The sequence below is a fragment of the Pteronotus mesoamericanus genome, unplaced genomic scaffold (assembly GCF_021234165.1).
Source record: "Pteronotus mesoamericanus isolate MK-2021 breed Mesoamerican mustached bat unplaced genomic scaffold, CSHL_Meso_final contig_78, whole genome shotgun sequence".
Lineage (NCBI taxonomy): Eukaryota > Metazoa > Chordata > Mammalia > Chiroptera > Mormoopidae > Pteronotus > Pteronotus mesoamericanus.
Genome location: NW_026555258.1, coordinates 2,115,131 through 2,177,442, shown reverse-complemented (window position 1 = coordinate 2,177,442; position 62,312 = coordinate 2,115,131). Strand labels below are relative to the sequence as shown.

The window sequence follows — 62,312 nt, the reverse complement described above, 5'->3', positions numbered from 1 at the left end:
CCAGAGCGCGGGTCTGGTAGTCTAGAAGGGGGCGGAGGCTGGGCAGAGGAGCAGGAGAATAAGGCAGGGGCCGGGAAACCGCCAGAGGAGCCCAGCCCGGACCCCGGGGCCGAAAACAGGCGAGAGAAAGAGAGTCCTCGCCCTCGGCATGGCCTCTCCCGCTGGAGACCGACGGGGACGTAGCGGCCAGGCTCGCGGCAGCCCCAGTCCCCGCACACAGCGACGGGTTACACCTGAAATGCTTAAAATGCTTACGGACGGAATTCAGCTGAGAGCCAGACAGGGCCGCGGGCCGGCAGCACGCACGCTCGCCCGCCTCCCTCTTTTTCCTCTCTCCCCGCCCCGGGCCCGGGGAGCCAAGCCCTCACCGCGCCCTCTCCGCTGGCAGTACTACCGCCTCTCCGCGCTTCCGGCAGCTGAACGACTGGGTCGCCATGGGCCGGAAGTCCCGCCTCCGCAGGCGCGGGGCACGCCGGGGACGGGCCCTGGGCGGGCGGGCCGATGCTGACCCCGCGCGGCCGTCTCCGGCACTGCCCGTGTGCGCACCCCTGGCTGGGCCGCTGGGCCGCCGAGCCGCGCCGCCGGGGACCCCAGCGGGTACCTCCTGCCGTTCCTCTCCGTAATTTGGAAACCTGCCAGGTGCTCGGGGCGGTTCTGGCAGGCCGGATCTCTGCCCACCTGCACGGCCCGCGGGGTTGCCGCCCCGGGGCGGGACTGTGTGTGCAGGGCGTCTTTTTCTTCTTTAAGATGGAACGCTTCATGAATGTGCGTGTCTTGTTAGCTTACGGACCATGCTGATCTCTGTGGCGTTCCAGTTTTAGTATCAGTGCTAGTGAAGCGAGCGCGGGTGGGAGGGGGAGTGGCAAGTCTTGGGAGATGAGCGGGACTACTGTCCCCGAAAGCAGTGGGCCTCCCGTGGGGCAGCGGAGCTCGGGCAGCGCGGAAAGCGAGCGCCGGCAGGCAGAGCCGGGAAACGGGTCGTGCAGCAGCGGACCTGGGGCCCGGGCAGCGATCTAGGGGCAGAGATGGGAGTTCAGCAACTTGTTCGCATGACTCGTACGTTCAAGGCTTTTACTGGGGAACCCTTCAAACGACCCGCAAAGAGAACCGGGTAGTAAAACCTGTGTCCATCCCGCCCTCTGCTGCACCGAGCATTCGGTAGGGCGTGAAGGGCAGGGGTGTTCTGGGTCGCCACCCCGTTTTGGCCCTGCCTGGCCTGTGGGCAGGGAGCACCAGGCTGGTGACCCGCTGCTTATTCCCCAGCCCAGCACAGTGCTGTGCCCCACATGCAGGCCCTTTGGGAGGCACCTTCCCCCCTGGGCAGTCCAGCCCCGCCCCGCCCTGCCTTCCAGATTTCCCAGAGAGAGCTCTTGTGCACCCAGAAGGGAACCTCATCACAACACTCCCTGCTGCACTGCCCTGCTCAAAGTCGGCAGAACCCGGGCAGAACCCGCTTTTTGCCAACAGGCTGGAGCATGAGGTGGGCTGGGGGCGGGGGCGGGGCTCAGAGGCTGATTTGTGAAAGGCTCTTCCCTGTGGTTGAGGTCAGAGCGTCCAGCAGTTTAATCATCTTTTGAAAATGCAACAACACGACCTCCAAGAACGCTCTAATTCTGAAATCCAGTCTGTCCAAGTCCACCCAAGCAGCTGCGCTCAGCCCCGGCAGCAGAGTGTGAGCTCCCCGGACCCCACAGGCGGGGCCCAACACTTGCGCACCCATGCACAACCCCCGCGCATGCCCTGGTGTTCGAGGATGGTCGCCTGATGCTCAAGCCTAACAACTGACCAAGTCGGGGAAAAAGGGACACAGTATGCGAGTTTCAGAGTTTATTAAGAAAGCTGTCCATGTGAACAGGAGGGCATGTTTATTTTAAAAAATAACATCTACAGGAAGACGGCCAGAAAGGCACAGAGTGCACGTCCGAAAGCAGCTGGCAAGGCAGCCCGGCGACCTCGAGCTAACCCCCCAGGGAGGCTCCGCACACTGTCTGGATTCCTGAGCTCTGAACTTCACTGTACAAAAGGCCACGTGGAATGTGCATCCAAACCCTCCAGCCAAAACTGTTCTTTCAAACCTGAAGGCCCCAAAAGAGGTGCATTTTGACAGTTTCACAGTGCGGGGTCTGTGCCGAGCGTGGTCCCTGAGGGAGAGCAGCAGCGCCCGCCCCGTGGGCGCCCCGACTCCGGCCGCCACCGCAGGGGCCCCCCTGAGGGCTGCGGGAGTGGCCGCAGCCGGCGGTGCGCTGAGGGTGGGGGCAAGGCACGCGTCCCTGCCCAGACAGTCGTTTCGATTTTGGCCCGTTTAGTGTCTGTCTTTACTTGTGAAATTGAGGATCAACTGAACTTAGTTTAGAATGAACATTCTGGAATAAGAAGGGAAGATCCACGTCACAGAACTGCTGTTTCCGTATTCAGTGACTTTAAAGAAATCGGCTTTTATAAAAACACCTTCCCGTGGATCACAGCCTGGCAAACAGGGAGCTCCCCCCGGGCAGGCTGCGCGGCAGCCGCGGGGCGACTCCTGGGGCCGCTGGCTAATAACACTGCTCTGGGTCACGGAACCAGCGTCTCGTGATAGATGCTTTTACTGTGAAGAGTGCAAATTTAAAGATACAATAGCATTTTAAAATCCAGTTAGTGATTTGAGAATGTAAACAGAGCTGCGAGCTAGAAGCTTCTCAGGACTCCTCCTCCTCTTTAATTTCAGAAATTCTGTCTATAGATTTAAGGATTTCAGCAACAAGGTTCAGTGTTTCAGCTCCAGACACCAGCTGCCTAGAAGGAAAACGGGCATCACAGACCGCCGCTGCGCCCTCCGCCAGAACGGGGCGGGGGCAGGGGCTGAGCGGGACAGCCCGGGCACCGGAGGTCTCGGCTGCACCCTGACGCGGCCCTCGCCCTGCCGCCGGCAGGACGGGCGCCTCAGCCCCACGCAGCCCGTGCTGTGGCCAAGGCTGCCCCACAGCACCCAGCCGGGGGCGGGGGCAGATGTGGGGACTGTCTGAGACCCCACTGCCTCCCAGGAGCTGTCCCCGCTCAGGCACCATGCCGGGGTCTCTGAGGAGCCAATTCATGGCGGGGTGGGGGGTGGGCAGTGGCCACATGGAAGTGTAGAGCCTGCTGCTGCAGAGCGCCCCGACCCCAGGGGTCACAGCACCCCCGCGCACCCCCGCCCTGAGCCTGCCACCGTGGGCGGTGGGCAGCATGCGCACGGCCTGGACACCGCGTTCCGAGAGCCCCGCCGGCTGCGGCAGCTGACTCACTTTATGGAGGCGTGGGCGCTGTTCATGACCATGCGGAGGTTCTGCAAGGCCACGTCCGTGTTCTGCTTCACCACCGTCAGGCCGGCGCCCTGGCCCGCACGCAGGGCCTCGTTCTCGCGCCGGACGCTGGACAGCTGCGCCTGGGGCAGGTGGGTGGCTGTCAGGGCTTCGGCGGTGACAGGGCGCGTCCCCTAAAGCCCACATGCACCGCAGGAGGGGATGGGCCCAGCCCCCAACAGCAGGGCTGCTTCCGAACGCCCTCACGGGGGCTCCCGATGCTGCCCCTTTACTTCAGCCCGTTCTTGGCACGGGAACGAGACTTGGGCACGAATGCACACCGCCCAGGTGGCCAGGACCCGAGCTGTCACCTTCCTCCAAACACGTGACACTTGAGACCTTCTAATTACCTGGAGCAAGCTTATTTCTTGTTTCAGCTTCATGACGTGATTTTCTGCCTTTACTGCACGTTTCTGTCACAAAACACAGTAACAACACACGTGAACCACCGACATGGTCCTATGGACCCCTGTGCCCTCGCCCCATGGTCCCCTAGTGGGTGCCGCCAGCCGGCAGGCCCACCGCAGTCACATGGCCACTGTGAGGGACCCCTGCTCACCGGGGGCTTCTGGGTCATCCAGGAGCAGAGCCCAGGTCCGCCTCAGAGCGACACACCCAGCGCTTCACAATGCCCCCCGGCCCCCCGCCCCCCTCAGCCGGGCGCCGCCCCAAGCTCACAGTCATCAGCTCCAGGTTCTGCTCCACCTGCTGAACCACAGATTCCAGGTCGTGGTAGTCACTCTCCTCCTTGATCATTTTTGCTTCTAACTTCCGCTCAAGCGTCCTCACCCTTGTCGAAGAACACACCCGTGTCACTATAAACTCACGTGCTTCATCCTGGGCGCACTTCTAGCGGCTACTCTGATCGGCTCAATCCCACGAAGACCCCAAGTGCCCGCTGTTTCGGAGCGAGCTGCGTCGATGAGGCGTGGTCACGGGGAAAGAGCCTCAGCAGGTCTGGGCTGGCGCCATCCACAGGCCCTGCGGGCGTCTGATGGTCCACTGTGCTCTCCTCAGTGTGGTGGACTCGGGGCAGTTTAAAATACACTAAGCCCTGGCCAGGGAGCTCAGTCGGTTAGAGCGTTGTCCCAATACACCAAGGTTATGAGTTCGATCCCAGGTGAGGGCACATGCAAGATTCAACCAATGAATGTGTAAATAAATGGAACAGCAAATAACATTTCTCTCCCTTCTTCCTTCTCTAAAAATCAATAAGTAAAAGCTTTTTAAACACCAAAACCATTTTGACTCAAGAAAGGTGTCTGATGCTGAGGACTGAGGCCAGAGCCCAGGCCCGGCTCCATCTGGTCGCCGCCTTCCCCCTCCAGCACCGCCGAGGGCGCCCCGCGCTCTGACTAACGGCTTACATTTCTGTTTGCGTCTCGGAGAAGCTCTGCACTTCGGTCAGCTTTCTTCTTAGCTTAGTGTTCTCATCTTTCAGCTGCAGAGAGAGAAAACCTTTGTTTGAAACTCAGCGTGTCTCGCGCCAGAGGTGTCTGCTCTTCTGCAACTTGACCCTGGAACTTCTTGATAAGCAGGAACATTCTAGAGTCAACCCAGAGTCCGCGTGCAGAGAAAGCACGAGTATGGCGACAACTTCAGACCTACAGTTGCAGACTCCAACTTTACTCACGTACCGCTTTTTTTAGGCCACTGTAATATTTTTAAAAATTTTCTCTACTCAAAACCCTGGCAAGATGCCAAAGCTGACAGCCGGAGCGGACCCCTCGCTGCAGGGCAGCCCCGAGGGTCTCCGTCGTGTTACGTCCATCCCTGCACAGGCCGTGCTGCACTGTGCGTTTCCGTCAGCCTGTTCACTAGCCAGCCTGGGCGAGCGCGCCACGCAGCAACGCCGCGACAAGCTGCACACCACAGCTGTCTTGTACCGGAGCCAAAACCCAGGGCCCTGAGGACACCTGGCGGCCTGGGTGCTCCCCGGGAACGCTGCCCGGACAGAGGCCATTTCCCGGGGTGCCAGTGCGCAGCCCCTCACTTACGGCTTCGTAGCTTATCTGCAGCGTCCGCAGGTGCCTGTCCCCCAGAGACTCTCCGTGGGCTGCAAAGTCAGCGCCGGGGCTCCCCGCGGAAGAGACGCGACAGTCAGAGTCACTCAGCGCCCACGGGGGCAGGGACTCAGGCCCTGCCAGCTCCGACGGGCTGAAGAAGGAGATGTACGTGCTGCAGGGGGACACGCTGGCCGCGTCCTGCGGGGAGTGGGTCTGCTCCACCGCGGATGGCAGGTAGGCCCCGGTCCACCCATCCTCATCCTCATCCTCATCCAGGAGGTCGCCAGCTCCCGTTGGGTCTTCGAAAAATGGCTGCTGGTACTCCAGGCCGAAGCCCACAGGCTGGGAGGTCGGGGAGCTGCCGCCGAGTCCCAGCGCGTGCCTCTTGGCATCCTGAAGAACATGCGAGGCTAAGGCTCAGACCCAGACGCCCCACAGGCCTCTCTGGGGGCCGGCCGGCATCGCAACAGGGGCTCCATCTGCCCTCCACAGAGGGGCGAGCGTGGGGGGACGCCCACAGCTTCCCCAGCAGCATCAGCAGCGGCCTCGCTTTCCCCACGCCCTCTGCACTGCCGCCCGTGAGGAACGCTGCCACGCCGGAGAGGCCTGCTCTGGGGGCTTGTGTGCAGCCATGGCGGCGAATCCTGAGACTTACCTTTGAGTAAAGTCTGCTGTTAGCCGTGTCCTCTTTCAAGAGGCTGAGGTTCTTGGTTTTCAGGAACTCTTTAAAGGAGAACGGATTTGCCTCTTCAAGATCTCCAAGTTTGTCATCTGAAATGATGACAATCATCACAAACGTAAAGTCTCCTGAAGGTCATCAGAAGGGGACAACCTCCTATTTGTTTCTCTTTCTAGAACACGACCCTACCTAAAACTGGGAATGCCATCCCTGTCACTGCACTGGAACTAGGTGACATCAGGAAGTGAGGAAGGAGGCCCATTGGCCTCCTAAGGTCCACTTACGCTCCCAACCGGTCCCCCACCCATCGGTTCCCACACTGCTGTGCAGAGACCACTGTGGGGGGCATGCACCCCACAGCGGAGGCCCCAGCTCCGCAGGCCCTGCCTCCGACCTTCTGGACTCACCCACCGCTGCCCTCCCTCCCTCAATTCCTTCCCGCCCTCCTACTCCCTAACCAGCCACACTGTGGCCCTTTCAATCCACCGACCATCTGAGCCCAGGTGCCAACCTTGTGTGAAGCTGGCTATGATTCCAGCCCTTACTGTCTCTCACACCCCAGGAGTGACTTCCCGCCTCCACGCTGCCATCCCTCCCGTCCCACGTTGTACCCTTCTTCCTTGCGCCCCTAGGGTCAGGACTCAGGGGGTAGATTCCATCCCACCTGCCCTGGCAGCTACAGGTGCGCTGGGTCTACGGTGCTGGGGGCAGCCCCGCCCCAGGCACGGGCCTGGCGCTGTGCGCTGGGCGGAGAGACAGAAGGCATTACTGAAATACTCGACCTCCAAAAGGTGTCTCCTGGGCTCCCACCGGGCCTGGCTTAGTGCCCTTCCCCTTTCCGTAGACAAAATCTGCAAAGAGACACCGTTGTCCCCATGGTCACGAGGAGCTTTGACGACCACCACTTTCCCCGACACGGGGTCTCTCACTGCAGCGCTTCTCACAGACCAGGGAGACCTTTCAAACTCAACCTCCTCCAAGCCCCCAGCCCTGGCTCCTGCGCTGGAGATGGTCTGCCTTCCAGGGGCCCTGGCCCCTGAGGTTCTGAAAAGCTCCTGGCAGGTTCTGAAGCTCAGTGGGGCTGTGCGTGTCCTCTGCTGGGGGCACCTCCTGAATGGCCCCCGTGGGCTGAGATCAGCCTCTTGGCCCTGAGGCGACCACCTGAACATTCCCTGCACAACCTAGCTGGTGAGTGGGGCAGCCTCTTGGGTAGAACAAGGATGAATTCACGTTGGCCGCTGCCCCGCTGCAGCCTTTCCCATCGTGCCTCCAGGTGAAGCCTCCCCTGCCCTCCCCCAGCACCCCGTACCCTTTTATTCTGGCATTGGCCATCCTATATAGGAACTGTCTGCCTTGGGGGTAAGAGTCTCCCCAAGACAAGACTGTGAGCTCCGAGTGGCAGGACGCTTTCCACTTGATATTCCCAGTACCCAGCACACAGTGGCGCTCAGTGGTCACCGCTGGGTCGAGGGGTGAGTTAACGCTACGGCAGAGCTACCTACAGGTAGTGCCGTGACCCGGGGTCCCTGAGGCTTGTCTCTCACCTGTGTCTCCCACGGAAGCTAGCACCGGACTGGGCACATAGCACATAAACGTCGGCCGAATGCCGAAGAAATGGGAGTCCGGGTCCCTGCCATGGGGGCGCTCACAGTCTAGCTGGGGGAGACAAGACCGGCGCTCATAGAACGCTGCAGCTGGAATAACAATAAGAGCGACTTCACCGCGCGCCGCGCAGCGCTCTGCGGGGCCGCCTCACCTGGACCTCGGCGCGACCGGCGGGGTCGGCGCCCAGCGCCCACCTGGGCGCGGGCCCGGAGCCCGGGGCGCCCGCCTCGGGCCGCCCTCCCCGCCCCCATCCCGGCCCGCCCTCCCGGCCGCTCACCGTCCGGAATGACGAGGCTGCGGGCCCGGGACAGCGGGGTGACGCCCGGGCGGCGCGCGTACCCCGCCATCGCCGCGGGGCCGGCCCTCCCTAGCCCGGCAGCGGCGGTTCCATGCCCCCGGCTCCGCCCGGGCCGCGGCCCGAGTCCCCCGCCCCCGTCGCCCGCCGCTCGGCCGCCGCTCCGAGCCTCTCGCCGCGGTTTCTGCTCCGAGCGCCGGAAACGAGCGCCCGAACGGCGGGGGCCGGCGCCGGGGGGGCGGGGCACAGAAGGCGGTGCCGGAAGTGACGACAGAAGCGGTGGGTGGAGACACAAGATGGCGGCGATGGTAGTAGCGGCGACGCGGCTGCTGCGAGGCTCGCGCTCCTGGCGCCGCTCGCGGCTGAGGTGAGCCGAGGGCCGGCTGGGGCTCGGCCGGGCGCCGGGGCGGCCGGCGATCCTCGGGAGGCTCGGCCTCTGGTTCCCCGACGCCGAGACGCGGCTCCGGGTGGGCAGGCTCGGACTCACCCTCGTCCCAAAGGGGCTTCCCTGCCCGGCGCCCCGGGCCCGAATCCGGGCCCGGGTCCCAACCCCGATCCCCATCCGCCGCTCCGCTCCCCGGCTGCTGAGTCCGCTCCCGCCCTCCACTCCCGGGTCGAGGGGGCTCGGCCCAGGTCACGTGCCGTCTCCGCCTGGCCCCTTCCTGCCGCGCGCGTGTTCCTACGAGGCCGAACCGGCGGGGCCTCGGCTCCTCCAACCGCGGAGCCGGAGTTCGGTCCGCTCCGCGGCCGTGCCCTGCCCCCTGCCTGTGGATGAGACGACTTTTCCCGCCCCGCCGCCCGCCCGGGGGGCCAGGCCTGCCTTTTCCCACCCTGGCGCGTTCATTCAGGCAGCAGAGCGGTGTCTCCCGTCACTATGTACTAGCGCTGCGGCGGAAGCTGCTGCTCTGCGCTGAGCACCCGCGGTCGTGCGGGTCTCCAACTTCGGGAGGAGCGACGAGGGGTAGCCACGTGCAAAGTGCAAGCGAGAGCAGGCGGCTGGGGACAGGGACAGGGGAAACTTTGGGGGGATGATGAGCCACGTGTGTTACAGGACCAGCCCGCCGGCGTTGCTGGGACCTGGTAGGGGCGGAGAGGGGGCTAGGAGACGAGTTTGCAGGCGGGCTTGGAGAACAGGCGACCTCGGCTGGCCGCGCTGGGTGCTCTGCGCACGGGGGCTGCGTTCGCCTGCATGGCCCAGCGGGGAGAGCTGCTGTTCTCACGGTGCTTTTCACAGAGGCAGACCCCCTGGACCGCACCAGGGTTGGCAGCCGGGCACGGTGCCCCTGCCCACTCCGGCTTGCAGAACAGGTCTTTTTGAAAGGGACGTGTTGATTTGCAGTGCAGACAAAACGCAGCCAACCGCACCTGCGTGGTCCCCGTGGGTCCAGGCGTGTGGCGTCAGCAGTAACTGGGCCGACTTCTCTATTTCAGGTTTGGGGCCCCGGCGTGCCGACAGTTCAGCAGTGGCGGCGCCTACCCCAGCATCCCCCTCTCTGCTCCCTTACCCGGAGTGCCCCAGCCCGTTTTTGCGACAGTCGATGGACAGGAAAAGTTTGAGACCAAAGTTACCACACTGGACAATGGGCTTCGCGTGGCATCCCAAAATAAGTTTGGACAATTTTGTACGGTGGGAAGTAAGTACAGCTGGTGGTGTCGTGGGTGCGTCATTTGGGACTTGTACCCCGAGTGACAAAGCACGGTGTGGAGTCTGAGCACTGCGTCGCCAGAGTGTGCCCAGCGGTTGTGTGGGTGGGTTTGTTCTCTTTATTTTCACGTAACTGAGAGTTTTCGGTCACAAATATAAAGTACACAGTTCCGGCAGTTCTGTAAACGGTGGCTGGCGTGTACGCCTGTGGAACTGTCATTGCCGCAAAGGTAGTGGGCACACCCCTCACCCTCGTCTGATTAAATCTGCCTATTTAGTCGGTCACAGTTTTAACTTAAAAGGTTTCTTTTGAGTAAATCTTCTCTTTTGAATGTTTATTTAATCTATCAACTTTTTTTTGTGCCAGTTCTCATTAATTCAGGATCAAGATATGAAGCAAAATACCTTGGTGGAATTGCTCATTTTTTGGAAAAGTTGGCATTTTCGGTCAGTGTCCAGCTTGTGAATTTTGGGAGTATGGTTGGGAAGAATCTCCATAGCTTTGCTTTTTTAGAATGGTTATTTTAGTAAGTGGTCATGTTCAAGTCAATGGTAATAAAAGATCATTTGATTTCATGTGTTTCAAAAGTAAACTTTCTTTCTATAAAATTGCCTTTTAGGGGTTGTTCTGGATCGCTAACACCTGAATAGGCTTTCTTACTTGTTTTTACTAGTCCACTGACCGTTTTGACAGCAAAGATGGCATCCTGCTCACCTTGGAAAAGCACGGGGGCATCTGTGACTGCCAGACGTCAAGGTACACCAGCCTCCCCCAGAAGCCTGGCTTCCACCCACGTGGGGCTGCCCTCAGCCTCGGGCCGAGTCCCACTGAGCCCTCAGCAGACAGGCTGGGGAGGCTGGCGGGGATGTGAGCCCCGGCCGGGGCAGAGCTGGGTGGGCAAGGCACACGCTTGTACCGTGGGGCACTTTTCGAGGGCCGAGCAATCCCCAGAAGGATGCTTGCCCGGGGACTGAGCCAGGCAGTGGCTGGGCACTGGGGTCGCAGAGTGGTCTCTGTCCCCACGATGCTCACGGGTCAGGCAGGAGGCCAGCCACAGGCGAAGGACACGAGCCAGGAACCAAGGGGGGTGGGAGCAGGGGGCGCAGGCCGCCGGCGCGGTCCGGACGCAGGCAGGGGCGGCAGGGACCTGACATGGGGGCGGGTTCTGGAAGGGCTTTGCCAGGCAGGATGCAGCAGGCTCAGACCCCGGGGAAGCAGGTGCAGAGGCCCAGTCTAGAAGAGCTGTGATCTGCGGGCGATGGGGCACGTCCCACAGGTGTGGCCGGAGCTCTGGTGGGCGGGTGCTGTGGGCGAGGCCGGGTGGCGGTTTTCTCCCCAGCGTGGGGCACGATTAGAAAGCTCTGCTGGGGGCAGTCTGAGGTGGGTGGACAAAGGTCGCTCCTCCTAGGTGACCGATGAGGTAAATCTGAATGTTGAAGGGTCACACATAAAAGACGGGATAAACACCCAGAATCAGAGTTTGGAGGCAGCATAGTCTCACAGTCAAACAATGTCTCTTCAGAAACTGCCAGCCCCCGCTGCCCATCTGTGAAGGTCAGACTCACGGTTCTTCTGTGTTTTGGGTCAAGCGGGCCGCTGTCCTGACCCCAACACCACCACGCACCCTCAGCGCAGGCTGCATCTTTGCGTGGCCCCACGTGGTCCTGCGGCCCCACTGAGAACGGCTCTTCCCCTGCAGACGCCGCGGTGGCCGTGTGCTGCCTCCCGGGCTCCCTCTGGGTTCTGTGGCGGGCATGCCCGTGCCTGCCTTGTTGGCTTGGTGCGTCCATCTGACCACAGTGCCTCGTGCAGTGAACTGCTACCACTGGTCTTTGTCTCCCGGCTGCCTTAAGGCCAGGCCCATTCCCACAGTGACCAGCCACTGCATGCAGGACACACACGCCACGAGACAAAGCGCTTCGCTGTGGCGGAGCCTGTGCCTGGCAGAGCCCCTCAGCTGCTGCTCGTCCACTCTGGCTGGACTTGGCACATGGCCTGTGTGCAGCCGCGGTTCCGCCGGCTAGGAGTTGACCCTAGAAGATAGGAGCAGGGAAGAGCACTGAGTGTGTGCTTATGGGTGATGCCGAGTGACAAAAAGTGTCCCTCGGCACGCACCTGTAGTGACCTCAGGGCCGGCGCTATTGGTTTTTCCAGAGACACCACCATGTATGCTGTGTCTGCCGATTCCAGAGGCCTGGACACGGTCGTTGGCCTGCTGGCTGATGTGGTCCTGCACCCAAGGCTCACAGGTATGTGTCCAGGCCGGCTGAGGGGCCGGTGGGGCTGGGACACAGGGTCGGGTACAGGAGCACCGCCGCGGGGATGCACAGCTCCGCCGAGAGCGATGACGAGGGGAGCGCCTGCATGCCTGGTGCTCTGGGACCCTCCCTGCGCCCGCGGGCGGGTTGGCAAGCCCGGCTCTTTGTCTCGGAAGGGCCTCTCAACTGTCTGAACGCCCCGCCTGGCTGCCCTCAAATGGCTGGACTCGGGGCTCCTCGCCAGGAGGGGCGGGGGCGGGCTACGCCCCGGCCACCGCCGGTCGGGCTGCCGTCCCGCGTCCAGGGCCCGCGGGCACTCGTCGCAGTGAGCTGGCACTGGTCCGCAGCTCTGCTCTCTGGGCACGTCACACCGCTTGTCACCCTCACACGACACTGGAGCAGGTCCGGGGCCCCTGCCTCCCCGGGGGGCGGGGGGGCCCAGGCTCGGAGGCGGGCCAGTGGCTGCCCTTGGGGCGTCCTCTCTGCACACGTGCCCCAGGCCTGCCCCGGACAGAGGCAGAGGAGACGGCCAACACCCACTGCCAGGGACGCGTGCGGCAGCTGCCGGCCTGTGCCGTGCGAGCCTGGTCTCTGTCCTTTGCAGAGGAAGAAATTGAGATGGCTCGCATGGCTATCCAGTTTGAGCTGGAGGACCTCAACATGCGGCCTGACCCGGAGCCGCTCCTCACCGAGATGATTCACGAGGTGAAGGGAAGCCCCCGGCCTCCGCGCCAGTGGCCCTGGGAGCCCGGCACGCGGGAGGGGCCGTCGCCTGCCTGATGTCCTCGCAGGGTGCAGGTGTTGGCGGGATGTTCTCGGGCTCTGAGTTTGCGTCTGGGGAGTTTTGAACCTTGCGGTTCTTGGACTAACTAGACCTTCCCCGCTCTATTTCTGCGTGAGCCTTCCGTGTATGGTGTGATGGCTCTGTCCCAGGGAGGTAGAGTGCCCCAGCACACAAGGCTGTGCTGCCCAACAGCCACTAACAGTGCGGCCCGTGGGCGTCCCGAGGACGGCGGGGGGTGGCGGCCTGGCTCAGGGGAGGAGAGCTGGCGTCTTCTCTGTCACCTGAGTCTCGCTTCCGCTGTCAGGCCGCTTACAGGGGGAACACCGTCGGCCTCCACCGTTTCTGTCCCACAGAAAACATAGCCAAGATCGACCGAGAGGCACTCCATTCCTACCTGAGGAACTACTACACCCCTGACCGCATGGTGCTGGCCGGGGTGGGGATGGAGCACGACCAGCTGGTGGAATGCGCCCGGAAGTACCTCCTGGGCGCCCGGCCGGCCTGGGGCACTGGGGCGGCTGTGGACGTGGACCGATCGGTCGCACAGTATACCGGGGGGATCGTCAAGGTAAAGCAGGCGGGAGATCCGCAGCCTCGGGTTATGGACACGTCATTTGATCTGTTTGGTTGGTTTTTGTAATTGTTCTGAAGGGTTAGAATGAGCTGTGCATTCGTGGCTCTGCCCTGAACACGTTCTGGCCTCAGCACGACACACGTCCTCTTGGAGCTGAGGGCTCGGCTCGCAGGACGGCGCTTAGCTTCGGGGCGAGCCGAGGGAAGGTCGGACCGGAGACGGCCCGGTCGTGCTCACTCGCGTTTCTCTGGTTACAGCTCGAAAGAGACATGTCCAACGTCAGCCTGGGCCCCACCCCGTTCCCCGAGCTCACGCACATCATGATAGGGCTGGAGAGCTGCTCCTTCCTGGTGAGTCCCTGCGGGTCGCCCCACACGCCCCATGCCCGGGCGCGTTGCCCGCTGAGCCTGTCCCCGTCCCTGCAGGAGGCGGACTTCATCCCCTTTGCCGTGCTGAACATGATGATGGGCGGCGGCGGCTCCTTCTCCGCCGGCGGGCCCGGCAAAGGCATGTTTACCAGGCTCTACCTCAACGTGCTCAACAGGTGCGGGTCACCCCCTGCCTCGCTGGCCCCAGGGCCGCAGGCCCCGCCGAGGGGCCGTCAGACCATGACACCACCTCCCGGGGGTTCCCCTCCGTGTCCCCACAGGCACCACTGGATGTACAATGCAACCTCCTACCACCACAGCTACGAGGACACGGGCCTGCTGTGCATCCACGCCAGCGCCGACCCCCGGCAGGTGAGGTTGGCGCCGCGTTTCCTGGGGAGCGGCGCTTCCACTGGGTGGCCTGAGAGGCTCACGCTGCTGCTCACGCGCCCCCCCCCTGCCCCCGCAGGTGCGAGAGATGGTGGAGATCATCACGAAGGAGTTCATCCTAATGGGGGGCACTGTGGACGCGGTGAGTGCGGCGGGGCTCCGGGCGCCGCCCCCGGCCCCCATCACGGGGTCCCGCCTGAGAAGTGCAGCCCCCGTGGGGAGCCCGCCCCGTTCCTGCGCGGCGCCTGGCCTGTGTGCCCCACTGGCCCCGCGCGCCCTCGGGGCGGGGGCCGTGAGCAGCTGCCGGGAGGCGGGCGGCGCTCAGAGTGCTTCTGCTTTTGACGTCCTCGGGTTTCGCCTTGGTTAATGAGACCTTACGTGTTCAGAGGGAGCCTCGTTACATCCCGGGCCAGAGCTGGCGCTGCTGGCAGGTTACAGATGGCACGTGTGTACCCACGCATGTGCGCACGGGCTCTTCAGACAGAACTAGAGCTCGGGAGGAAAGCGTTTTTCTTTGTTTCTAATGTGGCACAGGCCCTGAAAGCGTACTCCCAGCCTTGACCCGGAAAACGCACAGGGAAGCCAGGCACGCTGTGCTCAGGGTCAGGCCTGCCGCCCCTGGGAGCCCGTCCGCCCTCGGCCCGGCCCGGGGCGGGTGCCGACCCCTGATCAGGACGCGTTTCCGTGAGCCACTCCGCCAGCCGAGGCAGCTGTGAGCGCCTGGCAGACGGAGGGGGCTGGACCACGGGGCTGGCTTTGACCCTCAGGTGGAGCTGGAGCGCGCCAAGACGCAGCTGATGTCCATGCTCATGATGAACCTGGAGTCCAGGCCTGTGATCTTCGAGGACGTGGGGAGGCAGGTGCTGGCGACCGGGTCCCGAAAGCTGCCGCACGAGCTGTGTGCGCTCATCCGTGAGTATGCGCCCGAGGCTGCGCCGCACTTGCAGAGGCGGCAGGGGTCTGGGCCCCGTGGTTCCGTGGCGCCCTGTGAAGGGCTCGGGGGCCTTTGGGCTCCTCCGACCGTGCGCCAGCCTCTGTCTGCTCGTGGGTCTTGGGGCGACAGGTGTGTCTTAGGTTTTTCGGATTCTCAGAGGGTCTGTGACCCAGAGGGCCAGCCAGCACTGTCTCTGTCATGATATGAGACACCTCGTGAGAAGCTGGCACAGCTTTGTACTGTTACACGGGTTTGGGGCCCTATGAGGACCCCTGTCCCCCCCGTGGGGAGCCCCCCCCGACCCTCGAGCATGACAGGACCCGATCCGTGGCCTTGCCTTGCACACCGAAACCACCTCTGCCGGGCGCGTTGCCAGGGGGTGGGCTCCCGGCGTCCCTCATTCCCTCTCCCCTGTGGCCGTGCCACCCAGAGGGCAGAGTGGTGTCTCGGCGCCCGCCCACCTATTGCCCACCGTGTGGGGCTCTGGGTGGAGGAGGAGCTCTTTCTCTTCTACTCACCTCCTGTTGGTGGGGCACGTTCTCGGCCTCTGAAAGCCATTTTAGACAACAGACACGTCCCCATCCCCAAAGCAAGGCTCACTACGGTCCTTCCGTGCCGACTCACTGTGCAGCCCACATGGGGCCACACCAGGACCCTCTTCCCGAGGGGGTGGCTGGGCTCCGGGCGCCCCTCCGTCCCCTCGGCGGCCTGGAGAAGCGGGATGGTTGTGGGCGTCAGGCCTTCCATCCTCTCTTCCCTGCACCAGGCAACGTGAAGCCAGAGGACATCAAGCGAGTCGCTTCCACGATGCTGCGCAGGAAGCCGGCGGTGGCCGCGCTGGGCGACCTGAGCGACCTGCCGACCTACGAGCACATCCAGGCGGCGCTGTCCAGCAGAGACGGGCGCCTGCCCAGGGCCTTCCGGCTCTTCCGCTAGACGGCGGGGGCACGCGCACGCACGTTTCCGTGGAGGTGCGTTTAGCGCAGACCCATGAGCGGTGCAGACCTGGACGCTCCTCCTCAGTGTGAACGCACACGCCTGACGCTGCAGGGCGCAGCCCCGCCCTCCCCCAGAACAGTGCACGCCCCGTGGGCCTTCCACGCTCCAGCTCAGGCGTGCAGGCGGCGGTGCACACGGCTCCAAGCTTGTCAGCCTGCGCACCTCCCTCATGACTTTTAGCAGGTGGGGCCGCTGTAGGGTCTCAAGTCTGGCCGACAGGGTGGGCAAGCGCCTGGCTACCTCATGACCGAGGCCAGTGGGCCGTCAGCCCCGGCGGCCTCCTGAGGGGCCAGCCCCCACGCCGAGCCGCCGCTCCCAGGGTGTGGCTCCTTGAGCACCTGCCCTGTGGGAGCAGGGCACGTAGCGGTGCCACCAGGTCGTCTGCTGACGCCAGCGGTGGAGTGCGCCTGCCGTTCTCTGCTGTGACTCGGGTGGGGTGGTTAAGGGCCTGTGTTCACCGGCCCGTGCTGACCAGCAGCGCTCCCACACCAAGGCGTGGATGCGGCCGGTACCTTTCTGCCTGAGGATCCTTCCATTTGGCCCAGAGTTGCAAAGCCCCTTGCGCTGTAGCTGAAAGGTGGGTTCTGGTTTCAGAGGTGTCAGGATGTGTGGCTTGGGAGGGGGCATCAGGAGCTGTAGGTTCAGAAGTGACAGGTCACGTGACTTTGGTGACACGATACATTCGAGGTCCTCAAACCCCCATGGAAGCCCCAGGGCCCACATGAGAGGCCCTGGGAGCACCGCCCCGTGGGGCAGCTCCCAGCCGCCAGGGCTCAGGGCAGCACTCGGGCACAGGGGCCTTGGGTGCGCAGGCCACGGGAGGACCTTCGGCAGCCTGCCCCATGGGACGGGAGGGAGCGGGGTAATGGAGTCAAATAAAGCGTGCGCAACCCTTCTGCCCTGTCATATGGTGATTTTGCCAGGGCCTGTCATGCACCTGCACCGCACGCCCCCGCACAGGCGGCTACTCTGCCCTGGTGGGGATGCCAGCCCACCGCCCGTCCCCCCGGGTGGGGGGTCCTGGGAGGCCGGTGCAGAGTCTCCAGCCACAGACTGTCGCCCCTGAGCTTCCCTGCAGTGGGCGGGGCAGGAGGCGCTGCTACTAAGTGGGACAGAACCGAGCTCTGAAAGTGAGGCCGGATCAAACCGCGGGTCGCCTCCCAAGCCTCCCACAGAGCTGAAGGTGGACTTCTAACAGCCTGCAGCTTTCTGAACATTCTAGAAACTGCTGATCACCCACACAGGTGTCTGCCTGCCGGCCTCCCCTGCCCCTTTCAGGGCCCAGGGCACCTTGTTCCCCCGCGGGGACCACCTGCTCCCTGCCCTGGAAGTCACTGCGCTCACCCCGCCCCCGGCCCCCTCATAGCCACAGTGCTCGGCTGCTGCAGTGCTTCCCCGGGACACGCGGGGGTGGGGGGGGGGAGGCGTCACCCTGCGGCTGGCGGGGCTCCGCGCAGCCCCCTGCCCTCACGGCCCCGCCTCCCAGTTCCTGGTGAAGCTGCTTTTCCACAGGCTGCTGCTGGCATTTGCATGGATTTCGATTTGAACCAGCTTTCCCAGTGAAAGTCTGGCGGCTGGTGTGGAGCAAGTCATTGAAGTCCGGCCCTCGTTTTACGGCCTGACAAGGCGCATGCAGCACTTGACCCAGAATTGAAGCTCGGCTTTGGGTCAGACAGTGGCCAGAAAGAACCATAAAATCGTCTTCGTCTCAGGCTCTTGCCACAGAATAATCTTCACGAGAGACTTTCAGTGAATGGGTTAGAAACCCACCAGCACGTGCATTTCAGCAGAATTTTACACCCACAGAGCATCGCGGTCCCTCTGTCCAAGTCGGAAGGCTGGTGTGCACAGCTGGGGGCTCACCGGGCGGCTGAGGCGGGCGGGCACCGGGCGTGCTGGCTGCGGGGGCCGACTCCACAGCTCGCGCACGACCCGCTCACTTTCCAGCTAACAGCCCAGGGCAGCGGGTGGGACGCAGAGGGTTGTGGGCAGGGACAGAGACCAAACCCAGGAGCGCAGACAGGGTCCGCATACCGTGGTTTCTGCCTAGGACCCACACTTCGGCCAGAAAGAGTTAAAGATTCGATATAGGCATTTATTTAAAAATATAAATATGGAAAAATAAATAATTGAGCAGACTAGATCGAATGCCCCTGGGTTCCCCACATTCGAGGCCTATACTTTCTCCAGGAGCGGTATCAGGTGAAGGAAGGGCGGGCTCAGCGCTCAGAGAGCGCCACCAGGGGAGGCAGGGGTGCCGGCCCCCGCCACGGGCAGGTCACCCTCCACACACCCGGCAGCCGCTCCGGCCGGCAAAGGCCCTGGTCACGGTGCCGCCTCTCATGGTGCCGCTGCAGGAGCAAACAGTCTGAGACTGGTGAAGCCGGGAGGGCAGGGAGGTGGCATCACGGCTGGAGGGCCCATCCGGCCCTGAAACATCGGCCACATTCCCCCCTCCCTGCCCCAGCCCAGCAGTGGGACCCTGGTGGCTCCCTGGACAGTGTCTGGCTTTAGCCCGGTGACCAACTTAGCCTCCGCTTGGTCCTAGCGTGTGCCCCAAGTCACCCCACCGTGTCACTGAGTAGCCCCCCTGGTATCAGGCCAGCTGTGCTCAGATGAGGAAGGGCCAGAGGATGGAACCTGGTCGCTGGGGCAGCCGCGGGCGTGCAAGCGGGACGGGGAGCTGGCACAGGCTCGGGCAGCGGCTCTGCTGCCGGCTCGAGGGGCGTGAGCCCCCCAAGGGACAGGGCAGGCATGGCATGGCCAGCGTGGGGCCCCAGCTCCGCCTGCCCCAAGGGAAGCTGGGCCTCTGCAGGGACGCCTCACAAAGTCAGCAGCTGGCTCTGGCCCCTGGCGGAGGGCCCGCCCCGGCTGCAGTCCACGGGCCTGTCAGGTTCTCTCTCAGAAGGTAGGGCATCCTCCGGCCATGGGTCACCAGCATCCCCAAGGCAGGGCGGTCCCCACCGGCAGCCGCCTCCGTCCTCGGCGGGCAACAGCCCTCTTCAGAGGAGCTCCCTCAGGAAACGGTGCAGATGGCGCTGGCGTGCTGCGTCTTCAGGGCCTGCTGTCTCTGCATCTCTTTGGAAATCCGCCTTTTAATCCCAATTAAGTACAGCTCGCGGTCAAACTTGCCGGCGGCCAGCGGGATGCTATGGAGGACAGAGCCGTCGGGGAGGGTGGGGCCACCGCGGGGTGCGCGTCCTGCACGACCCCCACCCCCGGCGGCTCTCCTGGTGCGTTGGGGGCCGCCCAGCCCTGGTCCCGACCCTGTGGCCTGTCGCTCCAGGGACGGCCATGCCACGTCGACCCATGGCCGCGATCCCTGCTTGGGGCTGCTGGAACCCGCTCCTGCCTCGGGGTGTGCCAGGGCGCAGTGAGACGGTGGCCTGCACCCAGGGCCGCAGACGGCAGCCCCCGACTGGGCGAGGATCCCACCCTGTCCCCGACCCCCATGGCCGCCTGGCGCTGAGCTCGGGGGCGACGAGGCCAGGATACTGACTTGTCTCTCCCGGGCCTCACTTTCACACGGAACAGGCCGTACACGGGGCGGTGGTCCGAGGTCTTGACCCCAGGACAAGACGCGTACTTGAGCGGGCAGATGTCGTCTTTGTGGCGGCTGCGGTACATGACCCGGTCCTGCAGGGGGAGCCCCAGGCAAGGGGCAGGGACGCCCAGTTTGCCGTGGGCTCTGACCTGCCTGCCCTCCCATGAGCCGCCCGAGCAGAGTCTGTGGCAGTGCTGACTGGCAGCCCGTCCCGGAGCCCCGCACCCCAAGCCCACGTCATCGGTGGGCACCCAGGCACCGGGAGGGCCAGGAGCACCCAGGCCTCTCCCGCACGCCCTAAGGCTACACCCACTCCCCCTCGCCGGTAGGAGCCGCAGAGGCCGCCCGGGTCCAGCCCGGCCCCGCTGCCCCAGCTCCTCCAGAGCCGGCGGGGCACTGCCTGCAGCCTGGCTCAGCCGCCTCGCTCAGCACAGTGCCTCGGCAGAGCACACGGTTGGAGTGGCCGCCGCCACGGTGTGCGCTGTGAGCAGGCCTCAGAGAGGGGCGTCTGGGCAGCCAGGCCTCAGGGCGCTCAGACGGACGCGGGCACAATTGGAGCCAAGGGTGGGCGGGCCCTGGGAGCCCCCAGGCATGGGGCACGGCACTCCCTCCCAACCCAAGAGCGAACGCAGCCAACCTTGTGGGCAGCCGGCCACACTCACCGTGTAGGACGGGGTCCTCTGCTTGGATGAGGTGTCATAGGAGTCCTTCCCAATGTCGAACTTGTACGACGGCAGGAAGTGGATGTCAGGCTCCTGGAAGCCCTTGAAGATGGACCCTGGGGCGAGCGCAGGTCTCAGGCGGCCAGCGGGCAGGGCAGCGCCCCTCCCGGGGCCGCGCCCCGCCTGCTCGCCGCCCCTCCCCCGGCCTCACCTTTCTTCATCTCCCGGGTGAGCTGGTCCAGCTGCAGCAGGGCGGGCACGCTCGTCCCCGGGTCCTGCTTCAGGAGGGCCTCCACTGCCACGCGCCCGCCGCTCAGGCGGAAGTTGAAGTCTCCAAACCAGAACACCCCGTCGAAGCGGGTGGTGACGTCCGCTGGGGCACGAGCCAGAAAGCGCGTGAGCCCAGGCCTCCCGGCCTGCGGTGCCTCTGCGACAGGGATTGGCCCGCGTCCCCGGGCCTGTCTGCCTCCGCTCAGCCCCCCAGGGGTCAAGGCAGAGGCCGCTCCCTCAGGGGAAGGGGAGGCGCCCGTAAGCACCATGGGCCGCGGGCCGGCCGCTCACCCGAGTCGGAGCGGTAGGGGCAGGTGTCCGGCACGTTCCTGGGCAGGGCGAGCCCCTGGATGGTCTTGCTGTAGTCCAGCAGCCTCTCGCTGACCTTCCCGTCCCCGGCTGCCAGGACAGGGTGGTGGGGGCGCTCGAGGGGCCGGCGTCCGACGGAGGGCCAGCCACTGGGTGGCTGGTCCAGGAGGACCCCCAGCAGCAGCGGTGGGCTCCCCCGCACAGGGCCGGCAGGACACCATCCCCCCGCCACGCCTCTCTCCAGAACGGAGCCGTGGAACCAGGCCACCGTCCCGGCTGCCAGGGTCTCCAAGGGAGACCAAGCGGAGGGCCCCGCCTGCACCCTGTGCCCCCCCAGGGTAGGGGGACAGCGGCCTTACACGGGGCCAGCTCCGGCTGCGGGCGACTTACAGGTGAAGTGGGACGTGATGAAGAGGAAGGAGGTGCCGAAGAAGGTGAAGGCCACGGCCAGGGCCCCCTTGGTCTTGATCTGGGACACGATGCGCGTGGTCACTGTGCCACTCTCCACCTCTGCAGGGGTTGGGGGGCACAGCTGATGGCGCTTGTCCCGGGGCAGAGAAGGGGCGAGGCGGGGGCGGGGACAGGGGCGGGCACCGCCTACCTGAGCAGAACCAGATGAGGTCCCGGCGGATGAGCACGGACACGTGCAGCGCCCCGTGGGCCGCGGAGGACAGCATGACATAGTGCGGCCCCAGCGTCTCCTGCAGGCGCGCCTCCCACTCCCGCCTGCGGAGAAGTCGAGGTCGTCCTGGGGCGGGGACTGGGCCTCCTGGCCGCTCCCCCCCCCCCGCCCCCGACCCTCGAGGAGGCGCTGCGAGGGCCCCCCCAGTCTGGCCTGGCGTCCTCCCCTCGCAAAGGGGAGGCAGAGAGGAGTCACGCAAGGGGCCACTGTATCTGTTGGGCCAGAGGGTGGGGCCTCCCTGCCAGACAGGCTCCCTGGGGCACCTGCAGTGACATCGCAGGCCTGCAAAGGCACGGGTGACGCGGGCGGGTCCCGACCCCTGCTCCGCCTCCAGCGAGCCCCGGGCCGCAGGCCTGCTGCCCCTCGGCAAGGCCACGGGCGGGCGTGCCGCCAGAGGGAGGAGCGGGGAGCAACAGCCCCGCGGGCCCCAGGGTGGGTCTGTGATGCCCTTTAGGGTCCTGGCTGAGAGCCTGGAGGGGACCGAGTGGCCGAGCCGCAGTTCCCTGCACTTATAATCTCTTAGCTCAGCTACTATTCACCAGAAGGTAAAGCTCATTTACTTTGAATTCTCTGAGTCACCATTTTAGAAGGCACTTTGTGTGCTCGGCCCAGGCTTAGCAGCAGGGGGTCGCAGGCCACAGCGGGTCAGCCCCAGAGGCCCGCCCAGCAGAGCTGTTCACAGGGGCCGGTGGACTCGGGGAGAGGCGGGGCGCGGCGGGGGCCTACCTGTCGGAGCAGCCCTCCTGGACCCCGATGATATACAGGTCCTGGGCGAAGTCGGCCTCCGCGGGCAGCAGGAGCTCACCCAGGTCGGGAGGCAGCTCCTGCCGGGAAGCAGCGCCTGGCAGGCGGCCGGAGGGGCCCCGCAGCCACTCCCCCCAGCTTGGCATCGCCGAGGCCGAGCCTGCACCCCCTCCCTCGCCATGCCCCCCACCCCCCGCTGCTGGTCAGCCGCGTCCGGCCCCAGCCTGGCCCCGGAGCCTGACCCTCACTGTGTGCCCCCCCACCCCTCCCTGGGCCAGCGAGCAGCGTGGACGCAGTGGGCCCTGCAGGGAGGGAAACGCCCCCGCCCATCCCCGCCCCAGTCTGCGGCCGCAGTGACATCTGGCTCTGACCCCATGAACCCTGCGGGCCCGGGGACCAGAGCAGAGCCGCCTGCCGGGCACCTGCCTCCTCCTCCAGCTTAACAGAAATCACTGCCATCTCGTCCGGGGGCGGCTTCGTTGGGGTCGGCCAACCCTCGTCCGAATGTCACCCGAACGGCAGCTGGGACGCGGCCACGAGGCCACACATGTGTGACAGTCCTGTCCCTCAGGCCACGGGCGCCAGGATCCACCCGGCCCAGAACAAGGCCCCACAGGCAGGGGGACGGAGACCGCTAAGCGGAGGACAGACCTCGCGGTGTGGAGGGGCCCAGGGAAACACAGGGTTGGCTGCAGGGGAAGCTGGTGGGCCCGCGGGGAGGGGGCTTCTCCGGAAATCAGCACGAAACCAGCGTGTGAGCCCCAGCCTGCAGCGCCGGGTGGCCCAGCATGTGAGCGGTGGGGAGGCTGTGGTGGGGGAGGGGCTCAGGGCGGCGCTCTACCTTCCTCTCTAATTTGCTGCCCACCTACAACGGATCTAAACACAGTGGCTGGGAAAGAACACGCTGCTGCCTGGACACTAACGCAGTGCGTGTGGCGGGGGGGTGGGGGAGCAGGGGCGGTGCCAGCTCGGGGAGCCTGGACAGAACAGGCAACAGCCGAGGCCTCATCCCGAGAGGGGTGGGCGGCCTGCTTACCTTCTGGCCCTGCATGTTCCAGGTGGCCACGAAGAGGGCCACGCTCCGGTCCGGGAAGTACCGGGCCAGCTCGTCCGCCCCCATCAGGGCCCCGCTGGCCAGGAGGCTCCCCTCCAGATAGCTCCTGCAGAGAGGGGCCCGGCCTGAACGCGGGGTCCAAGCACAGGGACCCAGGGAGGGGCCAGCTGCCGGGACATGCTCCTCGGGCCCCCAAAGGCCCAAAGGCAGGGCCATGGCCCCACGTGGGCTTCAAACAACCCGCCTGGCTCTGGTTGGGAGTGGAGGCCTGGTGGGCGTGGCAGGAGCCAGGATGGGGAGACACGGGAGACGGGCAGGCCCAGGGGAGGGGATGGAGAGCGGAGGGTGGCGTTGCAGCTGGGCACCCAGGAGGCGCCCCAGCTCGGGAGGAGGTCAGGGGCGTGTGCGGCGCGCTCAGAAGCCTCTGCACCTGCGGCCCGGTGGATTCATGGCTCTGGCCTCGGGGAGATGAGCCAGAGCATACGTTTGGGAGTTGGGAGCAGAAGGGAAGACGCGGGCCAGCACCCAAGTTCTTTCCAAGCCATAAAAATGTCAATGTGGGTTAAATATTAAAGCCCCATGAGGCCCAGAAACCAAGCGTCTTTGGTTCTTTGGTGCTGTGACACCCCCCGCCATGAGCTTCGGTGGGCGCCCAGCAAACCGGGTCCAGGACCACCACAGAAATCAGGGCACCCTGCTGGAGGCAAAGAGCAGGCAATCAGGCTCCACCTGTGGTCCCCTCCCGGCCGAGAGTGGACCCTGGGGGCCTCCCTCCATGTGGCGGGGCCCTCGGTCCAGCAGTCACGTGTCTAGCTGTCAGTGCTGGCAAAGCGCTGCAGGCCCCGCATCCACGTGGCCAGCTTCTGGCACGAGAGTCCCCTGGGGTGAGCTGGGAGACAGGGTTACCGACAGAGACTGGGTCGTCTCCGTCTCTGTGCCCTGGCACAATTCGATGAGAACACCATCACGCGGTCCTCCTGGAGCTCGCTGCTGAACCCTAAAATCAAGGCTACAGAGGCCGCAGCCCCTCCCCGTCCTGGGGAGGCCTACCTGTCCCGGACGTCCTTGGCACGGATGGGCGCCAGGAGGCTGAAGGAGGACTTGGTGGAGCGCAGGGAGCAGTCGTCGCAGGCCAGGGGGCTGGGGGGCCGGCTGGGGCCCAGGCTGCTGTGGGCCCGGAACAGCCTGGTCTGCAGGCGGAGCTTGTAGTCCGCGTGGTCCGCATCCACCTTGTTCGCCGTCCGCAGGGAGTTGGAGGCGACGTTCCAGTCCAGCGCGGGCAGCAGGCGTGAGGGAAGCCCGCTGGCCAGCCTGGGGGTGCTCCCCGCCGGGGCCCCGTTCCGGTGCAGGGCATCCAGGGAGGTGCCGATGATTCCAGAGACACCATTACCCCATGAGGAGGGGCTCCCGCCCGCGTGGCCCAGAGCCCCGCGGGACGTGGGGATTTCCTGCAAGGAGGTGCTCAGGCAGGGTGGGGAGTGAGTGTGGGCAGAGGGCCCGGGGGCCTCGTCCCGCGAGGAGGCCCTGGAGGGGCTGGCCCCGTTCCGGGAGGCCAGGTCCTCGTGGCTGTTCCGAAAACGCCTCCTCCTCCAGCCCTTCTCATCCAGGGACAGTGCCCGCTCCAGCCTGGGCCTCGTCGGTGGCTTTGGGGTGAAGGGTTTGGCCTTAGCCTGTGGGTCTTCATTGGTGATTTCTGCTGGCATGTCCAGAGGGACCACTGGGCTCTTCTCAGGCCCGGGAGAGCTGTCGGTGGGCAGGGCCCCTGGGCAGGGGACCAGGTCTCTGTCTGTGTTCGGAAGTCTCCCCTTGAGCATTCTGGCTTCGGGCTGCTGGGGCGCCGCCTCCGAGGGCCCCAGGCAGGCTGACTTGGATGGCATAGTCCAGGGGTCCAGCGCACCCGGGGGGACAGCTCCTTGAGGGCTGCTGGCGATGCCCCGGTGTCAGGGATGTGCGGTCAGAAGTCCCCGGCAGCGGGGCGTGGAGAAGGCCCGCAGGGGCAGGGCCAGCCGCTGCATGGCTGGGGGCCCCGAAGTCCTGGAGCGCCCAAGGGGTCTAAGAGGAAACTGCTATTACTTCCACGAATTTAACGTTCTTGAAGGGCAGTGACGGCGCAGGGTGACAGTGGGCTGGCCAGCGGCCATCCAGCAGGAACAAGCACCCAGACATCCCCACCTGCTGCCACCTCCTAGGGGTGGATGAGGGCCCTGCCTGCGAAGCTGGGAAGCCTCCTTCTTGGTGGGAGCCCGCTCGCGGTAGGGGCGCTAGGGACGGGACCGAGTGAGAATTCGCGTCTCCAAGGTGAAGGCCAGCGGAGGGCAACTCACAGACGCAGCCTGGGGTGGGGGTCCCGTCGGCTCTGGCTGCACTGCACGCCACCACCACCCCTGGCCCGCAGACCCCAAGAGCCCAGCCGCGACCCTGAGCAGGTCTTCGGCGCAGCGGCCAAGGCCCCGACGCAGGGCCTGTGATCCCGCAGCAGCTCCCAGGGCAATGACCGCAGTGGAGCTGGGGGTGGGACCAGACCCGCGCCCCGGGGTCACTGCTCGTGGGTCCCACCCCCGGGTTATCTCTCGCCCAAGGGTCACCCCGCACTCAGGGACCACCGGCCACAGGCCCCGCCCGGGGTCACCCCGCGCCCCTACCTCTCGCTGCTGTCTGCTCCCCAATCTCCGCGGGCCTTGGCAGACGCCTCGGCAACCGGCGGCCTGGGCGGCGGGCTGACGCCTGCAGCGGCCTCTGGCGGCCGGAGGCCCAGCTGGCTGAGAGAGGACACGGGTGCTGGGGGCGGGGCCAGGTGCCCGGAGACCACGCCCCCTTGCGGCCTCCCTTCCCGAGCCAGAGGGGCGGGGCCAGCATCCGCCCCAACCTGCCCAGGCCCCGGGGGCCGCCCCCCCCGCCCCCCCCCCCCCCGCGCCAGGGCACCGCCCAGTCCCTGCAGATTTGACAGTCCGGCCTTCCCCTGCCACTGGAATCCTAACTCCCCTCCGACTCCCCTTCGCACGTTGCTGCTCACGCTCACGCTTATGCTCACGGGGCTTGCGGGCTTCCGAGCAAACCTACCCCCTACTCGCCACGCCCACAGAGGGGAGCCTTGGCCGCAGGCTGGTCCCTGCCACACTTGAGGTGACTCGGGCCCTGGAGGCTCCCTGGCTTCAATCAGCAAAAGCAAAGAATGAGAGTGCTCAGAGCCCAAAATATTTTATTTTATTTTATTTAACAATTTGCAGTGTAACAATCAGCATTTAGGAAAAATAATGGCTCCCACCTGGAGGAAGCGTCTTGAATCAAAAGTCACTAACAGGATAATGGGCTGGGGGAAGCCGCACGGCGCAAGGGGCCACGGCCCCAGGAATCACACCCGCTGACCTGGGGCACATGAGGCCCCCTGGGGTCGGCCTTTCCCAGCCCAGCCCGCAGTCCCTCCCAGATGAACCGGGAAGTGAACCGGGAAGGAGGGAGGGACCAGTGGCCAGTGCACACTCGCGCAGCCCTGCGTGAGATCGGAAATGCCAAGCAGAACTACGGAGATCAGTTCCTAATGATTTTTATAAATATTTAAATCTTTTCTCATCTGTTTAGATTTAACAGCGACGTGGACAGTTTTCGGAACAGTCGATGAAGCCTGAAAGCTCTGGGTCCGGTGACAGGAGGGTCTTCCCTTGCAGGTCCCTGGGGCTGAGTGCCCAAGCCCCGCAGCGGAAGGGCTCAGTGCGGGGAGACCCAGGTGCAGGGGTGTCAGCTTCTAGAGCTTCTCCAAGAAACTACTTTAAGTCACTTTCTTCAAGACGCGGCCAGCCCCTGCGGTGAAGTCGCCCAGACGGGAGGGGCGTGCCGGCTGCGGGGCCCTGCAGACCCACTGGCACTAGTGCACCGCTGGCCAGTGTGCAGTGTGGCGGCCGTACGGCTGCTCTGACCGTGAGTGCAACCGGGTCACTCCCTAAAGAGGTCCAAATTGATAAATGACGGTCACAGCTTCAGCACTGGCTGACCAGTGAGGATCAGTTACATGTAAAACGCAAGTTCTGTTAGGTGGCTCTTTCCTCCCTACGGACAGCGCCAGCCCCCTGGTCGCAGGAAGCCCCTTGTGGTGCTAACCAGCCGCAGGGAGACGTTTCTGCAGCAGGAGAGAGCTGCCCTGCAGGGCCCCGCCCTGGCTGGAGGGTGGCTGAGGTGAGGCCACTCAGCAGGTACCATCCATAAACCATGTGCCAGGCTCCCAACGTGGGCCAGGGAGCGGCCACGGCAGCGGTGCGCTTCCTTTCGGCGTCTCAGACGAATCTGGCGGCGAGTCGCATCGGGCTTCCAGAGACGCCCTCATTCCCAAAGCTCCGAGCCCCCCTCCCCGCCTGCAGCAGAGTCCAGCCGCGCTTAGTGCGCCATTGCTAAGGGACTAGAGGATCTCCCGAACTCATTCTTTAGGTGGGAGGCCCTGAGCCGAGGGTCACTTCTCTGCTTCAGGCCTCAGAGGGGCTGTGGGACTAGCTTTGGCAACGCTTCCTGCGACGGGTGCTGGGCCTCATCGCTTGGAACAGAAGGGAGGTCGCAGGCGATCGGTCTGTGCCCAAGGCTGATCCAGTACAGGGACCAGTCTACCTCAACGCTGGGTATTTCCTCTGGCCCATCCTCCCCGACCTTGAGCTTCCTGAGGTGGCAGAGGCCTGAAACGACAGAACAGCACTGACTTGCGCATGCTGGCCCCCGGGGAGGGTGGCGCTCAGGGAGGGCCCAGCAGGCTTCGACCCGGGCCTGGGGAACAAGCCAGCACACGTCCCGACGCCAGACGGGCAGGTGTGCTTTGTCCCCTTTCTACAGCCCATGACCACTGGCCAAGTCAGGGTCAGGTGCTGGCGTCCCCTTTAAAGGCGCAGTGGTTCGTTAGGGGCTCAAAAGGAGGCCAATTCCAAGAGCGGAGGATCTAAAGGCCCCAGGGAGATGCACAGGGAGGGACTGACCAAGACAGGCACAGCCCTGCTCCCTCACCAACCCTCAGAAATGAGAGCTGAGGGGTTCTTGGAGAGACGTGGAACACAAGAGGTCACAGGGGAGAAGGAAACGACGACCAATCGTGAAGCGGAAATGCAGACGGATGGCCAGGTGGTAACAGGACACCTCAGTCCTGGGAGGCAGAGGGGGAAGAGGCCAAGAAACAGCCTGTCTGCAGACACCTGCCGAAGCCGAGGGCAGCAGGGGGCGGGGGAGGTGCGGGCGGCCGGCCGGGCACCGCGGGCCGCGAGGCGGGGCCTGCAGCAGGACAGCCTGGAGTCGGGCGAGGTGTTCTGTCCCTGACGCCAAGGCCCCCTGCAGACTCCTGCCCCACTCAGCCCCTCGGCCCGCAGCCAGTCTGTGCTGTGGCGGTAAGAGCTTGGACGAAGAGACACTACAGGAGCAGACAGTCCAGAACCGCCCCGACAGCGGGGCAGGCACGGCAGCGGCAGAGCCCGGGGCTGCATCCTGGGCTGGGGGCAAGGCCTCTCCTCTGCCCGGCCCCGCCCTGCCCCGCCCTCGGAGACGGCGCGCACTTACCTGTGCGAACTGCGCAGGGTGGTAGAAGGGCACAGCTGGCCCGGGGGCACTGCCCGCGGGGGGCTGGTCACTGGGAGCCTGGAACCACAGAGAGCTCAGCTCAGCACGACCATGCCACACACTGACAAACACGTGCTACTTCTGAGGACTTGCAACACTCCTGAATGAGCCACAGAAGCACGTGGAAGGGGCCTGTTGCCACGCGGACTGAACCGCGTCGTGGCTCACAGAGAAACAGTGGGAGTCGCGCGTCATGCAGTGCGAGCGCTTCAGACCCAGGACATGCACAGCCCCAGCGCAGCCCGCCAGCGTCGGGGAAGTGGTCAGGAGGCGTGCTCGGTGACTTCGGACCTAAAGCACCCGTCCCCAGAACTCAGGGTTTGATGTGCAGAGAAACAGGTCGCATCAGGCCTTCCAGTCGAGCCCCTGGGGAAAGCTGGGCCCCAGCTGCGCATCAAAGACGAAGCGCTCCGGCATCGCCCACGCGGACCAGCCGCGGGACTGCTGTCGCTGCTCCCCGCGGCCCGGCCTACGAGAGCCCTTCCTGCGCTGGACTGGAAAAGGAACCCTGCCTGCCTCAGGCGGCCCTCCCCGCCCTGCGCTCAGTGACAGCCGCCAGCCTCGGGTACCTGGTTAAGATGCTGGCTCACTTCACGCGACAGGGAACTCATTGAGCTAGAGCGCGAAAGCTACAAGACAGCGAGAACACAACACAGGGTCAGCGCACACGCCACGCTCCAGCCACGCTCCAGCCGTCGGGGTCAGTCCAGAGCGCGTCACGGAGCCATCAGAATCCCCGCAGGGGAAAGCCAGCGTGAGCTTGACATTCCCGTTTTGAGGCAATTTTGGTTAAGAAACAACTGTGAGTGCGGGTGTGCGGCCAGGCCTTGGCCACTTGGTCGCTGGACCGCACGACCCCGAGTAACGCAGGCCCTGGGCCGGCTGGGCCAGGGCAGAGCTGGAGTGCGGGCGCAAACCCTCACTCGTTTGAGCTCCTGAACAGCTCTGCTCAGGCACGGGCGGCTGCGCTTCTCGGAGCACGGCGACACTCTCAAGTCATAGAAAGCGCTTAAACCGCCTTCCCTCCCCGGTAACCCTCATTTCTAAGGAAGAAGCCGTTGGACAGGAGGGGGAGAGCAAGCTTCTTCGGCCTGGACTTTGGGCAGAGACTGCGGTGGGTGCCCCTTACCTCTCCCCCCTGCGAGCCGTCCACTGGGCAGGGGGCTGGATCAGAAGCAGGCAGCGAGGCCGCCGCACTGACAACCTGCGGGAGAGACACAAATGTGGCGCCTGCCCAGTCCAGCAGACGTGCGCCCCCGGCCAGGCGGGCGGCACCGAGCCTCCCTCTGGGCCAGGCCCCGCACTGCTCCAGCCCATGGGACATGCACCCTCGGAGAAGCAGGACAAGAGCCCACGGCACGTGCACCTGACGTCACCGTCCCACACCCCACGGCACGCCTCCCGATGACCCATGACCTGGAGTTATTTTTATCCCATTTCTCAGAGCAGGAAACGGAGGCCTGGAGAAGCGACTTCCCCAAAGTTCACACAGCTCGTTGACGGGGACCGGGGATGAACCCGTGTCAATCCGGCTTTGGAGCCCGTACCCTGAACCCTCCTATTCCACGCAAGCTTTGGACACCGACACCCCTCCCCTTACCGCCCTGACTTCAGTCAGACCGTCAGGACGCGCCACGCACGTGGCTGGACTGCGAGCCCCCGGGAGGTCACAGACACAGACGCGCAAGGACGGGCCCGTGGTCTTGGCCTGGGAGGAGGGTGTCCCACCCTGTCCCGTGCACCCGCTCACCTTGGGTTCCGAAGAAGCTTCTGGAACGGCTGGACCCCCTGCTGGGGCGTGTCCTTCTCTGCTGGGCCCCTCGGAGAACGGGGCTCCCTCCGCCTCTGTGAGGGAGACAGTGGCGGGGGAGGTCACATCCTAGAGGTCATTCCCGTGCGTGATGGTAGAAGAAAGGGGGCGAGGCCCCCTGCGCCCCTGGCCGCCACTCCCCTCAATGGGGATTAAGGCCCTGCCTCTCGGGGAGGGCCGAAGGTTGGAGGCGGGCTCACACAGAGGTGCCACCGCCCCGTACTGCCTACCTGGGTTTGGTCCAAACAAGGGCGCCGGGAACGGGAGTGGGGCAAGTGGGGCAAAGAGGTCCGCGGGGGCAAGAGCTGGGTCAGCGCGCTGGGGCCCGCCTGGGTTCAGGACGTCCACATAGCGCGCGCGCGTGCCGCCTGCCGCAGGAGAGGAGGCAAGTCAGGTGGGCGCGCTGACCGGCCTGCTTTCACGTGGCCCAGCCCCTCCGCACCACGGGAGGAGGCCAGCAGGGACCCTCTCCAGGCCCACCGGGCAGCTGGCCGGGAGGGCGCCCCTCCACAGAGCACCCGTGCTGGGCATCTGCCCTGGGCGAGGGCCGACCCTCAACAGCCTGCTCCGCCCTTTGCTGAGAGCGGCTGGTCCGGCACCTCCCTTAAGCCCTCCTCACAAACCAGCCCCCTCTTGGCTTCAGCCCCACCACCCACTGCTCAGGCGGCCCTCACGGACTCGGGTGCCCTGGGGGGCCAACAGGTTATGCAATCCAGCTCTCGTTTCTGGTTTGTTACCTGCTTTCCGAGAAAACATGTTCACAGAGGCTCCGGGGGGACCTCCAGGCCCAGGGGCGGCAGCCTGCGGAGCCTTGGGAAGCGACATCGGAGGCGGGGGCGGAGCCTTCTTCTGCAGTGGGACAGCGGGCTTCAGAAGGCGGCTGAGGAGCCCCGACGCCCAGGACGCGCCACAGACGGAAGCCTCGGAGGACGGGGCCCCCCAGGCACAGCACAGCCCCCAGCCACCGAACCTCCTCCTCTGGCTCGCTCGTGTCCACCCATCGGTTCTTCTTTGCATCCCAGACAATCTGCCATGTTGGTGAAGAGCAAAGAACGACATCAGCAAAAAGAACGGGACAGCATTTGAGCCTATTTGTGACACTTGAATACCCAAAAAGACACGTACTGGGGTCTGTTCTAAGGCTGAAACGCACTGTGCCAACGAGCACTGGTGGGCGTGCCCAGGCCACCCACCAAGCCCCTATGCGCCGCCCTCTGATGCTCACCGATTTTTTCGTGTCGTCTGGCAAATGCGCTTCCGTCCTCTTTTTCCTAGCGGTCAGCCAGGAGAACCAGGATTCCCCTCCCTACACAAAAACCACGACAACCACCCGGGGGACACCGTGCTGAGTGACGTGGCACAGAACGCTCCTCTGTGCTCCCACTCACATGCGGTCCCTGCGGGAGGCAGACTCACAGAGACAGAAGCCCACAGGGGCCAGGCCTGCGGGGGGAGTTTCGTGGGGACAGAGTGTCTGTGGGGAGGAGGGACAGTCCTGGAGAGGGTGGCGGTGGCGGCTGCACAGCAGTGCGAACGCCCTCGATGCCGCCGAGCTGCTCCCTGGGACGCGGGGGAGACGGCCGGCGCTGCGGGGTGTGCCCGCCACAACTGGAGCAGCTCAGGACGAGGCCGCGCCGCCGCAAGCCTCTCCCGCCTGCCGACGTGGGGGCAGCCGCCGGCGCTGCTCCCCCGCGGCGGGCCAGGCAGGCCAGGCCGGGAGAGTCCGGGGTCCCCTCTGGACATGGCCCCTCTCTGGTCCCAAGCGGAAGAAAGGACCCGCTGGGCAACTTCTCGACTCGTCCAACACCACGCTTCACTCTACTGAAAACAGAGGGTGGCGGCCGCCCACATTCAAAGCCACAGCTCCAGACCTGCAGCGGGCACGACCCGCGTGCTTGCGCCGTGTCTCCCAAATCACACACACCCTGAATGAACACTGCTTGCTGCAGACACGAGCCACTGGAGAGAAGTCTGGCCAACTGGCCCCTATGGGGCTGAGGCCATGCCTGTCGCAGACAGCACGGGAGGAACGAGGCAGCCCAGGTCACGGGGAGGAGGGCGAGGTGGCGACGAGCTCTGCCCCTCCCCCGGGGATGCCAACCAAAGCAGAGGAAGCATCGCCCGCCACAGAGGCCCGAGGGAGGGGCCCCCGGCGCCCGCCTCGCACACAGGGACGAGGCCCGGACAGTCGGGGCAGCTGCAGGACAGGCTGGGGGGGTCGCCAGCACCGGTCCCAGGCCACGCCTCCCGAGGCGGGACTAGGTGCCTGGGCCCTGGGCGCACCCCCAGGAGGACCGGGCCCGACACAGGCTGACCGATGCCGCCCGCGTCGGAGGAGGGGCGCTGAGCTGCAGGCCCCCTGCAGCAGATGTCCCCGCCCAAGGATGGGGACGAGCCTCCTCTGTGTGAAGCGCAACAAAGGCCACCGCTCATCCATGGTGACGTAAGTCAGAAGGGGGGGTCACCCTCTGGGGGAGGGTGCTGACAGGTCACGGACACATGGGACCCCCCTCGGGGGCTGGAGCTGCCCTAGCTCTGAACGGGGCAGTGTAACCAAGGGACAGATGACACCATCCACCAGGCCATGCGCCCTTCACATGCTTCCCGGTGAGCTCATCTGCCCCCAAAACGTTCAGTTTCGTGAGAAAAGAAACAAAATCCTCGTCCAGGCCTCCCAGGCGCGAGGGCCCAAGGCCCCCCCAGGCCCCAGCCGGCCCCTAGCCCAGCTGGAGGCGGGCTGTGCGTTACCTTCTTGGGTTCCTTGGCCTCCTTTTTGGCTGTCTGTACAGGACTCTTAGCTTCAGGAGCGGACGTCAGAGATGGAGGCTGCAGGGCGCCGGGGCCAGCAGACCCCCACCCCGGGGGGGCCTCGGAGTCTAGCCGCGTCCTCGAGGGGCCCTGAGCAAGGCAGTGCAGGGGCAGGCTCAGCGGGGACCTCCCGGGCCTTCAGGACACCCCGCAGGGCCGGGCGGTGACGGCGAGGAGGGGCACACAGGCGGGACGGGCGAGGGCAGCCCTGGCTCCTGGGACCGGCTGGAGGAGAGTCGGCCCCCACCGAACCAGCGGCCTCCCTGGAGCCACCGCGGAGACCAGGATGCGGGTGCGCGGCTGAAGACGCGAACTGCGCACGCGCACAGAGCGCGAAGACTGGGCAGTGGGGCAGTGGGCTTTTTAAAAGTAAAATTACTTATCCCTGGATTAAGAGTCTGTTTTCCATACAGCCAAACTCTCATTTTTTCTTTCCCAGGGACAGGGCATCTTAGCAACAGAACAATGAAGTTTAAGCTACAGCAATCGCCTGCTGACCAGTGCCCACGCCGGGCCAGGCAGCCGTAAAAGCGGCTCCAGGAAGCGGCCGTAGGAAAGCGTGCCCCTCCCGCCTGGGGATCAGAGCTAACACATCTGGTACAGTGAACCTCAACCTCAAGGAGACAGCAGGGATCCTGGGGGCCCCAGGGCAGGGCAGGAGCGGGGGCCACGGGGCCCCCTCAGCACTGAGTTACAGCTGAGGGGCCGCCACCAGCCGCGCGTCCTCTCCCAGCAACTACGGCCACACACGGCCACATGGTCTTTTTCCCACCCCTGCTTCCCCCGGCCTTCGTGTCTTAATGACTCAAGTTTTTCAGAAATGCCTTCTCTTTAAGAGACGATTTAAAGGCAAGTTTGTGTGGTATCATCTGTCCACTTGCAACTGAAGAACAAAGAGTTTGGGTCCCTATTCACTAAAAAAAGGGTGGGCAACTACCATGTCGAATTGGCCACCAAAATCCTCTTCTCTTCGCTCTGCCAGTGAGTCTCCCCCGCGGGGGTCCTGCGGGACCGTTCCTGCTGATGCAAGAGAGGCCCCATGATCCGGTGCTGCCAGCACGTGGCCACGGAGGAGCCGCCCCGAGGGCTGAGTCGGGACCCAGCCGAAGCCCCCCTTCCACAGTCTCCGCCCGGCGCGGCCCCCACAGACCGAGGCAGGAGGTGCTGGGCGGGACGGGGGCGGCAGCCCGGGCCCATGCACAGCCAGCTTGTCGCGCCCCAGGCAGCCGCACGTCGCACCCTAACGAAAGACACTAGCACTGATGCTCAATGAACCCATTTAGCCTAAAACGCCTATGGTTTTGGTATCTGTTCAGCAATGTAGCTCGTTTCAAGTCCAAGTGCCTTCAGTCTCTCCCACCACCCACTGCATGGAGCAGGAAAGCCGGCTGAGCTCTGCCCACTGGCCGACCCTGCGGCAGACCCACCTGAGTCCTGGATCCTGGCCTCCCGCAGCGGGTGCTCACTGTCCTGGAGGGGTGGCGCGCCGGGCGGCAGGCCAGGCCCGGGGTACAAGGCTGCAGGACCAGGCCCCGAGGGCTCCACAAAGCCACGCGCAGACCCCGGGAGCCCGCAGCCAGGCTCAGCAGGGCCCGGTGGGGGCACAGGGAACAGCGGCACCCGGGTGGGGAAGGCGGGCTGGCCGGGGGGCGTCGGCAGAGCTGCACGGAGACAGTAGAGGAGAGAAAGCGCTACTGTTGCCTGAGGAGGCCCGTGGGTGGCGACCCAGCACTTACTGCGCAGCACTCCGCGTGGATGCTCCTCATCGAGGAACTGCGGGAGCGACTGCCACGGCACAAGGTGCTGAGGATGCCAGGACAGGACGCCCCGAGGCAGGCACGGGAGCCCCTGCCCGCGGGCTCACCTGAAGGCAGCAGCCACACGCCCTGGCCGGAGTACTCGGCGCTGGGCGCAGGCGGCGCCAGCAGTGGATTCTCAGTGCCCAGGTCCGAGGGCGGCGCGAGTCCTGGGCCGTCGCACCGGCCCACCTCGGAGCTCGGTGTGCTGGGGCAGGGCGGGGGGAAGGCCGTGTCCGGGCTCCACACCACCGCACCCTCCTGCGGGAGAGACACTTCAGGCCTTGCCAGCAGCCGAGGCCGCAGGAGCCGCCGGGCCCAGTCCCCAGTGACCGCTCGCTCCAGGCTTCGGAGCCTCCCCTCCCCCAGGAGTGAGGCCTCGCTGACAAAACATGCGCCCCCAAAATTGTCCTGTCTCCACCTCACACTGCGGGTGAAAACCGCCTATCTCCACCAGCCCGACCGGCAGCCCCGACGCACCTTGACCTGCTTCTCCACACGCTGCAGCTGGACCAGCCAGGCGGGCTCCGCACAAGATTCCTCCTCCGGCTTCTCCTTCAGCTGCGGGTCGAAGAGCCGTAACTGGGAGGCGACCTGCAGACGTGCGGGAAGGAAGGGCCCCGGTGCTACCAGCGTCTTCGAAACCCACCCTGGCCTGGAAGAGGCGCCCCCTCCGCGTTCGACGGGAGGCGGCGCCAGCGGCCGTGCCCCTGTCTGTGCGTGCCCCCTGGCACCCCTGACACAGGCGCACGGCACAGCGACGCAGCAGGAGCCAGGGACGAGCCTGGCGCCGCCCTCGGGAGTCGGCTGCGTAGGTCCGCGGCGCCCCGACCCCCAGCTCGCCCCGCCTGTCCCCCACCCCCAACCTGATCACGCAGACTGACCCAAGCGCCGAGCCGACCTGGACGCGCCCATGTGCTGATTGGGCGGTGCGGGGTGCAGTGGGGGCTGGAGGGCGGGTCCAAATGAAATGAGTTGGGCTTTGTGTTACTAACGAACGCAGCTGTCTAAAAATCCTCGTCATAAAAAACATTTTTTGGTTTCACACGAGCACATTTTCAAAAATGGCACTCCAGAGCGGGGAGAGGACAACGGGACCGCTTTGGCACCGCGCGGGCACTGCCCGCCGACCCACTCGCCACTCCCACAGCTCCGCGGCCAGCCACGCTGCCGGCGGTTCCCGGGCGGAGCGCGAGGGCCCGCCGCGGGGTGGCCAGGGCCTGACCCCAGGCTGCCGGACCCCGGGAGCCCACACCGCGCCCCGCTGCCCGAACCGCCTCAGGTTGGGTTCCCGGACGCGGCCCTCCTCTCCTTGCAGCTCGCTCCCCGCTGAGTCCCTGCGCTGGGGCGCATGGCGGGGGGCCCCTGCGCTGACACGCCGGGCGCCACACTGCTGCCCGGGCCCGTCTGCCAGACTCGGCGCGAGCTCGGTCCCGGCCCCGCTCCGCCCCGCGGGCCCGCCGTCCGCGGCGGGGGACAGAGGCGCAGGGCGACGGCACCTCGACCAGCTGGCGGATGAGCACGGGGGAGTGGCTCTGGGGCCGCAGCAGCACACTCCTGGCGACCGCCTCGCAGTAGTGGAAGGCCTGCGTGGCCAGCCCCATGTCCGCCAGGCGGCACGAGTAGATGAACTTGAACACCTGAAATAAACCAACAGCGCTCAGCCACCCGGGCCTCCGCCCCAACTTCCCAAGGTCGCCCCGCAGCCCCCACGAGCCGAGTCCCTCCGCACGCTTCGTGTATGGCGTGTGCCCCCACGCCCCACAGCGGCGCCGTCCCCGTTCGCTGAGACAGGCCACGCCAGGGGAGACAACGGAGCCTCTCAGGGGCTCCCTTCTGCTCCGCACCCCTCAGAGGGCCAGCAGGGCCCCAGCGGCAGAGCTGTGGCCTGGCCCCAAACTGCCCCACACCGGCCGCCGTCTGCTGGCTCTGCGCTATGTGCGTGTTCACACACACACACGCTCTCGCACGCACTCGCATGCCGATACACACTTGCGTACACACACTCGCTTACACGCACACTCTCACACACTCACTCTCAAGTCCCATTACACGCCCCATCACGCCGAAAATAGCCAGAAAAAAACCCAAGGTACTCAAGATTTTTAAAGAAAAGACCCAAGATACACACAAAATCCTCAGCTCAGCAGGGTTTAACTCTCAAACATCATAGATCAAAGGTCTCCCCAAGATACCCCAAAACACTCCGCCATTAAAACCCCAATGCAGCACGGAGGCGTGGCCTGGGTGCCCAGCTGAGGCTCACCTGGAAGTTGGGCAGGGGGTCGGACTGGGCCCCCAGCGACTGAGCGTACTCATAGGCCTCTGTCCTCTGAATGGCTTCGTTGGTCGCAAACTTTAAAAATGGTAAACTGTTGAGAAAAGGAGTTCTTTCGATCTCTGCACACGTCAGCCAGGAGCGCCGCAGGCTGCACGCCGAGGGTGCAGGGCCCCTCCGCCCGGCTCTCGGGGGCTCCAGGGGCGTCCCCTCCCACAGGAACACGGGCAGCTGTGCGACTCCTCACCTGTGGTTCGATCCAATCAAGACCAGTTTCGTGCTTTTCTTCGTATAAACCCCAAATCCAACCTGGGCCATGAGGTAGCAGAAGTGCGCAGCGTCTAAGAGACCTTTTGAAGCTAAGGAGACATAAGGCGGGCCAGGCCTCAGTCTGGGGGTCTCCAGAAACCCGAGGCTGCGCACAGAAGGCAGCAAGGGGCCAGAGGGACGGAAGGGCGCCCGCGCCCAGCCCAGCGGGCCCGGCCCCACCTAGAGTGTCGCCCATCGTGGCCATCGTCCTCGACTCCACCTCCGCGTTGTGGCTCAGGTTGGACAGGACCATAGCCAGGTGCGGCCGCCAGTCCCCCCACTTCTCGTCTCCGCAGCACTGAGGTCGCGAGAAAGGCAAGCAGAACCACCCTCACCCCGGGAAGGCGGTGCCCCTGGGGCTTCGCAGTGGCGGGCTCTGGGAGGAGGCGGGGCTCACAGGACAAGGGCTGGACCGCACGTCGGCCCCATCCCGGGAGGGGACCATTCCCAGGAGCCAGCGCCGACGGACGGCGGGGCTGCGGGGAGCTCACCGTGGATGCTGCAGGCATCCGCCCGGACATCAGCTGGTAGACGGTCTGCAAAGGGTCATTGATGGGAAGGCTGTTGGCGAACCTGGGGGACACAGGGACAGAAGCCTAGCTTGGCCCAGCTCAACAACAAGGCAGGAGATACAATCGCTCACCTCCCGGCCCCTCGTGGTCAGCCCTGAGCTGACTGGGTGGCGCCCACGGCTCGCGTCACAGATGCCTGCAGGAGAAAGCCTCCGGGCTCAATGAGGGGGCCGAGGCCCGCCTGGTGCAGCGAGCAGGCAGGGCACCCCCGTCCCATGGTGGCGCCGCAGAGCAGCAGGGCTCCCCAGCTTCCGGGGACGAGCGCCAGACACCTGCGCGCTGCAAGGAGCTGCCCAGGCACTGCCACTGGGCCCGCTGGCCGCGCCCAGGGGCAGTCAGCCCTGCAGGATTCTTCACCTGGTCATGACTCGGGCGTGGGTCCGGCTGTCCATCTTACTGGCAAGTAACAGAGCGTGACCCCACAAGCCGTTTTTCATCGCAGACTCCAAAGCATCCTGCAAAGCAGCGCAGTGGTGAGTTGGGCCGGCACAGCGCCCACAGGGCGTGAGTTGGCAGCGGCAGGGCGCGTGCCATCCGCATCCCCGGGGACAGGAGGAAAGGCTTGTGTGCGGTGACTCATAGGCCTTGATGGCCCCTCCCAACCCCGCGCACACCTCAGAAAGCAAAGACAAGCACCCCGCCCGTCCCAGTCCCCGGGGACCAGGTCTGGCTCCACGCCCCCTGCTTTTACCGGCTCCCTGGGGCCTAACAACAAGCAGGCCAGTGAGAAATGGGACCGCGGGGAGGCAGTGCCGCCGCCCCCGACGACCCTTCCTGCTGGCGCCCACTGGGGCACGGGGCGCCCACGCCCGCCCCCAGCTCCAGACTGCTCTCTCCTCCGCCTGCGGAGGGCCTCCCCTTAGCCAGACGACCTGGGGCACAGCTCGGGCAATGTCTGATGAGGACCTGAGCTACCACAATGCAGAAGTACCAAGGACTTGCGGCCGTCACACCCCTGCGGTGGGAGCCGTGCACGCGCTGTGCGGGCGCCCAAGGCGCGCGGGTGCCCCTCCGCCCCGGGCCCGCCCCTCGGCTCCACACAACCTGCTCGAGCTTCCACGACGCCCGCCCCACTTGCAGGCCTCCGCCTGTGCCGTGCCTGCCCCGTTCCTGCTGGGCACCGGCACCCCCGGGACCCGCTGCACCGCAGAGACCCAGACCTGCCGCGGACTGGGACGGCAAGGTTCGCTTCCGCCTCGTGCACGCGTTCATCCCTGAGACAGCCGTACAAGGCAGGGCGTGGTCTGAGCTTCTAAGTGCATTTATTTGTTCCATGACAAGAAAACGGAGCCTACACGCCTTTGACGCTGGCCACGTTTAGAGGAAAACCACTACGACACCTTCAGATAAATGACAAAGGGGACCAGACGATTCCTCATGGACACTGCAATTCCCTGTGGACATGGGGCCTTGACCGTGACAGCTGCTTCCTGGCACTTAAGCCACATGGGGTCGGCGCTAGGACGCCCGCGTAGCGCCCACATGCCCAGGGACGCACCTTCTTACGGCCATAGAGCAGCAGCTCTCGGAACCGCTCCGTCTCCTTCTCCTGGGTGCTGGCGGCGGCGGCCTGACTGTCAGTGAGGAACGAGAGCTGGGCCTCCCCCGACTCTTCCTCCTCCTCGGCCTGCTCCAAGGCCTCATTCGTGAAGTCGATCAGGTTGGCCTCGTTGGGGGACTTCCCAGGCAGCCACACAGTTTTGTGGTCTTGTAACAACAGTTCTGCAATGTCGGTTCCCACCACGGTCTGCAGGGCGGCAGGGACAGGGAGAACGAGGGCCTTCACTACAGCCAGGACTTCCTGCAGGCCCTGCTCGGGGGAGGGCCCAGCCGGTCTCTGCAGGTGAGCATACCAGGCCGCCAGGACACGAAGGGCCGCTCCCCCACGGCTGAGAGCCAGACGGACAGACGACAGCCTACCCGACAGGCAGACACGGTGGGCTTGAACCTCCCTTTGCCTCAAATGCGCCCCCTGCTTGTCTCCTATTTCCCCAAGTCCCTGCTAAGACAGCCCCCATGCTGGCCCCACGCGGAGGGGACCTCGGATCCCAGAGACTGAAGGCTGACAAAAAGAGGCATTCTACAGGCAGAACACACGTACCCCATTCTGTCTGCACAACAGAACGATAAAGTTCCAAAGAAGATTTGCAGACTCTTTGTCAATTAAGTTCTCGTTCTGCAAACACTTTGTGGCTTTGTTCTGTGCAAAATTAATAACATCCACTTTATGGGTGTCGTCTCTGAAAAAAGAACAACGCTCAGTGAACAGCAACAAGCGCGGCGGCAAGGCCTCGCTCAGCCCCAGCCGCCACAGCCGCCACAGGCGCCCCGGTGCCCGGGCGGGACATACTTGCCGAGCGGCCCCGGGAACGCGCGCATCTCCTCCTGCTCTGGCACGTGCTGCAGCAGCGTCTGCGGGGGCAGGCGGGGGCGGGGAGACAGTCGCTCAGGCACAGGCCCTGGCACCTGCTCACCAAGGCTGCCAAGGACAGCCTGCCCCACTCGAGAGGCGAAGGCTCCATCCTGGGCACGGCCACGTCAGGTCAGCTACAGCGACTTTCAAACTTGCTTTTAAGCCATGAGATCCATTCCTGGCTCCCGAACACTGAAGCAAGGCCCCGAAACACGTGACAGAGGCCTGTGGGGCCACGAGCTGGAGCGCAGCCCCCCACTGGCTCCCGGGGCGCCCCCTCCCCCACCGGCCCCAGGATCATGAAGCTCCTCTGCATCCGTTATCAAAAATCACCAATAAACGAACCTCGACAGTGTCCTCCCCTCAAAATCAAAAACGCAAACAAAGATAAAAGACATATGACCAGATAGAACAAAAACATCTTATCCACTGAGGACTGCCAGGAATAAACGCTCTGCAAGGCTGCTTTTCAGAAACGAGAACGTGCGTGCGGGGCCCGCCGGCCTGCGGCCGCAGCCAGGCCTCACCTCCATGCTGTGCACTTCCACCAAGGCAGGCTGTCCTTCCGAAGGCAGGTTGGGGATCACTTTGATGAGCTGACCCCCGGGGCCGAACCTGGCACAGACATGAGGCACGGAGAACTTCTCAGGCGACGTGGGTCTCGATGGAGCTGCAGCGAAAGGACACACACAACCGATGCCCACCTGTCAGTTCTGGATGTTCCGAATCAGGGCAGCAGCGCAGGCGTCACGGTGCCCACGCGGCTGCCCCTAGTGCCCCGATAAACTCTCAGCTGCAAGTTAAAAATTGCTACACACCCTAAGAAAAAGTAGAACTTCAGCACGTGTTAGGAAAATGTTTAAATTATTAAAAATTAAGAAACTAGTCCTGGCTGGGGTGGCTCAGTGGACTGAGCAATGGCGTGCAAACCAAAAGGTCACCTGTTTGATTCCCAGTCAGGGCACAGGCCTGGGTGGTGGGCTGGTTCCCCAATAGGGGGTGTGCGAGGGGCAACCACACATTGACGTTTCTTTCCCTCTTTCTTTCTCCCTTTCCCTCTACAAATAAATAAATAAAACCTTGTGGGGGAGGGGGACCAAAACTATCCTCTAGGTAGGGGTGTCCAATCAGATGCGGATCAGGGTGGCTATGAATGGGGCCCAACACATCGTAAATTTACTCAAAACACTGAGATATTTTTGTGTGTGATTGTGTGTCACGATGCATTTAACGTGTGGCCCAGAGACGCCCTAGTCAGCCACCCCTGTGAGTCTAAATAAAAAAGCGCCTTTAAGAAACCACCCAAAAGCCCTCGTCCCAGGAAGCAGAGCCCCCCGGACCCTCCGTGCCTCAGCTTTCCTCCCCAGTCTCTGTGTCCCCGCACCCAGTGGGAGTGACAGAATGTGACGCCAAATGTCAAAAAGGAGAGTTTCCCATTGAAGTGCTACTTTAAGAAAGTAGTATTTATACATATTTTTGTGGCGTTCAAGATACAGCATTTCAGACGGACCGACGGACAGGCACATGTGACAAGCCGATGACCGGCTTTTCCTGGGGGAGCTGCACGTTTCCTCCGAAAGCTGCTACCTGTGTGGTCAGCATGGGGACACAGGCCCCCAACCAAGACCCTGGCGCTGAGCCGGCCCCCCGAGTCACGCGAGAGCAGGTCACAGGCCGGGCAGCCCTCAGGCCTGGCTGCCGACCCGCAGCCAGAGGGCGCCGTCAGTGCCTGCGACGAGCCATCAGGCAGAAACGAGCCATCAGGCAGAAACACGCGCACGCCGGGACACAGCTGTCCTCGCTCCGCGCGGAAGATCAGGACAGGCCGCCACGGATTCCCATCGCAGCCACACCTCACTCCACTCCGTGCGTCTTCTCCCAGGCCCGTGAAGCCACCCTGCAGGGGCACCCAGTGCCCCCAGCCCCCGTGGGCACGCAGGGCCTCAAGCACACACACCTTGCTCCACGGCGGGCCAGCCGGCGTCAGCAGGGTAGCCGTACTCTGGGAAGCCCTGGGTACTGCTGAAATTGCTAACATAGGCGTCGTAGGTGTAGTCCCCGTGGAAGGAGCCTGGTGGGGGCGGGGCCTCGTAAGGACCCACAGTCACATCGCGACTTCTGTAAACCTGACTCTTGAAAACACAAAGTGGGCAAGTGAAATCGCTGCGCCGTGAACTCTGGCAGGGCCGGGACGCGCCGGCAGAGCACGGGGCAGGGAGCCGCGCCTCGGCAGAGCTGGCAGCAGAGGAGCGCCCGCCGCTGGCGCCTACCTGCTGCGAGTGGGCGCTGAAGCTGCTGTGGCGGCTGTGCGCGCTGCGCAGGCTCTGCGCCGAGTGCTCGCTGTGCACGCTGCGCCGGTCTGTGTCGTCCCCGTAGGGGTCCCTGGGGGGCTCGGGGTCGTCGTCGAAGCTCCCCGTGAAACGTGGGTCGTACCTCCAGGGGTCGTCGTACCTCTCGGACCTAGAGGGGCCGTGGGGCAGAGGCAATAAGGGGGCGGGGGCCCCCGGACGCAGCTGCATGTGCTCACACCACACCCCAGCCCCTGCCAGATCCTCCCGCCCTCCAGAGCCCTGACTCCACGGACCCCAGTTGGAGCCACCCTCGCGTGGCACTGTCACCCAAATTCAGGCGCACACCCCGTCTGAAGACGCAGAGAAGCACGCTGCCCGGACACCGAGAAGACAGGGCCCCGCCCACCCCCAGCGCTTGCTCTGCGGCCTGAAGCGAGAGGCGCCGGGGGGTGCAGTCCATGCCCTCTTTCAGACAGGGACCGAGGTGCCAGCGGCCCCCCAGGCACCCACGCACAGCTGCGGCTCGTGGGTCATTCACGGAGCGCAGCCCTGACGCCTGCCCACCCTCCTGGCAAGGGGCACATGACCCACCTGTCAGCGTACGCGTAGTTTTCCTTCCTGTATGGGTCGTAGTCTGTGTCATACCAATACCTGCGGTCGTAAGGGCGGGGGTCCCTGAACCTCGAGCCATAGGAATACCTATCCCAGCGACCCGGCTCTGCACGCAAGGAAGAAGTGGGTCAGAACCACACTCACGAAAGGTGCCGCCCAGCGCCAACGAGTGCCTGCAGGCTCCCTGAGGCACCCAGCTTTCCTTCCGAAAGTGAGCACGGCCCGGGGGCGCTAAATGAGATGCCGGAGGTCCCGGCTAACCCCTGTCCACACGTGTGAGACTGAAGGCCACTGGCTGTGTTTCTCTCAGTGCATGTGATTAAAAAGAAAACTAAACCTGTTACGTGAGATCCTGATGTTTTTGCTCAAACACCTTTAACAGTTAATCCCATAACTACACATTTTACTCATATCTCTTCTAACGTGGTCTACAAAGACTCAAGAAATACTCTCCAAACTTAAGGACTGCTTTAAAAAAGACCAGTAACTGTGGCTCAGTGGACTGAGCGCCAGTCTGTGGATCACAGGGCCGCCAGTTCAAGTCCCAGTCGGAGCCGAGGCCTGAGGTGCAGGCCAGGCCCCCAGTGGGGGGCGCGCCAGAGGCGACCCTGTATCTCTCACACACTGATGTTCCTCTCCCTCCCTTCCTCCCTCTCTGGAAAAATAAGTAAAATTTTAAAAAAATTAAAAAGACCGGTAGCATTAAAACAAACCAGATGCACCACTTTCAGCAAGTGTGTGCAGAGCTTGTTTACAGCGATACAGACTGGGCGGGGGAAACAGGCCTGTGAGCAGAGGGCGAGCAGCCATGGGGGAGATGCGAGGGCTGCAGGCCTGAGAGCCTCTTCTGCCCCGAGCGCAGGACACTGCGCAGCAGAGGGAGCAGCAGGGCTTGGGGACATGAGGCCAGGAGGCAGGCCCCGCCCGACAGCGAGGGGACATGCCCGCGCCCCCCTGTGCCGAAGCCACAGCCACGGGCCCCCAAGCACGGCAGGTGCAGCCAGCGCTGCAAGGAGCCACTTCCTCGTCTCCCTCGGTTTATAAGACTGGGCAGCTCCAGGACCACTGGTGATGATGCTTCGCTAGAAAGTCAAAGAAGACTGGTACCATGACAAAGATGCGTTACTGCTGTCATTAAGATGTAATGAATGAAAAAGCAGCAGCGGAATTACCTCCAGGTGCATGTTACCTGGACTTTTGGAGGAAGACAGACTAACAGAAGGGACACTTCCTAAGGGTCCCACAGCGCGCCGCGGACCTGGAGGCGCCCCGTCTCCTGTGACCAGCAGCCGGGCGCCCGCAGGCTGCCCCACGTACCTCCATAGTCATACTGGCCGCAGTAGTAGTTGGAGTAATCGCTCTGGCTGCTCCATCCGCGTTTGGAGTTAGAGTGGCCTTCAGGGTGCCCTTGCCTGAAACACACGGCGGTCACCAACACATCACCTGCTTTGGAACACGGCGCCGGGATGGCAGTCCATCCGGACCATGCCCAGAGCGACAGGCATCCATCAAAGCACTGGGTTGTGGGAAACCCTACCCAGAAGCACCCACACCGCACAACGATGAGTTTATGGGATTCCCCGTCATCCAGCAAACTGACGTTTCTCCCTCACATGAGCACGTCGGCACAGGAGGACATGTGTTCGCCGTGCCGACGCCCGGAGAGGCCAGGAGACGCCAGGGCCGAGACAGCTTCTCAAGGCGTGGGCGTGAGACCCAGCCGAGGGGTGAGATTAGCTGACGGCCGACTTTCAGACCTGCTGCACAGACTGCCCCACGCGCCCTCCAAGCGGGGCAAGGCGCGCTCGGACCTGGTGGCCTCTGAGCTGACCGCCGCGGGCCTCATGGAGCAAGCCTGGCCCTGACCCACAGTACAGAAAAGGCGGAGCTCAGCAGGAAGTTCAGGTGTCCGGTCTGGGGCAGTCGGGTTCTTGGAAGGGCTTAACGACATCTTTGTTTTCTAACAGCAGGTTTTGGAAAGCATTTGGTTTTAAAACGGACTGCCCTCCCGTCTCACTCAGTTGAGCCAGGGCTTGGCCTGCGCAGCCCTGGGTGGGAGCGCCCAGCCTCAGCCCAGCACCTGCCACCACCACCCCGGGGCGGGGAGCGCCTGCACGCACATGGGGGGCTCCTGGACCCGCACCTCCTTGCCCCCACAAACCCTGCATCTGCCAGGAAAGACGATCAGGGAAACAAAAGGCCCACGCTCACCCCCAGCAGTTCCCACAGGGATGGGGTCGCAGCGGCATGAGACGCAAGAGCCCACGCTAACCACCACGTGGGGCGCAGCCACGCACAGGTACGCGCCTCCGATCACTATGAGGCAGAAGGGGGAGGATGCCCTCCAGCGCTGTCACTAAGCACTGCCACTAAGCGCTGCAAATGCAGAGGGTGAGGGGACGGGCCTCCCACAGAATCGCCTGGCCTCTGGGTGGGCACCTCCCTACTGGGCCAGCTCTCGCCTCTGAAACAAGCCGCCACGTTCCTGTGCACCTGTGCAGGTGGCTGAACAAGGCGAAATCGAACAGCCAGGTGCACCCTGGCTCCACCTGCCTCTGCACGCCCTTGCCTCCCAGGTGTTCTAGAAAACACCGCCATGGCTCTCACGGCGTCAGGACGCTTCCCCAGGTGGGGAGTGGCACCCCAGCGCCAAGACCCAGAACCTTCTCCCATGGAGCACCCGGAGCACTGGGCCACACATAGGCCAGCGAGTCCCTGGCAGCACTGGCCAGAGGCCAGCTGGCAGCCAAGGCTCTCCGGATGCCCCCAGAGCCAGCCCGAGGCGGCCCCGACTCTGGAACGCAGCGTGCGTACCAAGTCCGCATCAGCAACCAGGCCTTCTTCTCTGTCCCAAACGTGAGGGGCCACGCACCGTTCTAGCAAATCCTGCACCCATGAAGCGTCACTCTACTCTGGAAGGCGGGCAGAGCCTGCATGATGGCCGCCGCCCCTCATTCCAGCTCCCCCAGCCCTAGTGGGAGGCAGTGGTGGGGAGGAGGCGCGGGCTTCCAGGCCAGGCCTGCCAGCTGCACTCGGGTGCGTCTGCCCGGCCGGAGCACCGAGGTCTCTCTGATCGTGGTGGAACCGAGGGCAAGGTGAGGGCAGCAGCGGTCTAGGCCCCCGGGCGTTCGGTCAGCGAGCTTCCAGAGTGCACGCGTGCCCCAGCGACGGGACCGTGGCCTGGGCCGGGGCGAACCCTGCGCGAGGACAGCGGTGCCAGCTCGGGGGCCCCACGTGGGGTCTGGCTGACAGCAGGGCAATGTGCTTGCCTCGACTCAAAAACGCATCTCACAGCCTGTCCACGTGATAGAACAGCAGCACCATGGGTTTGCGTCATTCTCTATACACACAGTCTTCCCAAATCGTGACATCCCCGCCGCAGCCAGCAACACGAACGCCAATCACCTGGCAGATGGCCGGTCTGAGCAGTGGCTCGCCCGGGAGCTGGGCCGCTCGGGCTCGGGGTAGCGGTAGCTGTCCGCATAGGCGGAGGCGGCACTGTCGTAGGGCCTGTACCTGGGCTCGTAGAGACCATAGATGTCCTGTGGGAGACAGGTTTGTGCAGCGTCAGGCAGCCACCAAGACCCACCCGCCCAGCAAGGGGCACCACCCTCTGCGGAGCAGAGGCGGTGCTCCCAGGAGCAAGACCCGGGGGCTGCCCTGTGCGAAACGCAAACCGAGGGCATGGCAGCCCCAGGCACGCAGCCAGCCGTCCTGAGACCGACTGCCTGGCCCTGCTCAGGAGATGCCACATGTCAGCAGGTCCCCGGGGGCCAGGGCCGCTCTCGAGGGCCCCATCAGGCTTCTGCTTCCTGCGTCACAGACACAGAGGGACCAGCATGTGAAGCCCGGTCCTGCGCCAGCCGGAAGCCGTCCTTCCTGTCCGAGAGCCTGACGCTCTGCCGCCACCAGGCAGAGGACAAGAGACCCTGTCATATGGACTTCTTGACTGATGCTGGGGCCTACGGTGACAGCGAGAACAGGCAGAGGGGCGCGGGCTCCCACCGAAGTGAAGCTGGACTCCTGGGGTGCTGAGGTGGCACTGCACCAAGGACCTGAGGTGGGTGCAGCACGCCTGTGGCCTCCCGACAGAGCGGAGCTTCCATGTGGCTCCTTTGGGGACCTAGAGCTCGCAGATCTCAGTGGTCAGAGGTGTATCTCTCTTCTCTTTCTCTCTCTCTCTCTCACACACACACACACACACACACACACTCACTCAGGGCCCAACACAGGGCACAGGCCCCCCATCACCTGGCCTGGCCCTGCCCAGCCTCTTCTGACCACTAGGCCCCCAGCTCGACCACCTGGCCCAGCCCCTGCCCCGTGTGCTGTGAGTCGGCAGCTTCAGCCTCCCTGGTCCATAATCCCGCTGCCTCAGCTGACCTCAAATGACACCAGGCCCAGGCAGAGGGGACAAAAAGCAGGCAATAATCTCGAGGTCCACTTGAGCCTGACTTTCTCCAACACAGGATTAAACAGAACCTAACTAAAAGTTTTGCAAGCTGGCCACACTGTGAAAGGGGCAAAAACCCTTCTGGGTGGCTGCAGGGTCCCCGCTCTGTGGCTGGCACTCACTCAGCCCCGGAGGCCAGTGAAGCCTTGCCCCTCCTCACTGTTTCTCCTGGGTTATGTGCCAAGCCTACCTTTTCTCCTCTTTTTATTCTAAAGGTGGAGTTTTAAAAAGTACAGATTTCCTGCAGCGCTGCTTCTTAGGTTTCTGATGTCACAACCACACGTAAGCGTCAAGCAGCTCCCCCATTCCCCAAAGCCCGCCACTCAGCACTCGGGGTCTGCAACAGCCCACAGGGAGCAAAGGGCCATCCTGTCCCACACCTGGGGGGTGCTGGGTCACGCAGACACTAGTGTCCCTGCCACTCGGCGTGCCAGGGAGCAGTGTGGACGTCGTGGGGCAGGCGTGCCTGGCAGAGCAGCGGGGACCGGGAGCACCATTCTCACAAGCGGCACACAGAACCAGAGTGCATGACGGGCCACTCCAGCACTCTGAACCGACAACCCTGCCAAGGGGCACGTGAGGAAAAACTGCTGGGCAAAGGTGTCACCTGTCCGAGTTCGACCCTACCTGGTAGTAAAGCGGGGCTGCGCCAGGGTCCGGTGGGTACGGGGCGGGGTACTGGGCCTGGTAGCCGTCGTACGGGGATCTGTAATAGTAGTAGTCCAGGGGTGGTGGCTGCATCCACTGCTGATCCGGCGGCGCGGCTACCTGGCTGGGGCTGCTGGACACAGCCGAAGCGCTGGAGGACTGAGGCGGCCGAGCAGGCAGCTGCGGAGCTGGGTCGGCTGGAGCCGGACTGGTGCAGTTTTGGGGCTGTCCTCTTGCGGGTGGACCTTCTGGGTTTGAGGGTTCTGCAGGTGCTGCTCTGGGCCCTCGCGGGGGAGAGGGAGCGGGCTCCTGCTGGGCTCTCTCCAGGCTACGCTGCTCCTGAGCGCCTTTTGTCACCTGTGGGTAGAAATGGTCTGGGTTATGCACCCCAGGCCCAAGCCGTCCAGGATGACCGGGGGCGGTGTGCTGGTAAGAGACTGGGTCTTCGGAATGGGGTGGGCTACACGATCTTACAGGATTTTCTAAAGTCCTATTTAATGTGAAGTCTAGGGCTCCTGACGTCTCTTCCCGGTTACTGGGATGATTCGCCTTATTGCTTTGTGATACCAGGGCGGTGTTTGTGGGCGACACCAACACGAAGCCTGTGCTCCCAGCAGGGCTGTTAACTGGCTCCGGAAGAGTGTTCTCCGCATCGTGAATCTTCTGACCTTCCGGGAGCAAGTTCTTTGGAGTTGGATGAGATGGTGGTTGAACCAGCAAATTAGCAGGTTGAGTGGAAACCATTTCAGAAGTACCAGCAACTTGTGGAAAATTACTTTGGGCAAGATTGTTAGGCAGAGGTGAGCAGATGAGAGAGCTGGCTGGCACCCCAGACAGGGGCACAGTGTCTCCAGAATCACCCCCCGCGGCCCGGCTGCTCATGGCAGACCTGTCCCCAACTCGAGCCTCTCTCCAGAACTGAGTCTTCTCATTAGGATTCGACAAGGATGCAGGAAAATGAACGGGCTGAGCCAGATTAGAGCTCTGATCAGGCGGAGCGAGCAAGACGGGCTGATTCTGTAAAGATTCCGTGGGCGGGGAGGACAAGAGACCGGCATAACCAGAACTGGCCTGCGATGGAAGGGCCTCCCCCTCCCCCATCTTGGGAGGGTTCTCAAGGTTCTCAGAGGCACCGATGCCACCCCCTCTCTGCAGAGGGGGCGGGCACCCCAGCCGCCGGGGCGGCTGGCTGGGCACCCCCTCGTCCGGAGGCTGAACCACTTCCGACAGCTGAGGCTTCCCGGGCACATGAAGCGCGGGGGCGGCGGGGGCTAAAAGGACGTTGCCCCCAAAGTCTGGCAGCTCGTTCTGTGCCCACAGAGTTGTGGCTGGGCTCTCACACTTCACGGTCCCCTGGGCCCGGGCCGAGGGCTTCTTCTCGGGGGTCGGAAGCACTGTCTCCGGGGGCAGCCCCCCAGGGCGCAGAAGCCCGCGCCCAGCTTCCGCAGCTGTGGCGAGAGGCAGAGGACAGCCCTGCGGCGGGAGGAGGGTCTCCATGTTGTCAGGCGGCTGCTCCAGGTTGCCGGGGCAGGCGTCGGGCGGTGCGGCGGCCGGCCTCCGCTTCTGAGAGGCTGGGGCCACCCTCGCCTCTCCCACCACGTTGGCACGGTCTGCCTCGACTGGCTTTACTCCAACTAGGTGGGATTTCACCGGTTCAAAAGGACTATTTGCACTTGTCTGAAATATCCCTGTAGGTTTGGGGGGGCTTGGAGTCAAGGACTGGGACAGGCTGCTGCGGTAACTGTGGCTCCCGGCGGTCTCATCCGTCTCGCCTCCCACAGGAGAAGAATCGATCTGCTTAAAAAAGCCCCCTGAAGCCTCATCCTCAGGTCTCCCAGCTTCCTGCTGGATGAAGGTGCCCAGGTCCTGGGGCCTGGCTGTACTGGACACGCTCCTGTGGCTCTTGCTGCTGTAACTGGAGGACACGCTATCAGATCGCACGGGGTGCGGCGGTGTGTCCAGGGCCTCGAGATTTGAGCCCCCGCCTCCAGCATGGCCTGTGACACTGAGCCTGGGGCCCGGGGGCCCGGGAAGGGGCACGTGTCTGAGCTGGTCGCCTGTGGGGGAAGCATCCAAACCTGGGGGCTCACTGGGTAGAACCTCCTGGTTCTGGGTAAACTCTAAGTTCTCCACGTTCTCGTAGTGTGAGCCCCCCGCGTCAGGAGCCCCTGCACCCGCCGGGGCGCCCCACGGATCAATGGCAGTGTGCCGAGCCGGCGGTTTACCATGCTGGGCACCTGCAGGCCGAGGAAAGTAAGGCTGCGTGTCTCCTCCCTGCGGCACAGACTCGCCACGCGAGCCTCGGAGAACGGCCTGGCAGATACCGCCTGCGCCGCCGTGCGCAGGCGGAGGGCCCAGGCCAGGGCCAGGGAAGAAGCCGTCAACGCCGGACTGAGGAGCAGCGCCTGTGTTTTCAGGTGAGAGGGTCTCCTCATTTTCTCTCTCCCCCCCATGGAAAAACACAGAGAGTGCTCCCGACTCGACTTCCGGCAGTGCCTGGCTGGCCCTGGCCCCCGGGGGGTAGTGCAAACAGCTTTCTGGGCTATTTCCCTGAGCGAAGGGACTTGCAAGAGCAGGGCTGGCCACCTGCTCCTTGCTCGCCCCGGGGCTCGGCCGGACCTCCCAGCCAGCCCGCGGATTCCCAGCTTGGACGTCCTGCCCAAGCGTGCCGTCGAGATCCAAGCTGCTTGCCAAGTGGTTCCCACTTTGCACACAGGCTGCCTCCTCTCTCCCATTGCCGGCCGAGGGTCCTGTGGCGGAGGGGCCATGCTGCTCGTGGTCAGGACCCTGAGGCAGGCCGGACGGAACCGGGAAGTGGGACACGCTGGAGGCCTGGGGCGCCGCATTAGGAAACAGCCCTTCTGGGCAGGGCCGGTAATGCGGACCTGAGGCCTGTGGGCCCCCCTGCACGGGCCCCCACTGCGCTGGCATTTGCTGATGAGGCTGAGAGAAGAAAGGGGACACTGTGGGTGCCGCAGCGCTGCTGTGAGGGCTCTGTCCACTCGGGGGTCTGTCGGGCCCAGGCAGGCTCCCGTGCGGATGGCCCCCGTGAGGAGTGTCCAGACCTGCTCCCGGAACGTACTGGGCCTGAACGTGGTGCTCCGAGCCGGCAGCAACCTCAGTCCTCCCACTCATCTCAGGCCCTGGTGGCGCTGAAGGAGTCAACATGCTGGGAAAGGGACTTGCCCCTGGCCTGGGCTGGGACAGAGGTCTCAGCAGAGGCTCGCCGGGTCCATGGGAGCTGTCCCCAGCATTTGGGTGAGGCAAAGGCAGACCAGGGTGCTGAAGAAATGCTGGTGGGACTGGGCCTGGCAAAACGGCTGGGCTGCTTTTGGACGAGGTGCCCAATGAGGTGTTTTGAATTGCCTGCCTACTAAAAGCAAATGGATCCGTTACTGGCTGCAGCGGGCAAGTCACCGCAGCCACCGGTGCACTAGCGGGCGCCTGTCTCCTGTACGGGCTGCTAGACCAGAACATGCTCGGCGGGCTCCCAGCTGGAGGCGGCCCCACCACGCTGGGCGGGACAGCCTGTGGCGGTGGCTGCATGGCCAAACTCTTGCCCAGGTAGATGTTGCTTACAGAGAGCAGCAGGATCTAGTTTATCCTTAATTTGAACTGAAAAAGAAAAAAGAAAAAAAAAAAGAAAATATTGGCATAAAATCCATATATTCAAAGACCTGGTTGCAATCAGCAAAACTAAGAGAAATGAAAAAGATGGACAGCGATCTCACTGAAGGCTGCATCTGCCCCACCCCCATTTCCGTTCAGAACGGCCACCCTGCTCTCGGGGAGGGACACTGGACAGGAGCATAGACACTGCTGTACCCACATGCTGAGTGACTTCAGACAAGTCACTTCCCTTCTCTGGGCCTCTGTTACGTAACCCAGCGAAGGACTGGAATGGCCGCCGCCTCCTGCGGCCCTCACCGAGCTTGCGGGGACAAGCAGAACCTGCCAGTCTGATTTGGCACCAGCAATATGGTCACTTTTCCTGTGACTTGTCCCCAGATTAGGAGAGAGCCAGTTCCTCTGCTAAGACTGTGCATCACGCTTTCCACACAGGTAACTTTAAATCTCAAAAAGAAAACCAAAGTCTAAAATTGGCTCTTATGTTTTCTTTCTTGGCAGAGAACTATAAAGTACAGTGATACAATGTCTTCATCTCCAGGGCCTCTGCCCCACTTAAAACGTCCCCCTTTTTTGCACTGGGATAGGCTGACCACCACCAAGAAAACCAGGTCCTCTGTGAGCCGGGGCTGCAGCAGCCACGCCTGGGAAATCCAAGGCCAGGCAGAACAGCTGTAAAAATGACCAACTGACTTGATTCAAACCTTTTCAATAACAGGCAGAGTTACCGAAAACGAAGGGGCACCCTGGCTGGGTTGCTCAGTGAGTTAGACTATCATCTGGATACACCAAGGTTGTGGGTTCGATCCCTGGTCAGGGCACATACAAAGATCAACCAATGAATGCATGGGTAAGCGAAACCACCAATCAATGTTTCTTTCTCTCCCCCCCTTCTTCTAAGAATCCATTTTTTTTTAATCTTAAAAAAAAATCCTCTTCAGTTTTCTGTTGTTGTTCGTTAATAGAATACAGTAAGTATAATCTTGAACAGTTATCTTGCACTTCTAAGGCAAATCCAAGTTCTGTCCCTTTAGAAAGCCCTTTTCTGTGGATCAGCCCCTCTTTCCCCAGGGCCACCCTCACGAGCAGATCCAGCTGGGCAACCAGAGAGCAGCGACCACGGAGGGAGACCTGGTGGACGGACTCAGGAGTTTCAGCCACACTTTTGCAAACGTGCAATGATTTTGTTCTTGAAAACCCTTCTAATACTCAGATAAAAGAAACTCATGAGTGTATTTTAGGTAAAGGAATTCACGAGGAACAGTTCCTACCCCCACCTGAAAACTAGTCCCGTGGAATCCATTAACTCATTACCGCCAACATGGGGTGTCCCTGGCCCACAGGGAATCCTTCCCACCACCGAGTCTTTAAAGCTCACTCCCATTTGGCGGGCTGTATGTTACTAGGAACAGCATCGGATACTTTACTGGGTTCTAAGCTGCCATTTTAAAACAAAGAACATTTACAGCTCAGCTCTACATGGACTGAGGGTAGACCAACCAGAGGCCCTTCCTCGTATCTGTGAAACACGCACCCAGGACGTCTTCCAGGACACAGCCTCCTCCTTGCAAGGCTTCAGCAGAAGACCCTCAACCCTTCTAAGTAGATTTTTAGAAAGTACAGAGCAGATGCCCAGAGGATGTCTGCCAGGTACCACTGCAAGCACAGGATGGAGAGCAGGGCTGAGCGGCTCGGGCACACGACCGCTCTCTGCGCCCAGCTGCTTCACCCGTCAAGTGAGACGGCTTCCCGGGTCTCTTCTGTGTCTGAGCCTACGAAATCCTGCTCGCAGTGGACTCGGGGTGCCCAAGCCTCTCCCACTGTTTCAGAGGAAAAGCTGACCAGGATCTGAATGTCATAGGCCTATACTTAAATGTTTTCTGGCAGAAAACCTTAAAATTATTTTCTCAACCTCTAGATTAAGAACTGTTTTAAAGGCAAACACTATCATGCTCTACAAAGTAGCGCCATCGATGCCCCTACCGCCTGGACTGAGAACTTTCTAGCAATATACCAATTTCATTTGAAACAATCTTGAAGAATCCTATTCTTCTGATCTTTTTTCCCTACTCACCAGCAGAAAAACAATGCAACTGCACATCATTCATCTCATGACTATAGGGAATTTTACTCCATCCAGTAAATCATTCTGGAGCCTCAGGTCATTTAGCTTTGAAACACTGTTTCAAAGAGACCAGCTGACCTTAAAGATGCGTTATTCATAAACTGAGCTCTTCAATTAAACTGCCTGCATCTACGTGAAATACCTAAGTACAACCTATTTGCCACGTAAATTCCTGGCCACGCAACTGAGGTGGTTCGGGCACACTCCTCCCTCCCAGAGCCGCTGCCTCTCAGCTCATGTGTAAGCAACAGGAGCGCCAAAGGGGCACCTGAGCCCACACCTCTCCCTACCACCCCCCAGGCCGACGTCCCTGCCAGACTGGGACACTTGACCCAACGACACCATAAACTCCAACTTTCCTAAGTCCAGAATCAAACACATTTGGGCATTAAAGAAAAAGAGAAGGGGGAAGTCTAAACACCACTAAAAATGACAAAGATGGTAAAGGACACTCAGGAAAGGTGTGTACGGAAGCAAGAAGGAACTCTGTTCAAGTTTTCGTGTACACTGCCTGCCCGAAAAACTCAGTCCCACTTTGAGACTTACTGCAGTAACTGCTAGGAAAGGTGAATGAGTCACAAAAGAAATAAGCTATTTTGCCTCTTGTCTTATCTTTCAAGATAACAGGACCCAGAGCCTTTCTAAAGGGCAGGGAAAACAAACTGCAGGGAGGGGTGCTTGTGCTCAAACTTAGAAAAGTGCCACTGTAGGAACAGCGGTCTGCGGCTCAGTTTGCTTCTTGCCACTTTGGGGGTCAGGAAATGCCTCTGGTTAACACCCGCATCCTATGTACTGAAAACGAAATCTTAAGAAGCAACTTCACGCCCAATCTCCAAGCCCTTTAAAAGTGAAGCGGCAAAAACTGGCTTTAAATGGCTGCGATGTGTCCAGACACTCTACTGTAAGCCTTTCATCACAAAGAAGTCAAAGCTGGCTTACACATAACCTCTCACCCGTGATATAAAACACAAGCGCTCAGCCTCCGTTGCAACATCCTGGCCGCCTTATCACGAAATGACAACAGCACTGTTGCTCCGCGGTTCAAATGTAAGTCTATCTCATAAACTGCAAGGCTCGGCAGAAATCTTTCCACCAAGGAGGACAAAACAACTTCAGAACCTTCGAAGCAAAGGGCATGCTAAGAAATTTCCTAAGTGTTTGTACTCTTTAAAAAGTTGCAGGTCTGGCCTATCTTCCAGCCACTCCAACAAGACCCCACACCGAGGCCGCCACAGCTAAGACAAGTGTCAACACAGCTGAACAGAGGAGCACCTGTCAAGCGCCCGGCCCTACGTGTGGTGTCCGCGTCAGTCTGACCGACAGGCAACGCAGTGCGGACTGGGGCAGGCCCGCGGCTCCCCGGCTCCCCGGCCCACCCGGCGCCCCCGCCAACCCTGCGGCACCCCGGAAGGGCACAGCCCGCTCGGGGCCGGGCCTGGTCCACCGGCCCGCCTCCCTCCACCCCGACCCCGGCCCTCACCGGCACGCCTCAGGGAGGCCGAGGCCCGAGCCGACTCCCGCCCGGCCCCTCCGCAATCCCAGGTGCCAGCCGCTCAGGAGCCGCGGGCGGAAGCCGGCAGGGCGGTTAAGACGAGCGCAAACAGAGAAGCCACTGCAGCCATCTTGGCATATCCGGCTCCGGTCCCCGCGGCCGCTGCGCCGCCGACGTGTCCGGCCGCGACGTCAGCGCGCGCCACGCCCGCCCGCCACGCCAGCCCGCCCCGCCCCTCGCAGCTGTTCTCCTGAAACTTCGCCCCGCCCCCGCCCCACTCCGTACGTGAGCCCCGCCCCTAGCAGCTGCTCAGGTGACGCTCCACTCCGCCCCTCTCCCGCGCCCTTCACCGCACATCCCTCTGTTCCTCTCCCTGGCCCCGCCCGGTAACCCCGCCCCTTACTAACACCCTCTTCCCTTGGCCCACCCTTTGCCCCGCCCCCGCCTGCGTCCAATCCGGCACTGCCGCATCCCTGGGCCCGGCCGTCCTTCAACGCCCCATCCTTTAGTGCCGCCCCCTTAGCCCCGCCCTCTGCCTCGTCCAGAGCTTCAACACCTATCCCTTGGCCCCGCCCCAGCCCACCTGCCCGGCGGGGCGCGCAGGGACCGCCCCGGGACGTTCCCCGGGTTACGCTAGTCCTTCCTCGCAGCCGTTTCTTGCTCTAGGATGAGAAGAGTAGGCATTCTTCAGTCAGACTCAAGAGAAGTACCAGCCTTGACCGTCCGATGCCGGCAGGTGCACCCGCCGAGAACAGCTACTGCTGAGCCGAGAACCCGAGCGGCGCCCTGGCGCAGGCGCGTCCCTCCCCTTTGGTCGTTGGACTCAGGGCTGGAAGACCGGCGGGAGGCGGCCGCGCATGCGCCGACCTCCGCGGCGGAGTACGCTTGCGCACCTCGCGGAGGCCGGCCGGTTGCCTGGTGACGGCTGGTCGCGTCTCTGGTTTCCAGTTCTGCCCGGGAAGTTGGTTTCCGTGCACACCTCGCTCTCGAGAAGCAATGCCCGTCTGCTCCACAGAGCCCCGGAAGAGGGAGGTGCCGCCGTCCCCCAGTCCACAGGCCACCGTCGAAGCCCCACCGCCCGCTTCTGCGCGCCCGGGGGTCGTCCCATGAGCTCCCAGCCGCGCCGCCCGCCTCGCAATGCCGCTCCTCCCCGGCTCAGGCGGTCACCTCCGCCAGCCCCTCCGCGCCTGTCCCACGCCCACACTCCGTCCGGTCCCCTCCCTCCGCCTGGCGCTGGGCGCGCAGTCCCCAGCCCCTCTCGTCTGCCTTAATACCGCGGAGCCCCGTGGACGGAGGCTCAAACCGTTGTTTAGTGGATATTTATGTTGAATGGGCGCGACCCCCAAGGTACCGAGCGACAGGCTAGGCTACTGGGCCTCAGCCTCCTGCCCCTCCCCGGGGCTGCTGCCTCAGCCTGGCACCCACCCTGCAGGCGCCATCAGAGCCCACCTATGGAGGGCCTTAGGGAAGAAGGGGCGCTGTTGCCATTTGTAGCCTCCTTTCCACAATGAGAAAAGGGAGGCCAGGCCCACTCACCTGCACAGCTGCCCGGTAAGAGGGGGGAAGAGCAGCAGCCCACCCCCTTGACCAGCTCCTTCCAGAAGGCAGGAAGGGTCACATTGCCCAGTGGTCCACCTCTCATGGGTGGCTGCTGCTACCGCCACAGGGGCCCAGAAGTCGGAAGACACCCTGGTCCCCAGTGGGATCTAGAGGCCAGGGGAGAGGGAAGGAGTGTGGTTCGGCTATTTGTTTGCTGTGGCGCTGGCCGGGGAGCAGCCACGCTGTCAGAGCCCCGGGAGGGTGCGGGGAGAGTTTCAGCCCTTCTGACGTGGCTGCTCTGCTAAGCTAACATTTGCCTTGTAGAAAGTGAGTTCCCAGCCCATTTCAACACAGAGTTGGAGAACACCTGGCAGAATTCAGCCCTGGGCCCCATGCCCTTGATCCACTTCTTCCGGGTAGTCCCTGCGCTCTGCGGTCTCTCTGTCCTAACAAACCACTCCGCAGAGACAGGTGCCATCGTCAGCCTTCTTCCTGAAAGGGGGATGCAGAGGCCAAAGCACCGCCCTTCCCAAGCTCAGGACTGGTTCCTCTTCTGAGTGCAAATAGCCCAAGAGCTGGAGCCCCGATTTGCCCTCCCTGGTGTTCTGCGGAGCCCAGTGGCTGGCCTGGGTGGGATCTGACCTGGAGGAATCACAAGCCGCAGGAACCAGCCCACCCTGGGCAAAGGCCAGGCCTCAGAGCCCTGGGGCAGGGTGTCAAAGAGGGGGAATTCTAAGGGGAGCTGTGATCCCAAAGTTGGCATGCAATGGCCTCGGGCGTTCTTCCGCTCCCCCCTCCCCTTCTGCTAACCTCTGAGAGTGGGAGGGGGTCTTCTGAGGTTCTCGGCCTTCTGCGATCTTGTGTGGCCCACGGTTGGGGGCCCGGGGCCCCAGGCTCCCTACAGAGCCTCTGCTTTCAAGCCCAGCCTGCCATCTAGATGCTGTGCGGTCTTTGTGAACGTCCTTAACCTCCCTAAGCATTGGGTCCTGTCACCCTGGGGTTTGGGCAAGGCTGGGGTTCAGGCAGGGAAAGCATGTGGGCAGTGTGGGGACTGGAAGGGGGCGCTGTTGACACATACGCTGGGCCGAGGCATGAACTGGAATTGCCTGGGTGAACGGATGTAGGGTGACTGCAACGGCCCAAGCCTAGGAGGCATGAGGCCATGAGAGCCACCATTGTTCTTGATCAGGCCTCCTCGCCGTTGCCTGCACTGCCTGCTCCCCAGTGGAAATGTCACTGCCTCCCTGAAGTCCCCCTAGGTGGGCTAGAATCAACTCTAAAGTTGTAGCTACAATCAGGGGGCAAAGTTGTATGCAAAGTCCCATGATGAAGTTATTGTCACATTCCCCAGAGCACACAGGGCACAGGGCTGCACACGTCCCAGGACAATGGGCGGGGGTGTGTGGCAGAGAACCTGGCTGTCCTTTCCGTGATTACAACAGCCGGCCTCTCCCATTGGTCTGTCCATCCAAGGAGATGCCACTGAGCATTCGACCCGGGGCGGGGGGGGGGGGGGGGGGGGCAGGAGGGCAGGAGGGCAGTAGCTGGCTTTGGATGCAATCAGCTCCAAGCAGGACATGCAGGAGTGCCATTACCTCATTGATACATTTTGATTACATGTTGATAATATTTTGGATATGTTAAGTTAAAATGTAGCTAGTAGAAAGTTAAAAATTCCATAGTAGCTGGCATTGTATTTGCACTGGAAGGTGAGGGTCTAGCCCAGGAGCACAGCGGGACCCCCTCAGCATCCCAGCCTGGGGCTTGCAACCTCTCAGTTGTGGAGCTGGCTCTCTCCTGACCACCAGCAGGCCTGGTTGTCCTCAAAGGAGCCTTCCAGGGTGGGGCTGCAGCCTCAGAGGCTATACACCTCTGCCCTTCACCGCCCTCCCACCCCCGCGTAAAGTAGCTGCATGAAACGGGGTTTGTCGGTGTTCATAGGCCAGACCTGCCCCTCGCCAGGCCCTGACCTCAGTCCCGGGCCCTGAGGCCGGGGCAGGGGGCGGGTGACAGGAGGGGGCCCTGGCCTGCTTGGCGGCCTGGAGAGAGCAAGGGACAGAGCTGGCTGAATGGTCCAGGCAAAAGCGTGCAGGGCCCCAGCGGTGGGGCGAGCTGGCAGGAAAGGCTTTGGAGGGGCAGTGAGAGCTGAGGAGGACGGAACAGTGGGAGAGGCAGGGGCGGGGTCAGGTGCCCTGGGAGAAAGGAGGTCCAGAGGCGGAGATGGGTCCAGGTTTGTGGGTTCTGGGAATCTGCGCCTTGGGCCCATCAGCGTGCGGGCCCCTGCGGGGTGCATGCAGGCCGAGTGTGAGAAGGCAGCGGAGACCAGGGTGGGAGGCCAGCACTGTGGGCGCCATCCCGGACCCCCCGGGCCGGTGGGAGCACACCGGGCAAGCACCGGCACAGCCCGGCGCAACCAGCAGCAGCGCCACCTTGTTGTCGTCAGCACGAGACAGCACGCTGCCTCTCCAGTGCAGCCTCGGGATGCGTGCCCCACCCCCAGCCACGCACACAGAGGACTTTCCTCCTGAACCACTGCACCAAGCACTGAGCACCTAAGGCGATAAATAAGCGGTAGGGACAAAGTAGGAAGCACAGACTGGACACCGGTTCCGAACTCACTGGGGGCACAGAGGGCCAGGGCCGCAGGAAGGCTGCGTGGCAGCCCCTTGGCTGTGGCTGGGTCCCTGGAGACCTTCATAAAACCGTGCACAGACGTTTGCATGCCAGGCACTGCTAGGAACCGGGCTGTGGCAGGGGGACAGGCAGCCCTGGGCTCTGCCCTTGGGGAGCGGGGACACCGGGCAGCTGCGAATGCCCAGTGCGGGCAGGGGGTCCCTGGCAAGGCCTGGGCCCCACCTGCTGGGGGTGTGGGACAGGGGTCGGTGATGGAAGAGAAGGAGCGTTTGTACCCCGAACAGACAGACGCTCCTGCAGCAGCCAAGGGCAGCAACCCAGAAAGCGGGCCGCAGAGGCCGGCGGGTTTGCACTGCAGAGGCCCCGCAGGCCCTGCCCGGGGATTCGCTTCTGAAAGGAAGAGAAGAGTCCTTGGGCTTTCGGCCAGGACTGCCGCCCCCAGGCCCTCTGCAAGGCACTGGCGCGAGCCAGGCCCCCGGGGGGTGGCCTTGGGGCCCCCAGGCGAGCAGCCAGGTGGCTGGGGCCAGAGCGGTGGGAGAACCGAATCCTGGGTGACCCTCCAGGGCAGGGCCCCGCTCTCTCGCTGCCAGCTGCGTCCCCAGCCCCCAGTCCAGCAGAGCACTGGTGCTCCACACACGTGGGCCCAGGGAAGAGACAGGACAGGAAGGGGGGCGGCCTGAGCATCCCGCGACTTAAGCTGTAGGCATGGACGTGGAGGCTGGGGCGGGGCTGGGGTTTGGGAAGAGGAAAGGCCTGGGCGGAGCTGGGAGGATGCCAACGTCTGCAGGGAGCCAAGTGCCAGGCTGGACGTGGCATCGACTCCCGGCCGTGACCTCGGCAAGTCCCTCTTTCCCTTGTCTGGAAAGTGACAGGCTGAGTGATATAGGCCCTCCAGCCCCCCGCCACCTCCCTCTGAGAGGAGGTGTCTCCTCCAAGGATGATAAAAACACGGAGTCACTGGGCCCCACCTTGAGTGGGGGAACTCGGGGAAGTCACCTACTTCTCTGAGCCTCAGCTTCCTCCTCTGTCAAATGGGATGGCAACACTGCCGCAGGAGGTGGGTGTGAGTGTTGCGTGAGGCGCAGGTGGAAACCTAGAGGCTCACCTGGCTGGTGGTGGAAGCCCCATCCCACCGCCCGCTTGCCAAAGGGGCACTGGCAGGGCGCTGCCAGCAGGGGGCGGCAGAGTGCCACCCCCGAGTGGGCGTGGGAGGCCCAGCGGGGCTCTTGGGTGCTGGGGACACTCAGGTTTGTTCAGGATCTGGCCCCAGTGAGTCCAGAGGAAGGATTTTGGCTTTTCACATCGCCTCCAGACTGTGCCCTCTGAGGGGGCCGTTCTACTCCGGACTCCCCAAGGATTGACAGGGGCAGGGGGCAGGGGGGTCTGCTGGGAGCAGGTGCTCCGTAAATGCCCCACATTGATTCAGTGGAACAACAGAGGGCAGGCGTTTTTCAAGCTCCGTGCTCAGTGATTTACTGCTCCGCTGTAGGGGCTGGGAAGTGTTGCTTTTTAACAAAAAGAATGACATTCAGCCATTCAGCATCACCCTGCACCCAAAGGGGCCCTGGCGACTGGGGGGTCCTCAGCCAGGTGTGGCCAGGGAGAGCAGCATTCCGCATCAGCACCCTTCCTTATGAGGGAGCGATGGGTGGGGAGCAGGTAACTGACTGAGGGTCACAGTTTTCTAGGGCTTGGCCTTGAAAAGGAAGTCATGGGAGCTGGGATACAACGTAAAGACTCGCCTTGAGCTGCGGACATATCACCGCAAAATGCAACGGAATATTGTCGCAGTTAAAGCTTCGTAAGAAATGTCATGGATCTGTAGGCCATCATAGGTCCGTAATAAACGCTAATAATTTTATTGGTTAATCCCACGCTGCGTGGTCCAGAAATGGCCACGAGTCCAAGGTTGCGTGGCAATGCGGAAAATCTAACTCTGGGGCGTAAGTGGTGCTTTGGTGGCACAGACTGTCGCCTTGGAGCCTGGGTTTCCGTCCCGAGCAGAGATGGAGACAGCAGGCACGGAATGGGGCAGCTGCCTGGCCGGCGCGAGCCCACAGAGGAGCGCAGCGTTCGTGTTCGTCACAACTCCGGCGGTGCCATTGCTGGCTCCTCGCTGTACCAGGAGCTTAGTGTGGGGGACCGGCCAGGGTCCCCCCTGAGTCCGGGGGGCCAGCTCAGGGCAGTTCCTGCTGTACC

The 62,312-nt window shown here is 63.3% G+C and overlaps 4 protein-coding genes across 12 annotated transcripts; 1 reads left to right on the top strand and 3 right to left on the bottom strand.

Annotated features, from left to right (window-relative positions):
* Positions 1-2,208: 2,208 nt before the first annotated feature.
* ENTR1 (endosome associated trafficking regulator 1) lies at positions 2,209-8,107 on the bottom strand. Of its 3 annotated transcripts, XM_054584800.1 has the most exons (10): positions 7,888-8,107; positions 7,550-7,699; positions 6,788-6,856; positions 5,982-6,097; positions 5,318-5,719; positions 4,688-4,761; positions 3,999-4,110; positions 3,671-3,733; positions 3,264-3,403; positions 2,209-2,775 (listed from the first exon to the last, which is right to left on the bottom strand). In XM_054584800.1, the coding sequence occupies exons 1-10, from the start codon at positions 7,955-7,957 to the stop codon at positions 2,679-2,681; spliced, it is 1,293 nt and encodes a 430-aa protein (XP_054440775.1). In that variant the 5' UTR covers positions 7,958-8,107; the 3' UTR covers positions 2,209-2,678. The 3 variants fall into 3 exon arrangements, with proteins under 3 accessions (XP_054440775.1, XP_054440776.1, XP_054440777.1); XM_054584801.1 differs by lacking the exon at positions 7,550-7,699; XM_054584802.1 differs by lacking the exons at positions 6,788-6,856; positions 7,550-7,699.
* Positions 8,108-8,180: 73 nt separating this feature from the next.
* PMPCA (peptidase, mitochondrial processing subunit alpha) lies at positions 8,181-16,742 on the top strand. Of its 2 annotated transcripts, XM_054584158.1 has the most exons (13): positions 8,181-8,272; positions 9,337-9,539; positions 9,918-9,997; positions 10,225-10,307; positions 11,706-11,800; positions 12,414-12,514; positions 12,898-13,161; positions 13,425-13,517; positions 13,593-13,711; positions 13,817-13,907; positions 14,005-14,067; positions 14,693-14,837; positions 15,626-16,742. In XM_054584158.1, exons 1-13 carry the CDS (start codon positions 8,202-8,204, stop codon positions 15,793-15,795), a joined length of 1,578 nt encoding a protein of 525 aa, XP_054440133.1. In that variant the 5' UTR covers positions 8,181-8,201; the 3' UTR covers positions 15,796-16,742. The 2 variants fall into 2 exon arrangements, with proteins under 2 accessions (XP_054440133.1, XP_054440134.1); XM_054584159.1 differs by lacking the exons at positions 8,181-8,272; positions 9,337-9,539 and having other exon boundaries at positions 9,942-9,997; positions 11,708-11,800.
* Positions 16,743-18,231: 1,489 nt separating this feature from the next.
* On the bottom strand, positions 18,232-25,826 carry INPP5E (inositol polyphosphate-5-phosphatase E). Of its 2 annotated transcripts, none has more exons than XM_054584798.1 (11): positions 25,766-25,826; positions 24,174-25,175; positions 23,106-23,229; positions 22,052-22,149; positions 21,245-21,369; positions 21,034-21,153; positions 20,626-20,733; positions 20,276-20,437; positions 20,065-20,180; positions 19,358-19,494; positions 18,232-19,007 (listed from the first exon to the last, which is right to left on the bottom strand). In XM_054584798.1, exons 2-11 carry the CDS (start codon positions 24,998-25,000, stop codon positions 18,875-18,877), a joined length of 1,950 nt encoding a protein of 649 aa, XP_054440773.1. In that variant the 5' UTR covers positions 25,001-25,175; positions 25,766-25,826; the 3' UTR covers positions 18,232-18,874. The 2 variants fall into 2 exon arrangements, with proteins under 2 accessions (XP_054440773.1, XP_054440774.1); XM_054584799.1 differs by having other exon boundaries at positions 18,859-19,007; positions 19,378-19,494.
* A 490-nt stretch (positions 25,827-26,316) lies between these two features.
* On the bottom strand, positions 26,317-56,697 carry SEC16A (SEC16 homolog A, endoplasmic reticulum export factor). 5 transcript variants are annotated; one of them, XM_054584157.1, is made up of 32 exons: positions 55,929-56,106; positions 49,171-52,311; positions 48,676-49,053; positions 47,001-47,137; positions 44,913-45,007; positions 43,575-43,701; positions 42,963-43,152; positions 42,650-42,824; positions 41,220-41,362; positions 40,630-40,691; positions 40,381-40,519; positions 39,778-40,026; positions 38,637-38,734; positions 38,199-38,280; positions 37,888-38,005; positions 37,646-37,757; positions 37,387-37,492; positions 36,620-36,760; positions 35,601-35,714; positions 35,189-35,381; positions 34,752-34,985; positions 34,262-34,341; positions 33,265-33,414; positions 31,742-31,822; positions 31,487-31,543; positions 31,254-31,365; positions 30,747-30,884; positions 30,457-30,551; positions 29,836-29,910; positions 29,276-29,335; positions 28,647-28,724; positions 26,317-27,781 (listed from the first exon to the last, which is right to left on the bottom strand). In XM_054584157.1, the coding sequence occupies exons 2-32, from the start codon at positions 52,240-52,242 to the stop codon at positions 27,713-27,715; spliced, it is 6,960 nt and encodes a 2,319-aa protein (XP_054440132.1). In that variant the 5' UTR covers positions 52,243-52,311; positions 55,929-56,106; the 3' UTR covers positions 26,317-27,712. The 5 variants fall into 5 exon arrangements, 4 of the variants coding, with proteins under 4 accessions (XP_054440132.1, XP_054440130.1, XP_054440129.1 ...); XM_054584155.1 differs by lacking the exon at positions 55,929-56,106 and adding an exon at positions 56,524-56,697 and having other exon boundaries at positions 48,676-52,311; XM_054584154.1 differs by having other exon boundaries at positions 48,676-52,311.
* Between the last annotated feature and the right edge of the window lie 5,615 nt (positions 56,698-62,312).

Bases quoted from the DNA above. Each gene is read 5' to 3' on its own strand.
- ENTR1 (XM_054584800.1), bottom strand. From the start codon at position 7,957: ATGGCGGGGTACGCGCGCCGCCCGGGCGTCACCCCGCTGTCCCGGGCC. The intron at 7,700-7,887 runs GTGAGCGGCCGG...TTGTTATTCCAG, and splicing joins CAGCCTCGTCATTCCGGACG to CTGCAGCGTTCTATGAGCGC. The intron at 2,776-3,263 runs GTGAGTCAGCTG...TTTTCCTTCTAG, and splicing joins AGCGCCCACGCCTCCATAAA to GCAGCTGGTGTCTGGAGCTG.
- INPP5E (XM_054584798.1), bottom strand. From the start codon at position 25,000: ATGCCATCCAAGTCAGCCTGCCTGGGGCCCTCGGAGGCGGCGCCCCAG. The intron at 20,438-20,625 runs GTGAGCGGCCGG...CTCGTGCCCCAG, and splicing joins CCCCTACCGCTCCGACTCGG to CGGACGTCACCACCCGCTTC. The intron at 19,008-19,357 runs GTCAGTATCCTG...TGTCCTCCATAG, and splicing joins GTGAGGCCCGGGAGAGACAA to CATCCCGCTGGCCGCCGGCA.
- PMPCA (XM_054584158.1), top strand. From the start codon at position 8,202: ATGGCGGCGATGGTAGTAGCGGCGACGCGGCTGCTGCGAGGCTCGCGC. The intron at 12,515-12,897 runs GTGAAGGGAAGC...TTCCGCTGTCAG, and splicing joins TCACCGAGATGATTCACGAG to GCCGCTTACAGGGGGAACAC. The intron at 13,162-13,424 runs GTAAAGCAGGCG...CTCTGGTTACAG, and splicing joins ATACCGGGGGGATCGTCAAG to CTCGAAAGAGACATGTCCAA.
- SEC16A (XM_054584155.1), bottom strand. From the start codon at position 52,242: ATGCAGCCACCGCCACAGGCTGTCCCGCCCAGCGTGGTGGGGCCGCCT. The intron at 31,366-31,486 runs GTTCGGTGGCTG...GTCCCACTGCAG, and splicing joins CGAGCGAGCCAGAGGAGGAG to AAGAAGGCTCCGCCCCCGCC. The intron at 30,885-31,253 runs GTAACAAACCAG...CTCCTGCGGCAG, and splicing joins CATGTTTTCTCGGAAAGCAG to GCGGCACGCGCGCGCGCTAT.